This window comes from Ovis canadensis, chromosome 20 (genome assembly GCF_042477335.2).
Source record: "Ovis canadensis isolate MfBH-ARS-UI-01 breed Bighorn chromosome 20, ARS-UI_OviCan_v2, whole genome shotgun sequence".
NCBI lineage: Eukaryota > Metazoa > Chordata > Mammalia > Artiodactyla > Bovidae > Ovis > Ovis canadensis.
In genome coordinates this window covers 49,243,453-49,315,541 of record NC_091264.1, presented here as the reverse complement: position 1 = coordinate 49,315,541, position 72,089 = coordinate 49,243,453, and the positions used below count along the sequence as shown (strand labels likewise).

Genomic DNA, 72,089 nt, shown 5'->3' with positions numbered 1-72,089 from the left:
TAAAGTTAATCCTACCCAGGCAACCTAAATGTCTAGCAAAATTAACCACAACTAGAATCATAAGAGAAAGAAAACATAGCTACTATATAGAAAGAGTGGTTGTGTTTGATATTCTTTATATGCCCCTCGGGAACTCCTTTGATCATTTTCTGTTATGTTATGAACCTTTGGAGGCTGAGAAGACAAGACTTCATCCCTCTAGCACTCTTTGCATCTGACTTCTAATTGAATTTGGCCAGGGGTGGACAAAAGAGATTGGTGAGTCAGTGGAGAAAGAGATCAGTGGATTGATTCTTTCCTCTGACTCCTTTCTTGCTGGGAAGTGGCCAAGTTTCTCCACTGAAGCCCAAAGCTCTGGTCAGAGGCCCTCGTTTTTAGCTGCAGCTATGTACAAGACTCTTTAGAGACTGCAATATCCATTCTCTTCCTTTGCCTTGTTGGCTGATAAGTGTTCGTGCATCCATGTTCTTGCCTGTCTCAGAGTTTTGCTTTTCCTTGTAAACTACCCTTAGTTCTGATACGGCTTCCAAATCCTTAAATTTTCTTGTATGTTAGTCGCTCAGGCATGTCTGACATTTTGTGATCCCCAGGAACTATAGCTTACAAGGCTTCTCTGTCCAAAGGTTTCTTTAGACAAGAATGCTAGAGTGGGTAACCATTCCCTTCTGCATGGATCTTTCCTTCCCCAGGGGTATAACCCAGTTCTCCCACATTGCAGGCATATTCTCTACCATCTGAGCCACCAGGGAATCCAGTTTTCTTTATTTTCCTTACCTGTGTAAATAATATTGATTTCTGACAATGATAGGGGTGGCTATGGAGCTGCTACATAAAGATGGTCCCTCAAAGATCTAATGCTAAACTGCTTACAACAGGAGGGGACATCTTTTCTCCTGACTCCAAAATCATAAATACAAGAACATGTCACAGGTTGTGTAAAAATAAGTTCTGAGAAATCAGTGATTTAAGAATGACTTTGGTCAAAGTATACAAACTTTAAGCTATAAGATGATGAATAAGGTCTGAGGATCTAATGTGTAACCTGGTGACTACGGTTTGTAATGTGTTACTGACATTTGTAGGTTTTCCCAGATGGTGTTAGTGGTAAAGACCCCTCCTGCCAGTGCAGGATGCATGAGACATGGGTTGAATCCCTGGGTCAGGAAGATCCCCTGGAGGAGGGCATGGCCACCCACTCTAGTATTCTTTCCTGGAGAATCCCCATGGACAGAGGAGCCTGGCAGGCTATATAGTCCATGGGGTCACAAAGAGTTGGACATGACTGAAGTCAGTTAGCACACATGTAAGAGAGTTAAACTTGAAGGTTCTCACCAAAAAGATCTTGAAAGGTAAATATGTGTGGTGATATTAATAGATATGTTAATTTAATCAATGAGGAAATCCATTAATCATTTATACCTATTTAAATTATAGGGTATACTTTAAATATCTTGCCATTTTATCCGGAAATAATATTTTAAAAAAGTGAAAAAAGAAAAAAAACAAGAATTTCAATACTTTTTATATCATATTATAGATATTTCAGCCATTACTCTTAGTATGTAAAAGGGTTTTTTTATTCCAGATAATAATCAATGGGATTCACTGGATATTCAGAAAAGGAAGAAACCTTAGAAATTATCTAGCAAATCCTCTCATATTAGGGATATATAAGGAAATCCAAGAATGATTAAGTCACTTATCAAAACATAAAAATCGATGCAAAAGTAGCAATGGAAACCAGGATTCCTAGGTTTAAGTGAATCTGTACCGAATTACCCGGCTAATGGAAATATCTCCTATGCACCTCAAAACTTGATTCTTATCTCTTTCACAGATCTGATCATATTCCACCTTGTATTCTCTGTCCAGTTTGCATAAGTTTTACCAAATAAATTGAATTCCTTGAAGGTTCAATCCTGGCATGTCTGATCTTCTCACTCTATATTCTCACATATGGATAAAGTTCTTTATAAATGCCATTCCTTCTCCCTGGAAGACTGTCGCTCTTTTCCTCATGACTTTCCCGACATCTTTCAGATCTCAGTAAAAGCCACTCCCAAAGCAGCCTTTCGTGACTCTGACACAGCTCAGATGTGGACATACGGCATTCTGTGCTTTTCCCTCTCGACAGGTGCCCAAATTGTGGTGCAATAAACTTTGAAATTTACCTCTTTCTGTTTTTCTATTAAAATTTAAGTCCTAATTCACAAAGTCCATAAGTGTGCTCTTCACTGCTGTCCATAGTTGCATCCAGCAGGGCTTTCCTTATGTGTTCATTCAATGAAACACTCTCATTCATGCAGAGTAAAATTCCACTGAATTATTAATGCTGCTCTCACAGCACACAGTGAACTAAAACCATGGAGGACTTCTCTCCCCACCCAAACCCTTATATCCTGATTATTTGAACATAATTACAGAACTAGAACTGTGGGGGCTTCCCTTGTGGCTCAGCTGGTGAAATATCTGCCTGCAATGTGGGAGGTCTGGGTTTGATCCCTGGGTTGGGAAGAGTCCCTGGAGAAGGGAAAGGCTATCCACTCCAGTTTTCTGGCCTGGAGAATTCTGTGGACTGTATAGTCCATGGGGCCACAAAGATTTGGCATGACTGTGTGACTTTTACTTTCACAAAACTGTGGATGCATTTGTTTTTAATCATCACCTTATTAGATAGAAACCACTAGATTTGAAGTATATTATTCCATACACACTAGCCCTGGCAGTTCATGTCCTAAGATAATGTGATAATCCAGTCACGGACTAAAAGGCTGGATAGGACAGAACTAGAGATAGTGCTCTGAACCTGCCGCTTGTGTCTAATATTTGCCATAGGATTCTCAACTTCACTGCTAGGTCACTTCAGTCTAACTCTGTGTGACCCATAGACAGCAGCCCAACAGGCTCTCCCATCCCTGGGACTCTTCAGGCAAGAACACTGGAGTGGGTTGCCATTTCCTTCTCCAATGCATGAAAGTGAAAAGTGAAAAGTGAAAGTGAAGTCGGTCAGTCTTGTCCAACTCTTAGCAACCCAATGTACTGCAGCCTACCAGGCTTCTCCACCCATGGGATTTTCCAGGCAAGAGTACTGGAGTGGGCTGCCATTGGAGTTCAATTTCTTAGCTGTGCTCGCTGATGATGACAGATAACAATACTTTAAGGCAAGCCTACAAATCAAATATTCTTACATTGGACAAAAACACCTAGTCTCTCTTGGAAGGTACAAAAGAAATTTACCTCCTTGATGAATTGTTACCTACTTTTCCCAGATGAAATACCATCTTCCTTCTTATGGCTTCCTAATACCATCCTCACAATTTTTATCTCACTGACCACATTCTGACCTATATTATAGTTAATTGTATGAAAAACAACAATTTCCAATCTTTTAATTCAGTTCCATTGGGTCTACAGAGTTACACCAACTGCCCTGAAGTTGCTATTTATTGCATATCAAACATGGCAGAAACTGGCCAGCCATTTGTTCTTTTTGAGGTAAATACTATAATTTAAAGCAAATACCCAGCCACTGGTATTTTCGACAAAATGACAACTGGACAAAATTTTAACTGCTATTCCAGATATAAGTTCCTTTTGTGTTGATTTTTTTTTTTTTTTAGAGAACTTGCATTCTGGATAGCATTCAGGTAAATAGAAACAGGAATGATATGTTAGCTGGAAAGAAACGCACTGTTGCAGGAGACAAAGGCAGATGAATCATGCGTCTTCTGTATAGTCAAGACCCATTTATTAGGAGCCTACAACTCAGACAGTAAAGAGAGTGCCCTGCATACAAGAGACCTGGGTTCCATCCCAGTTCAGGAAGATCCCTGGAAGAGGCCATGTCAAATCAGTCCAGTTTTCTTGCTGAGAGAATCCCCATGGACAGAGGAGCCTGGCGGGCTGCAGTCCAAGGGGTCATCAGTCCAGGGGGTTGTAAAGTGTTTGACATGACTGAGCAACTACGCACAGTAAACTTCCTACATTGACAACCTGACATTTAGAAATAGTTTCTCACACTAGTGTACTTAACTACAACTCCTGCTTTTCAGAGGAAGATCAAAGATAAAAGTAATATTCCATAACAGTCAAGTAATTATTTCTATCAAGGTATTTTCTGAAATCTAAGCTAGAGAAATACACTGTGGGATAGAGCAGATAATGAGAAGTGTAAGAGATCCAAACAGGGAAGCTGCACAACCAAGCGATAATTTTCTTTTCAGGGAAAAGAATAAAACCTCAGTTTGGAATCATGTTTTATACAGAGATTTGCATACTCTTTGAAAATGTAAAGGATTTCCTACTTTAATTTTCCTTTTCCAGTTGAGAAAACCAAGCCCTAGAGAATTAAAGATAAGTTTTCCAAGTCAAAGAGCATTTAAGTTAGGATTCTGATGAGAGCCCAGTGACGGGCCTTAGCGTCCAGTTGATTCATCTTTAGGCTGATGGGCTGGTGATTGGGGTACCAGTAATGTGCTGTCTTCAGGCTGAATTACTTTTATTTTGGGAAACCTCTATCTTTGCTCTTAACATCCTCACCTGATCGCATAAATCCATAATCTATTGGTTTAAATGTCAATTACCTCTAAGAAAATATGTTCTCAGGTCAGCATGTCAAAGAAGTACAATTTGAAAGAAAATGTACAATTCTATGGAATATGTCACCATGTGCCTCAGAAATTGAATATCTATGCTACCTGTTCCACATTTATGACCTTGGAAGGGAAAACAAGATTGACACTTTTTTCCCCATTTAATCACAGTCCGTGTTTTAGTGCACGCAGGCTGCTGTTACAGAATGCCAGAGGCTGGGTGGTTTATAAACCACATTATTTGTCACAGTTCTGGAGGGTAGAAGTCCAAGATCAGGGTGCCAGCATGGTTGCGTGAGTGAGGGCCCCTTTCAGGACATATCCCTAAATAGAAGGGATGAGCAAGTATTTCAGGCCTCTTTCACAAGAGTCCTAATCCCATTCATGTGGGCTCTGCCTCATGACCTAATCATTCTCCAATGGTCCCACTTCCTAAAATCGTTACTGTGGGGATCAGGTTTTCAACATATGAATTTTGGGAGACCACAAGCATTTAGACCATGGCACCCAATGAGAAGACTGACTTGTCTAAGGTAACCCAATGCCTCATCCATACTGAATGCACTATGGTGCTGATAGGAAGCCAAGGACTAAGGAAGCTGAATCACGACCAGCCGTCCCAGGTGGAGGGTCTGAGATGGCAAACTCCTGGATGGATTTCACAACAATCCATCCAGAGTGTTTTCAGGTTCTTCCTTGGATATCAGTTATTAAGCAATCCCCCCACCCCTCTAATACATGTCCCATTTGAAATATGAGTTAAATACTGAGTTCTTAGACAAAGTACCTGTTGACCAACGTGGAAACATCACGACTATGCATATGAAGAAAAGGGCCTTTGACAGATACAAATTTCAGTGTGGAAAGTCCTCAAGACTTTATTCACTTCAGATAGCAATTACAAGTTTGGGGATCTCCCAAGACCATTTTGTTGTTCATAATAAGCTAGGACTCCAAGTTCACTGATATCTGTTATACATATGGATATGGTTTTTTCCAGATCTTTGATTTATTTCAATTCATTTTTTATTTTTAGTGCAGTATAATTGAATTGCAGTGCTATAGATGTCAGTTTTTGTTGAACAGTGAAAAAGGTATACATATACGTATAAACACTCTTATTTAGATTCTTTTCTCATGGAGCACATACGGGTTCCAAATAGGAAAAGGAGTACATCACGGTTGATATTGTCACCCTGCTTACTTAACTTATATGTAGAGTACATCATGAGAAATGCTGGGCTGGATGAAGCACAAGCTGGAATCAAGATTGCCAGAAGTAATATCGATAACCACATGTATGCAGATGACACCACCCTTATGGCAGAAAGTGAAGAACTAAAGAGCCTCTTGATGAAAGTGAAAGAGGAGAGTGAAAAAGTTGGTTTAAAGCTCAACATTCAGAAAACTAAGATCATGGCATCTGGTCCCATCATTTCATGGCAAATAGAAGGAGAAATAGTGGAAACAGTGACAGAATTTATTTTTTGGGGGGTGGGGGGGGGGCTCCAAAATCATTGCAGAGGGTGATTGCAGCCATGAAATTAAAAGATGCTTACTCCTTGGAAGGAAAGTTATGACCAAGCTACACAGCATATTAAAAATCACAGACATTACTTTGCCAACAAAGATTCGTCTAGTCAAGGCTGTGGTTCTTGCCGTGGTCATGTATGGATGTGAGTGTTGGCCTGTGAAGAAAGCTGAGTGCTGAAGAATGATGCTTTTGAACTGTGGTGTTGGAGAAGACTCTTGCGAGTACCTAGGACTGCAAGGAGATCCAACCAGTCCATTCGAAAGGAGATCAGTCCTGGGTGTTCTTTGGAAGAACTGATGCTAAAGCTGAAACTCCAATACTTTGGCCACCTCATGCGAAGAGTTGACTCATTGGAAGACTCTGATGCTGGGAGGGGTCAGGAGGAGAAGGGGACGACAGAGGATGAGATGGCTGGATGGCATCACTGACTCGATGGACGTGAGTTTGAGTGAACTCTGGGAGTTGGTGATGGACAGGGAGGCCTAGCATGTGGCAATTCATGGCGTCGGAAAGAGTTGGACATGACTGAGCTACTGAACTGAACTGAACTGATGGGACCAATTGCATGATTTTAGCTTTTTTGATATTGAATTTTAAGCTGACTTTTTCATTCTCCTCCGTCACCCTCATCGGAGGCTCTTCAGTTCCTCTTCACTTTCTGACATTAGAATTGTATCACTCACATATCTGATGTTGTTGATATTTCTTCCAGAAATCTTGATTCCTGCTTTTAGGTCTCATCCAGTGCAGCAATTCACATGACATGCTCTGCATATATGTTAAATCAGCAGGGTGACCATATTTAGCCTTGAAGGACTCCTTCACTAATTTTGAACCAGTTTATTGTTCCTTCTCTGCTTCTAACTGCTGCTTTTTGAACTGCATACAAGTTTCTCATAAGATGGGTAAGGTTGGTCAGGTATGCCCATTTCCTTAAGAATTTTCCTCTTTGTTATGATCCACACAGTCTGGTGAGGTCAATGAAGCAGATGTTTTACTGGAATTGCCTTGCTTTCTCTGTGTTCCAACAAATGTTGCCAATTTGATCTCTGGTTTCTCTGACTTTTCTAAACACAGCTTGAACATCTGGAAATTCTGGGTTCACATAATGCTGAAGCCCTACCTGGAGGATTTTGAGCATAACTTTATTAGCATGGGAGATGAGTGCACCTGTTCAGTGGCTTGAACATTCTTTAGTACTGCCCTTCTTGGGAATTGGGATGAGGATTGACCTCTTCCTGTCCTCTGGCCACAGCTGGCTTTTCCAAATTTTCTGACACATTGAGTAGGGGCACTTTAATAGCATCATCTTTGAGGATTTTAACTAGCTTTGCTGGAATTCTATCACCTCCAATAGCTTTATGGGCAGCAGTGCTTCTTAAGACCCACTTGACTTCACATTCTAGAATGTCTGGCTCAGAGTTAGAAACTACACCATTGTGATTATCTGGGTCATTAACATATATATATATATATATATATATATATATATATATATATATATATTTGTATAGTTCTTTTGTGTACTTTTCCCATCTCTTCTTGGTCTATTTGGCTTTATTAAATCTCAAAATATCAAAGAGTCAAAGTGGTCTTGAGAAAGAAGAACAAAATTTGAGACCATGGTTGCTGATTTCCAATATATTAGAAAGCTATAGTAATCAAAACAGAATGATTTGCTTCTGGCTCGAAAACAGACACATAGATCAATAGAGTACAACAACGAAGCCAAAAAGAAATGCACACCCATATATTGTTGGTTAGCTTATGAAAAAGGAGCCAAGAATATCCAGTGAGGAAAGGACACTTTTCAAAATGGCCCTGGGAAAACTGGAGAGTCCTATGAAAAAAATGAAACTGTACCCCTGTCTTTTACCATACAAAAAAATCAACTAAAAAGGGATTAAAAAGTTGAACATAAGACTTGAAGTGATTAAACCCCTAGAAGAAGACATTGAGGTAATCTTCTTGCCATCAGTCTTTGCAATGAGGTTTTGGGTTTCACAGCAAAAGCAAAGGCAACAACTGTCAAAACAAACAAATGAAATCAATCAAACACCAAAGAAAGGAACATCAAGAAAATCAAATGGCAATTTACAGATTGACAGAAGATATTTCCAAATCATATATTTGATAAGGGCTTAATATCCAAAAATACATGAGATATACAACTCAAGGGCAAAAAACACTAAATAATTCAAAATTTTAATGGAGTGTAAGAAAAGTAAGAGTCTCAATAAATCTGAATATTAGACTGTAGATGAGAGACACAGCAAGGTTTTCCTTCTAGAACAATAAAAGCCTGTGCCTTCCTGGCATTACTTTCTTCATCTCCACTCACTTGTTTGACAATACAGTTCAATGTGCACATTCTTCAGTCGGTAGCAATCACCCCACTGTGAGCTGTAATATGTACTAACAGCCCCACTGGGGGAAAAAAATCCTAATATTTGCATATTTACTAATGAGGCATATCAAAAGGAAGGTAATTTCCAGAGTTTACCACACCATTGTTTTCTATATTTCATTTCAAAATTGAGCTACCTAGTAATGAAAATGAGTTAAGAGACCTCAATAATTTATAGATAGAAAATCATTTTAAATGGGAGAATTAATGGATTATAATTTGGGGGTAATTTATTACTACTGTTGTAACTGTAGTCCTTTTGGTTCTCTACTGCATCCATTAATAGTTTATTATAAATATTAATATCAACAAGGACTGCTGCTGCTGCTGCTGCTGCTGCTGCTGCTGCATCGCTTCAGTCATGTCCGACTCTGTGCGACCCCATAGACAGCAGCCCACCAGGCTCCTCTTTCCCTGGGATTCTCTAGGCAAGAACACTGGAGTGGGTTGCCATTTCCTTCTCCAATGCATGAAAGTGAAAAGTGAAAGTGAAGTCACTCAGTTGTGTCTGACTGTCAGGGACCTCATGGACTGAAGCCGACCATGGGATTTTCAGGCAAGAGTACGAGAGTGGGTTGCCATTGCCTACTAAAGTTATAGTGAATAGAGAAAGACATAGAATGTATTAGGCAAGAAGTGAAAGTATGGGAAGTCAGCAATGGTAGTAAAGTAAAGGGCAGTATTGCCTTGAGAGGAAGGAAGGTTCTCAAAATTTCTTGAAACACGAAGATTGAGCCAGATGTGAGAAATTAGCCTAATTTGTAAAGCAGAAACTCTACCAGAAGAAATTTAAGTTCATAAAACATTATGATGCTAAAACCCAAAATGTAGACAGAGAATAGGGTAGGGTCGGGTATAAAGACATTCAAAATTCTCCATTGCTTAGTGCATCAGGCACTCAAGGACCACCCTCACTGAAGTCTTTCTCTATTGCTCAACTTACAGGTACCAGCATGGAGAAAAGCACTTCTCCACAGGCAGTAGTACCCTAGTTTTATGGCCTCAAGGCTTTCTTTAAGAAGCATCCCATGTAGCATATTTCCTCCATCCCATCCCATTAGGCTGACTCCCCATGGTCAACAGGAGTCCTCACCCTGGGATTATTCTGCAATCCCCATGGCTCGAGCTCCCAGCTTCCGTGGACACCAGTGGACTTACAACCCTGTCCGAGGTATGAAAGGCTGCAGCATGGCTTGTCTATGTGGTTCTCACTCCGTTCAGACTGTCCCAGATTAGTGAGTTCACTCCCCAACTGCTTCAAATGCCTCCCCCGTCCCAGTGGATGGCCATGGATGCGGGGATCTCTCCCAGAGCTTCAGCTCCCTCATCCCTGGGTGCAGGCTGGTCGCCTTGGTCTCCTCCTTCTTTCCCCTTCCTACTGTCCCTTCATTCCTTTCTCCTATGAAATTCTATACGGATCCGGATATTCCTTCTCAGTACTCAGGGAGTCCTGCCAGTATTCACTTGGTCTTTTGTGAGAACTGCTGCATCTTTGGACATTCTTGATGCATCCATGGAGAGAGGTGTACCCCACTTCCACCTACCCCTCCATCATCTTGTGCATGTATTATAAACGAGTTTCCCTTTCTATTTAGTAACACTGTCATCACCACACACGTTTAACTTTTGCTTTTTGAGGAGAACACAGGTAAGTTCCACTCTCTTCAGGTCAGTCGGCCATTCATCGTGTCCCTCTCTGTGTGACCCCAGGGACTGCAGCATGCCAGGCTTCTCTGTACATCCCTGACTCCCAGAGCTTGTTCAATCTCATGATTAGATCATGAAGCTCAAACTTAGATCCTCACCTTATTAATTTTTTATACAGGAAAATATGTAACCTTTAAAAATCTCTCCCTATTTGTCCTACCCTCCAGTCTTTGACAATCATTTTTCTACTCTGATTTCCTTTTTTTTTTTTTGAAACTCCTTATAGTTGAGATCATATGGTATTTGTCTTTCTCTGACTTAGTTTACTTAGTGTAATGCCCTCCAGTTTCATCTATGTAGCCACAAATGGAAGGATTTCTTTCTAATCTAATGGCTAAATAATATTTACCTATATATGTCATGTCACATTGTTTTAATCCAGTCACCTGTTGAAAGATACTCAGGTTTTGCCTATACCAAGTCTACTGTGAATAATGCTGCAATGAACATGGGAATACAGATCTCTCTTTGAGACAATTATTTCATTTCCTTTGATTACATATCCAAAAGTGGGATAATGGATCACATAAACGTTCTCTTTTAAATTTCTTGAATAACCTCCACAGTGTGTTTCCATGGGAGTTGCACCGGTATACATACCTCTCGATAGTACATAAGCACTCCTTTTTCTCCTCATCCTCAGTAACATTTGTCATTTCTTCCATTTTTGGTACTAGACATTCAAACAGGTAAATGGTGATATCTCTTGTGTTTTGATCTGCATTTCCTTTGATTATTAGTGATGCTGAGCATCTTGTCATATACCTTTTGATCGTCTATATGGCTTATTTGTGGGAAAATGTCTATTCTTTAAAGATGTAGCCTACCTTATGTTTACTATATTCCAATATGTGAAACTCAATTGCTTAGCTGTATATCAACAACAAACTATCAGAAATTGGAATAAATAGAAAACAATTCCATTCACTATTGCATCACAAAAAGATAAAACACTTAGAAATAAACTTAGGAAGGTGTTGAAAGATTTTATGCAAAACCTTTAAAACATTAATAAGAGAAATTTTAAAAGAGTTAAAGATATGTAAAGTTAGGTTGCCTATTCAATGTGTTTCTTGAGGTAGGATTTGCATTTCTATAAACTTCCCTCTTAGAACTGCTTTTGTTGTATCCTATAGGTTTTAGATCATCATGTTTTCATTGTTCTTTGTTTCTAAGAATGTTTTGATTTCCCTTATTTCTATACTAATCTGTTCATTATTTAGAAATGTATTGTTTAATCTACATGTGTTTGTGTTCTTTATAGTTTGTTGGTTTTTTCCTATAATCGATATCTAGTATGATAGTACTCTTGCCTGGAAAATCCCTTGGATGTAGGAGCCTGGTAGGCTGCAGTCCATGGGGTTGCCAAGAGTCGGACACGACTGAGCGACTTCACTTTCAGTTTTCACTTTCATGCATTGGAGAAGGAAATAGCAACCCACTCCAGTGTTCTTGCCTGGAGAATCCCAGGGACAGAGGAGCCTGGTGGGCTGCCGCCAGTGGGGCCGCACAGAGTCAAACACGACTGAAGCAACTTAGCAGCAGTAGCAGTATCATAGTGTTGTGGTCAGAGAAAATTCTTGATATAATTACAATTTCCTTAAATGTACTGAGGTTTGATTTGTGACCCAAGATGAGGAGAATGTTCCGTGTGCACTTGAGAAAAGAGTGTATTCTTTTGCATTTGGATGGAATGTGTAAAGATATCAATTAGGTCTGTTTGCTCTAATATTTCCTTTTGGGATTATGTTTCTTTATTAATTTTCTGTTTTATTGATCTGTCCATTGGTACAGGTGTGGTGTTAACATGCCCTACTATTATTGTGTTACTGTTAATTTCGCCTTTTTTGTCAGTTAGTGTTTACCTTATGTATTGAGGTGCTCTTATGTAGGGTACATAAATAGTTAACATTGTTATACCTTTTTCTTGGACTGATCCCATGATCATTTGGTAGTGTCCTTCTTAATCTCTTATAATAGTTTTGATTTTAAGGTCTATTTTTTCTGATATGAGAATTGCCAATCCAGCAATTTTTGATTTCCACTTGCATGGAATATCTTTTTCCATCCTCTCATTTTCAGTCTGTATGTGTCTCTAGGACTGAAGTGGGTCTATTGTAGACAGCATATATATGGTTCTTGTTTTTGTATCCATTCAGCCAGTCTGTGTCTTTGGTGAAAATTGAGGATAATAGCAAATAAGACAACTGATAAAGGATTACTTACCAAAATACAGTTATCAAAAGCAAAGGCAAGAACTGCAAAAATAAACTAGTGAGACCACATCAAACTCAAAACCTTCTGCATAGTAAAAGAAGTCATCAATAAAACGAAATGACAACCTATGGAATGAAAAAAAAATTATTTTCAAATCACATATTTGGTAAGGGCTTTGTATCCAAGTATATATAAGAGACTCATGCAACTCAGTTTTGAAAGAAATCAAACAACCCAAATTATTAAATGAGCAGAGGAAGAGTAAGCCTTTTGAAAAATCTGAAGAGTAGACTGTAGATGAGAGACACTGTAAGTTTTTCCTTCCAGAACAAAAGCCTGTGTCTTCCTGGCATTGCATTTTTTATCTCCAATCACCTGTTTGGTGATTGGAGTTCACAGCATACATTCTTCATTCAATAGCTATCACTCTACAGTGAGCTATATGTGCTCAGAATAGCCATATTAACTATAACAAACTAATTATTACATACTTAATCTTGTGGCATCTAAATTCCAAGGTGATTTTCAGAATTTTCTACCCCATTGTTTTCTGTATTCTATTTCAAAATTGAAACACCTAGTATGGAAAAAATTAGTAGGGGACCTCAATAATACATGGACAGAAAGTCAGTTAAAACTGGGAGCACTACTGGATTATATTTGGGGGGAATGTATTATTACTAATACTATTACAATTTTCTTCCCTTTAATTCTCTGCAATACTAGTAGATATTTATTTAAAATAGTAATACCAGTATAGAGGCACATAGTACTCACATTACAGTAGATTGAGAAAGACAAAGCTTATGAGGCAGGATGTGAAATCACAGAAAATTATCAACAGTATCATAACAAGGGGGAGGACTGACTAGAAAAAGCAGAGTTCTCTAATTTTTTGGAGACAACACAAGCAAGCAAGATGTGAGCCAACCAGCTTAAACTGTGCATCAGAAACTGCACCAGAAAGAAAATGAAGTTCATAAAAATATGCTGATGCTAAATGCCAAAATCCAGGCAGTAAGAGAATAGGGTAGGGTTTATGTAGACGCTGAAAAACTACTCAGAGAGGTAGACATGGAAGCAAATACACTAATGAGCATCAGAAAAATCAAAGCACAAAAGGGTCTGAAAATAAATCATAAAGAGACTTGTTAGTCTGATCAAAAGAATAAGAGAATCAAATTAGAAAACCAAAATATAAAGACTTGTGCACATGATAGACCCAGAGAATGCTCAGCAGAGAAAATTTCGGCCTTAGTGATCAGCGAACAGAAGCCTTTAGCATCTAAAACAGACAGATGAATGGATGAGAAAGCTGTGGTACATATACACAATGGAGTATTACTCAGCCATTAAAAAGAATTCATTTGAATCAGTTCTGATGAGATGGATGAAACTGGAGCCGATTATACAGAGTGAAGTAAGCCAGAAAGAAAAACACCAATACAGTATGCTAACACATATATATGGAATTTAGAAAGATGGCAACGACGACCCTGTATGCAAGACAGGAAAAAAGACACAGATGTGTATAACGAACTTTTGGACTCAGAGGGAGAGGGAGAGGGTGGGATGATTTGGGAGAATGACATTCTAACATGTATCCTATCATGTAAGAATTGAATCGCCAGTCTATGTCTGACGCAGGATACAGCATGCTTGGGGCTGGTGCATGGGGTTGACCCACAGAGATGTTTTGGGGAGGGAGGTGGGAGGGGGGTTCATGTTTGGGAATGCATGTAAGAATTAAAGATTTTAAAATTAAAAAAATAAAAAACCCAAAAAAATCACCTAAGCACAATAATAAAAAATATAAAATAAAATAAAATATTTAAGTCAACAAAAAATAGCCATCAATGTAATGAATAAAACAATTACGTGATTAAAAATTTAAAAAAATAAAAAATTAAAAAAAAAAAAAAACCCTAGGCAGGACTCAAGACTGCACTTCTGAGAACAGACTCAGTTACAAAGTTTGGGCACTATAGCACCTAAAAGCGAACACAGACAAGGATTATATCTTGCTATGACACTGAATCAAGACAGTAGTGTTTGTTAGTTTACTTTTCTCATTCAACTATAACGTTAATGAATCACTAACCAATGATAATTGACACCACCAGTTTCCAGTCAGAACTCTTTAGTCATACAATGGATATGTGAACCTGTTATATTATCCCTAATAACAGTTTTTATAATTAAAATTATTGATGTATAATTGAAGGGGACTTGCTTTACAATACTGTACTGCTTTCGGCCAAACATCAGCATGAATCGGCCATAGGTATGCCTACGTCCTCTGCTCTTGAATCTCCTTGCCACCTTCCTTCCCATCCCAACCCTCGAAGCTGTTACAGGAAAATATGGAAGACTTCACAAATTTGTGTGTCATCCTTGGGCAGGGGCCATGCTAGTCTACTCAGTATTATTCCAATTTTTAAATATATGCGCTATCAAGGCAAACACATGAATAAGAATTGGCGGAATGTCATGGAAACATGTGTAATATCACATAAGAAATGAATCGCCAGTCCAGGTTCGATACAGGATCCTTAGGCTGGTGTACTGGGATGACCCGGAGGGATGGTATGGAGAGGGAAGTGGGTGGAGGTTCAGGATGGGGAATACGTGTACATCGGTGGCAGATTCATGGTGATGTGTGGCAGAACCAATACAATATTGTAAAGTAATTAGCCTCCAATTAAAATAAATAAATTTAAATTTAAATAAATTTTTGAGATAAAATATTAAAAAAACAATTTAACAGAAAAAATAATATAGTTAGTCATCTACCAATAAATGATCAATTACATTAGGAATTAGGGTATTCTGCTATATTTACTGCCTCTTATAAAATCGCATTTATAAGGTCCAAAGTTTCATAAAGGAATTAAGCATATATTTATGCATAGCTTATGGATACATGCACCAAAATACATGCACACAAATATGTTTATGTTATATAAGCTATTATCCTCTTTGCCTGTCACAATAAGCTCTTTAGTTGATGAGAGAGATAGTTCCAAATTTCTCCAACTTATAAGTCTCCTTTTTGAGAACCATTTCTTTTATTTTCATCACCTAATTTTAAATAACCATTTTATTCTTATCATGCCCCTTTAAAATAACTAAAAGCAGAGAAAACCTAGCAAATGCTAATATCTTATCCTTAATTAAATTACCACTCTTCTAATAAATTGGTCTTCCCTGGTGGCTCAGAGGTTAAAGCGTCTACCTCCAATGTGGGAGACCCCAGGTTCGATCCCTGGGTCGGGAAGATCACCTGGAGAAGGAAATGGCAACCCTGTCCAGTATTCTTGCCTGGAGAATCCCATGGACTGAGGAGCCTGGTGGGCTGCAGTCCACGAGGTCACCAAGAATTGGACACAACTGAGTGACTTTACTTACTTAGTTACTCTGATAAATTGGAAAAAGAATGATGTTCAGATCTCATTCAGGAGGATAAAATCTCTATTTTATCAGTTCTCATGTCCAAACTCAATTCTTGCTCACTTCAGTCTTAAATTCTGCTTACTTACAAAGGACGCACAGGAAAAGTAATATTAAAATCATGCTAGCAAGAGTCTATGATTTTATGCTTCTGTTGGCCAAAGGTAGGGCCAGGAGTAATTTCTGAAATATTGCAATACCTCACGGAAGCATGAAGGTCTAGTTCTGCTGTCAAAGAGGAGATGTTTGGAAATGGTTCAGAAACTAAGCCCCATGGGTTGTCAGGATGTACTCCCGACCAGACAGGTAAATTTTGTCCCTACAACGTCAACGTCAGGAAGAGACAGGCCTTGTTTTCAGAGCCAATGACGTTGTCTTGGGTGTTGACCAGGTAATATTCTTGTATTACAATTTGGAGATTTATTTGTTATTTTCTCGAAGAAACAAACATAATGAGAGGATTAAAGATGCATAAAAGTAGAAGAGCTGTCAAGGTGTCTAGGAGAAAAGCTAGCCAGGAGAACCAGGCCCCCACACTGATAATTGTCAGAGACTGTAACAGTGAGTGTTTTATAGACAGAGCAGAACAAGTGGATAAACCAATGTTCTAGGGTCACTTTGTTTTGCAGTCAAAGACAAAATATTTTCCTCTTTAAGGACAGTCATCACAGCTCCTGCTGTGGTCCTGGTTACACACATGCAGACCGAGGGCCCACTGGCATGTGTGATGTGACATCAGGAAGTGGACAGACGAGAGTGTATTGGTGCCCAGTCACCAGCATCTGCTAATAATGGGACCTGGGGAAAATTACTTGCCCTCTCCAATTCATCACATCTTCATTAACATAACTTGATGATCATAGTGAAGATTAAGGCTATCTCAGAGGGTTCCTGTGAAACACAAATTTTAAGATGTTTTAAAGCTTTTGGGAAAGTATCAAAGACATGCATGGGGTTACAAAGGTGAGTGAGCAGATCCAAGGTACAGTATCCTTTTTCTCTTAGTATTCTCTCTGTACTCAATAATAGTTATCAGTCAGTCTCGTGTTTACTCTTACCCCAGTGTGATGGTATACCACAGATAAACTGGACTTTTCTTGTCATTTCAGTGTCTAAAATTCAAGCATTAGTCAATGTAGAGTAAAAAATTGCAAACTCCTAGAGGGCCTTGCTGTTCAGAGTCTGGAGAGTCCCAACATTAAACTGTCTTAAAAGAATGGCCTAAATACTCTGGCTCAGAATTAAGTTCCAAATGTTTGCAGAGCACAGAAGTACTTCTGGGAGCAATTCAAAAATACAGGAAGTAACCTATTTCTCCAACTATCTATCTGTGCAAATATCATCATCCATGTGAATTTACACAGAAGGCACTCCTTCTTCCACACCCCAGCTTCTACAGCAGCAACTCCTGCTCACAGCAAGAGGGAAAGAGAAGGCTTCCTTCCACAGGATGGATTTGCTAACCTCAGGTGACTAGATCATCTCAGAATGGCTCATGGTTCTATTTAAACAGGGTCCTGCCTGCTGCTACTGCTGGTCATGTCAAATCTGCTCCTGTGCCAAGGCAACCCGTGCCCCTCCTGCGGTCCTGACGTGTTTGCCACCTCCCTGAGATCCCGTACAGACTTGTTTATCAATGCCACCTGGCTGTCCCACGAGTTCCATTACGTTTCCTCAGTAATGTTCAAGGAGTTTGTAAGTACTATGATAGTGGTGCTTTAGTTGCTAAATCGTGTCCGACTCTTGTGACCCCATGGACTGTAGGCCACCAGGCTCCTAGAAGGAAACTTCCCCTAAGTGACGGGGCTAGACTATCCTTTAAACAAGAAGGCTGCAGAAGCACACTCTCTCGGTCAAAGAAGCCGTCAGTTCATAAGATGTGGAAATGGAAGAAAGGATCAGTTTTGTGAAATCTCAAAGTTTCCTAAGAAGTGCAATAAATTGTTCAATTTCCTTTCATTCATTTTCTTTTTTAAATAAGCAAAATAAATGATTTTGTATTTGTCAGGTAGGAATGCCAGAAAAGACTCTGAGGAATAAACAACAGAAATTTATTTCCTCACAGTCTGGGGGCTAGAAGTCCCAGATCAGGGTGCCAGCAAGGTGAGGTTCTGGTAAGGACTCTTTCTTCCCAGGCTGGCTTCTCTGTGAGTCCTCACAAAGGGTCGGGGTGGGGAAGAGAGATAGAGGAAAAGACACAGAGACACAGAGAGAATTCTCTGGTGTTTCGCTTCGTGAAGACACTAAACCTATTGGATGAGTGTTCCACCCTAAGAGCTCATTTACCACTAATGGGCTTCACTGGTGGCTCAGATGGTAAAGAATCTGCGTGCAATGTGAGAGACTTGGGTTCTATCCCTGGCTCTGGAAGATTCCCTGGAGAAGGGAACGGCAAGCCGCTCCAGTATTCTTGCCTGAGAAATCCCATGGACAGAGGAATCTGGTGAGCTATAGAGCATGGGATCCCAAAAAGTCAGAACCCTTTTCGAAACATAGTACTTTGGCAGTTAGGTCTCTAACACATGAATCTTAAGAATACCCATTCAGTCCACAATACTACCTGACACAAAGCACTTTTAGGTGGGACTGAGGAAAGGAAGCATATTGATTTTCTGGTCCTTCAAGGTCTCCATGGGCTTTCTTCCCCAGGCTCAGAGTAAATAGCCAATAAATGAGAACTGCTCTGCAGTGTGAAGGCAATGACAACCCACTCCAGTACTCTTGCCTGGAAAATCCCATGGAGTGAGGAGCCTGGTGTGCTTCAGTATATGGAGTCGCTAAGAGTCGGACACAACTGAGCGAAATTCATTTTCACTTTTCACTTTCATGCATTTGAGAAGGAAATAGCAACCCACTCTAGTGTTCTTTCCCGGAGAATGCCAGGGACGGGGGAGCCTGGTGGGCTGCCGTCTATGGGATGGTACAGAGTTGGACACGACTGAAGCAACTCAACAGCAGCAGCAGCAGCTTTGCAGTGAACTGGGTGATGGAACATGTTAAACAAAGCTGAATTCTGGTCACAAAAATGAAAACTTTTAGTTTTATAAAGCTACAAATTTTTGTTTTAAGATTTTCAGTGAATAGGTTTCCAGCTACAATAGAAGGGGTGTTCACAACTGGAAACAATTATTCGTTTTCAGAGGAAGGTATTTGAAAGTTGTATGTTACTTCTTTTAGGTCAATCAGGGAGCACACAGTAGAGCAGACAGCTAATAAAAGGCGGTGCTAAAGGTTGCTATTAAATTCACGCAGTTCTTTTTACTCACTAGATTTCCTTTTATCCTCCATTTTGACTGTCCTTTTTCTTTTTCCAACTCTCCCAGGTAAACAAGAGATTAAATGGTTAAATATAGGTGCATGGATGCATTCTAAGTCACTTCAGTTGTGTCCAGTCCTTGCAATCCTACTGACTATAGCACAACAGGCTCCTCTGTCCATAGGACTGGCCAGGCAAGAATACTGGAGTACGCTGCTGTACCCTCTTGCAAGGGATGCTCCTCACCTAGAGATCAAACCTGAGTCTTGTTATATCTCTTGCATTGGCAGGAATATTCTTTACCACTACTGTCCCCTGGGAAGCACCAAATATTGGTACATATGTACTATATTTGGTTCAAATAGTAAAAAAAAAAAAAAAGATAATAAAACAGTAAGGGAAAATGTTAAATTTAGAAAAGTTATACGTAAAATCATTTTTTAGGTACAACGTACAGAAAAGTTTTAAAAGAATTACTTTCAAATTTTGTGACGACCCCCTGTTAAAAAAAAATTCACGTCTATCAAACATGTTAATGTTCTGTTAATGGGTTCATATAGTGAATGCCCAACAACAATAACTAATTGCCTGATCACTTTCAGAATGAAAAATATGCCCAGGGCAAACTGTACCATATCAATGCGACTGACAGCTGCCACACGAATTCCTTCCATTCTCCCGAAGATAGATATAAAGCCTACCAGCTGAACGTGAGTCTTTCACCTGGGTTTTTCACCGTTTCAGATGAGACAGTATGTAGGTTACCAGACGTCAGATCATTAGAGGTTATGGTAACTGCACATGCAGAAAAATGTGGAGGAACCGTAAGCAATTAATGAGAAATTATTTTACGCAGTTCATGTAGCATGAGCAAAATCAAGGGATGACTAAAGATTTGTAGTAGCAAGATGAATAACAGATCTATAAATTGTCCATGCAGACAACTTTAGTTCAACCAATGCATTAGGCACAGGATTGCAGCTATTATTCCTTATGAAAACAGGACATGAATAGGAATTTCCATGTGTAAAATATAAGATTGCAAAATTCATGAATATGTAAGAAACACACCACAGTTTTGAGTACTGCCTGTTACTAGTGACTCCTACTTCGGAATCCTATACCGCACCACCCAAGCCCTCGCATCTGCCTTTCACGGCTCTCCTGATTCTGCTTGTAATTCTCTGATATGTCCTTCATTTGTCATTCTCAATGACTCCTCTGTCACCTTTTATTCTTCATTTGTAAGTCTCCCCCACAATGGCCTATAAAACATTGCTTTGCTTCTCATGGCCGCAAAAATTGCCTCTGTTCTGAGACCACACAGTTAACATATCAAACCTCAATCATTTATTGCAGCTCCAAATTTTCCCAGTTATAATCTCTCCTTTCTGATTTCCTGCATTATCATTCCTCCTAACATTATTTAAAATATTTTCACTTGTATCCCCCCTTAAAATTCAATCTTCTCTCTCTACAACCTTCTTAATAATACCAGCATTCTTTTCCTCTGTTAAGCTCACTAATAATGAGGGTGAACAAGTAAAGAAAAAAGGACAAAGAGGAAGAAGAGGAGGGATTGTTCAATAAGCTTAAATTTAAAGTTTATTGAGAGTTATTACATGGCCTCACATTTTACTAAGCACTTTCTGTGCATTACTATATTTAATCCTATTCAGTTTTCTATTCTTTGCCAGTAAAACAGTTCATGGCTGTAAAGAAATCAAGCATATTAACTAGAGATCTTCAGGCCCCAGGATTTTCAGGCTCGATTCTGCTAGTAGTACTGAACTAGGGGGGAAACCCTCCATTGTGAATCCCACTGATGCTATTACTAAAAACAAGGTTGTGCCATTTTCTGCCCGGATACATGTCAACAAAACAGACTCTTCTGAGTCAGCAGGGGGCTGGTGTCAGGATCAGCTGAGGAGAGAAGCCTGTTTAGGAATGTCATGTCTTCTTCCTTGTCTCTTTGTTGTAATATCATAAAACAATTACCAATCAAAAATCAATACAAAGACTCATCAGATTCATTAATACGAATGAATCACTGGGTGACAATGACGTGGGCACAGGTGGAATCCCTCTTTCCTGGGTTAGGCACTGCAGGCATGTACTGACTTGCCATAAATACTTAGATTCTCTCACGCAAATATACAAACATAAAAGAAATCACTGAGTGGTGGTAGATTTTCAGAGGAAAAAAGAAAACTCTCCATGTTATAAATTAGAACGCATCAGAAGAATCAGTTCCTAAAATAACCTAGATTTTTATATTTCAGCAAAGTGTGAACTAACAGCTTACCTTTTATACTTTTGCAACTTTTACTACCTTCAAAAGTCTCTGCATGCACATAGGAATAACCAAAAGCTTTTTAGGTCAGCTGCTCTGAGCAAAGATCACATGTTACCAAAACCACTGAATTATGATTATTTTAATGAGACTGTTTCTTATGGTGGCTTAGAATGAAGACCTTAGTAAGTGGACACTCGTGTTACTATACTCCTGGAATAAGCCTCTGTATCATCTGGTCATGGAGCTGCCAAGTATGAGAGAATTGTCAGAGACTTTCTTATCAAGCGCCAGGAAGATGGAGACCATGTCAGACAAACTTCAAGCATTCATAGAAAGTCATTTCAGGAAGGTGAGCATCCTGCAGAGGGCTTTCTTGCTTTCTTCATGAATGAAAGAGGTGACCTCTGTAATGCATCAGGATTTGGAAATATCTCATTTGATAAGAAAAAATTCATGACTTCTATATGCTAGACTGCTACTACATAAAGCAGGAGCCTAGTCATTCATAGTGATATACTCTACTGTAAAGGAATCAGAATTTCACTGCAATTTTTAACATGGGCAGCCTTCCCTGCATTGCACACAATTTCACCAAAAGCTTTCCTCTTCCTGGGCACAGGTGGTTGAAATATTTTCAAGAGTAATAGCACTAGAGAACTGAATTTCCAAGATCAGCATTTTTCGTTAAAGTAACCCAGGACATATGCTATTGAAGTCCCACTTGTCTTCTTCCTCTGTTCTCCTCAAATCAACGGACGTGAGTGGGAAGGAAGAAAAGAGAAATTTAAAACTAAACTGGAGTATCGTATCTATGTTTTAGATTTCTCATAGTTTTCTCATAAGCTGGCTCCAAAATCCATGTATAGAGAGTTTTATATTGATATGTCTTCCCCAAATCTTTATTTGATAATTAGAAGAAAAAAGATAAGCAAATAGTAATAAAATGCATAAGAAGTCATTATCATTTGGGTATTTAGATTATTGCTGCAGTCCTGCAGACTATGCACGATGCTGACAGTAGCTGGTCAAGACTCCCATCCCTGACGTCCAGCGATGAAGATATGCGTCATTCTGAATTGTATAACCTGTTCCACTGCCTGTACAGGGATGCAGGTAAAGTTGACACGTACATCAAGATCCTGGCGTGCCGAACCCGAGGAACGTGCTAAATCCACAGACATCCCATCCAGCTCTGAGGTGGTCGTAATGATCTATCCCATAGCAAGCTTCTTTGAAATTTACAGCTTTTTAATGCATGCTCTGTAATGGGTCTCCTCCTAAAAAATAAACACAGACTCTTTAGAGTGTCAAAACCTAAGGGGGCAATTTCTTAACATTTCTTATCTTCCCTTAAGAGTAAATCAAAAGAAAATCCATCCCTACAATTGAGAGAATGAAGCGCCTATTAAAATTAGTCACAAATAGCAGAACCCGTCATTACAAAGAAGACCATTAAGAGATTACTTAAGAATCACAGGCATTATTCTGGGTCAAGTTATTAGCATCAAAGAATTAGACAATTCCTCATGGTTCTGGTCACTCTACCAAGAAGACTGAATTCTCAGGATTCTTTATGAAAGCCAGACACAAACTGTCACCATCTATCTCAGTGTTACAACAGACAAGATTAAGTGCTTTGCACTTTTGTGTAAATAGCATGAGGTTTACTGAACTGTCTAAACATTGTTAGGATGCTGTCTTAGACCTTCTGGGTTGCTATAAAACAGGCTTAAAAACAGTGGAAATGGATTTCCACAGTGTGGTCATGCAGGGTCCTTTCTGGTCACAAACTTCTTTCTGTATCGTCACATGGGGGAGGGATTGGGAGCTCTGAGTGTCTCTTATATATAAAAGCACTCAACTCATTGAGGAGGCACCACCCTTATAACTCCATCACCTCACAAAGACCCCACCTATGGATGCCATAACCATGGGAATCAGGGTTTCATCATATGAAATTTCTGGGGGACACAAAGGCTGAGACCATAGCAGATGCAAACGTGATCTGGCTCATCCTCCTCCAGGGGCTGTCGTCACCCACACTCCACTGCATCCTCATCTCCTGCATCACCTTGCAGCCATTCCACACATTCCATCACTCTGGGTTTCCCAAGTCCAGGTCAGTCAAGTGTCAGCTCCATCTCATATTCAGCCTATTCAGTGTTTCCCTCTCCCCTGCTGAGGCCCAGGGGACCTACCAGGAAGTGCAGTTGTGTCCATTTCTGCAAGGTTCCTTCTCTCTCCCTCTCTGGATCTTCATTCCTGGGGCCATGTTTGAACAGGGTAGATGGTAACGAGATGGGAAAGTTCTGACATCACTGACTTACATGGTGCTGTTGTAGCTTTCTCTTGGTCCAGATGGACTGATCTGAAATTCCTCCTGACTGACAAGTGTTTCTCTTGAGGGCTTATCCTGGTGATTTTCCAGGACATTCACAAGTTGGGGATCCCCAAATTCATAGTTTCCTTTTTAATCAGGGGGAATGTTCTGGAACCCACAGCTCCCCACCTGCAGAGCCTCTCTGTTTCCCTCACTCTGCGAGCACCATCTGGAGATATTAAGCAGCCCACCAGTGAGCTGCCTACTAGCTCACCCATAGGAAACCCATGTATCATAAACACTCTGAACGATTGAATGGCAGAAATACTGGTGTGCATCTGTCCCCCACCTGGGGATTCTGGACAACTGTCCAAGTGGTCACATAGGAACTGAGTAGATCAGAAAGCTGGATTGAAAACCACATTACATGAGAAGTGAGATGCCATTCTCTCTTCCTTTTAGATTAACTATCCTTTTCATTAATTATTTGGCCTTACAAACATGCCCTAGTAGGTCACTGAATTATAAAATCCTCCAAATAGACTGAGCCTCTACTGAGATTGGAGCAATGTGACTCGATTAGGGATACTCAGCTTGTTTAACAGCCTCCAAACAACCTGGGATGAGGGCCAATCTCTTAAAAGGCTCTCCTAAGAAATCAGTGATGTGGCTGAGATGGTTTTACAGCATCTTAGAGCTTTAATAGCAATTCCTGGCAAAGAAAATGGGAAATCATAGAGGATGCTGCTGTGATTTATGTCTGAGAGTGTTTTGCCTATGTTCTCCTCTAGGAGTTTTATAGTTTCTGGTCTTACATTTAGATCTTTAATCCATTTTGAGTTTATTTTTGTGTGCGGTGTTAGAAAGTGATCTAGTTTCATTCTTTTACAAGTGGTTGACCAGTTTTCCCAGCACCACTTGTTAAAGAGATTGTCTTTACTCCATTGTATATTCTTGCCTCCTTTGTCAAAGATAAGGTGTCCATATGTGTGTGGATTTATCTCTGGGCTTTCTATTTTGTTCCATTGATCTATATGTCTGTCTTTGTGCCAGTACCATACTGTCTTGATGACTGTGGCTTTGTAGTAGAGCCTGAAGTCAGGCAAGTTGATTCCTCCAGTTCCATTCTTCTTTCTCAAGATTGCTTTGGCTATTCGAGGTTTTTTGTATTTCCATACAAATCTTGAAATTATTTGTTCTAGTTCTGTGAAAAATGTGGCTGGTAGCTTGATAGGGATTGCATTGAATTTGTAAATTGCTTTGGGTAGTATACTCATTTTCACTATATTGATTCTTCCGATCCATGAACATGGTATATTTCTCCATCTATTAGTGTCCTCTTTGATTTCTTTCATCAGTGTTTTATAGTTTTCTATATATAGGTCTTTAGTTTCTTTAGGTAGATATATTCCTAAGTATTTTATTCTTTTCGTTGCAATGGTGAATGGAATTGTTTCCTTAATTTCTTTTTCTACTTTCTCATTATTCGTGTATAGGAATGCAAGGGATTTCTGTGTGTTGATTTTATATCCTGCAACTTTACTATATTCATTGATGAGCTCTAGTAATTTTCTGGTGGAGTCTTTAGGGTTTTCCATGTAGAGGATCATGTCATCTGCAAACAGTGAGAGTTTTACTTCTTCTTTTCCAATTTGGATTCCTTTTATTTCTTTTTCTGCTCTGATAAAAGCAAAAATAAACAAATGGGATCTAATTAAAATTAAAAGCTTCTGCACAACAAAGGATACTATAAGCAAGGTGAAAAGACAGCCTTCTGAATGGGAGAAAATAATAGCAAATGAAGCAACTGACAAACAACTAATCTCAAAAATATACAAGCAACTTATGCAGCTCAATTCCAGAAAAATAAACAACCCAATCAAAAAATGGGCCAAAGAACTAAATAGACATTTCTCCAAAGAAGACATATGGATGGCTAACAAACACATGAAAAGATGCTCAACATCACTCATTATTAGAGAAATGCAAATCAAGACCACAATGAGGTACCACTTCACACCAGTCAGAATGGCTGTGATCCAAAAATCTGCAAGCAATAAATGCTGGAGAGGGTGTGGAGAAAAGGGAACCCTCCTACACTGTTGGTGGGAATGCAAACTAGTACAGCCACTATGGAGAACGGTGTGGAGATTCCTTAAAAAATTGCAGATAGAACTACCTTATGACCCAGCAATCCCACTTCTGGGCATACACACCGAGGAAACCAGAATTGAAAGAGACACATGTACCCCAATGTTCATCGCAGCACTGTTTATAATAGCCAGGACATGGAAACAACCTGGATGTCCATCAGCAGATGAATGGATAAGAAAGCTGTGGTACATATACACAATGGAGTATTACTCAGCCGTTAAAAAGAATTCATTTGAATCAGTTCTGATGAGATGGATGAAATCGGAGCCGATTATACAGAGTGAAGTAAGCCAGAAAGAAAAACACCAATACAGTATACTAACACATATATATGGAATTTAGGAAGATGGCAATGACGACCCTGTATGCAAGACAGGGAAAGAGACACAGATGTGTATAACGGACTTTTGGACTCAGAGGGAGAGGGAGAGGGTGGGATGATTTGGGAGAATGACATTCTATCATGTATACTATCATGTGAATTGAATCGCCAGTCTATGTCTGACGCAGGATGCAGCATGCTTGGGGCTGGTGCTTGGGGATGACCCAGAAAGTTGTTATGGGGAGGGAGGTGGGAGGGGGGTTCATGTTTGGGAATGCATGTAAGAATTAAAAATTTTAAAATTTAAAAAATAAAAAACTAAAATTAAAAAAATAAATAAATAAATAAATTAAATAAAATAAAATAAAAAGAAAATGGGAAATCAAAAGGTAGAAATGAAAGTGGAATGAATAAAAAAGAAGGAAAAGCAAGACAGAAGGAAGGAAAAACAGCAAAGGGAAAGTGAGTCTAGGATGTGGGTAGTGAAGGATGAAATGCTGTTAGAACACTTTATTTTTAAGGACCCAAATATATATGCTTTTTTTAATCCTAAGAGCAAACATCTCAGCATTTAACAATGACTTCCTTGCCATCCAGAAAGTGTTGATTTTCCCCTCTTTTACAGATTTCCATGTAAGATTACATTTAAAGAAATGCCCTATTATATCATGACTAGTAACAGTGGTTCCCAAAAGGAAACAAACAAATGAAGAACCTTTGAAGTTCACTGACATTATAGATTAATAAATCACATGTCATGGGTAAAATGAGGATTTAAACTGAGGATTAAAAAATCTCTGTTTTCCAGAAGCAAGCCCACAAGTTGCAGAGAAGGAGAGGGTGATATATACACACCAACTGCTATATTGCATGGTAGCATAAAGAAGAAGAAGATGTGATGCCACCACGAGGCTACAGTGGATTGAAGTAAAGCTAGGAGCCATCTGAGTGTGTCATAGGAGTGATGCAAATGGGATGGCTTTATGATGGAGTTTTGAAACGTTGATGGGACCTTGATGTGCAAAAATAGGAAAACAGTATATCCGTCAATTCATTTAGGATCATCCTATGAAGTAAGGATCTGTGACATCCAAAAACAAGGAAACTGAGATATTAACACATATAGCATTATAAGGTATCAGTGGAAAATCAAGTCTGACAAAAACATGAGATATGTTCATTTTTTACCATTCATGTTATATCTCTCATGATTATGCTCCCATGATATACTGCATATATTATTGTAGAGTTAGAATGGAGAAATACTTGTATCGATTTTTATGCATTAGGGAGAATCATATATTGCAAAATGGAGAGTTGGTCTTTGTTCTTCAATGCAACAGAAAACCAAGAATATTCAGTCCAAAAGAGCAGAATGTCCAGAATTAGAAAAGAGAAACTTTAATGTGGATTGAGGCATTGTGGTTGTTGGGGCTGATAGAGAAAAAGAAAGGGATGAGAAAGAGCTGGGAATATTATGACACTGAAAATCAAAGAGGGCTCTGCCAAGTGAAAAGATGATGCGAGAGATACAGGAAATGAAATAGACCTTGACCACATGCAACGAATGAGGCAGAAATGAGTCAAAAAAGGCATGGAATAATAAGAGACTAGCTGAGTCAATAAATGACTGAAAAGTCAGAGAATGGGGGGAGATAAATTAACGTTTTATCCAAAAGCACCTGAGCTCTAGGTTCCTGTATTTCATCATCTTAGTAGCAGAAATCACCAAAAAATGGTAAGGGTCTGCAGCAAATGATACAAATAAGTACTGTAAGGTATCTCTGCTAGATGCTATGGGATACCAGAAGGAAAGCAGGACTACCCAGTGATAACAAGCAGTAGGTATCTAGTCACTTTCAACACTTAAATAAGACATAGATTGTAAAGCTTAGAGGATGAATGGAAATCAAATGGAAACAACCCATACCTTTACAGAGCCAGCCTAGACAAAACCTAAAACCTAAACCAAATAGAGGTCATGGTCTCCTTAATCATGTGTCCACTTTCTCCAAGAGGTTCTCATCCTTTTTCCTGAATTCTCCTGTTTACTCACCCTTCTTTGCCTTACTCTCAGCAGATGAGAGTCATCTTATCACTAATCAAATAATTAAACAGTGTTCACTCCTGAGACATATTTGCATTGATTGACTCTTCAAACTGCATAGCTTTCTAATCCCCTGAAAGTAAAATGCTAATACTGGAAGGACTCCTTCCCAGCCTCTTTCCAAAGTGCCCAGTGGGCAGCAACTGCGAGTCTAGCTACTTAGACGTCTTCTGCCATAATTATACCCCCTTTGGATACTGAAGACAGGAGATGGATGAAGCACTGAATGATGTTGAGAAAGACATGCATGGACACCTGGAAAAGATACCATAGCCTTAAGCACCGATCTATGCCTGCACACCATACCATGTGTGATGGCAACCAGGTGGGCCTAATGAGGGATGGATTTTTCAAGAAAGCTCTCTCTGAGTTGGCACTGAGAAGTTTGATTCAACTCAGCTGTTTCAACATGATTCTTTGACTCTAAGACTCCAAGCCACTTGTCTCATTTAACTGCACTAAGTCAAAAAGGGAATATACTTATGGCCTATTTGCACACTGCCAAGAGATCGTTAAATTTTCATCACAAGGAGAAAATTGTAACTCTTTCTAATGAGGGATGTTCACCAGACTTATTGTGGTGATCATTTTGCAATATATATCAAATAATTATGTTGTACACCTGAAACCAAAATAACAGTATATCACAATATTATCTACATATAATGATATATGAAACTGAAATAGCATATTTGTCAATGTGACTTTGTATAATGATCATATAATCATTATGTTATGTACATAACACATCATACCTTCAATTGACTTCAGTTACTCGGTCATATCCAATTGTTTGAGACCCCACGGACTGTAGCACATCAGGCTCCCCTGTCCTCCACCATCTCCTGGAGCTTGCTCAAACTCATGTCCATCGACTCAGTGATGCCATCCAACCATCTCGTCCTCTGCCTTCTCCTTCTCCTCCTGTCATCAATCTTTCCCAGCATCAGGGTCTTTTCCAATGAGTCAATTCTAGCATCATGTAGCCGAAGTATTGGAGCTTCAGCTTCAGTATCAGTCCTTTCAGTGAATATTCATGGCTAATTTTCTTTAGTATGGACCAGTTTGATCTCATTACAGTCCAAGGGACTCTCAAGAATCTTCTCCAACACTGCAGTTCAAAAGCATCAGTTCCTGGGGTCTCAGTTTCCTTTTGGTCCAGCGCTCACATCCATACTGACTACTGGGAAACCATAGCTTTGACTAGATGGAATTTTATTTATATATATAAACATATATGAATACACACATATGTAAGGAAAAGTTTTTGAAAAGGAATATAATTATATTTTGGTCAAAGAAAACATATAAAATAGTATAATTGTTTTCAAACGTGCATTTGGCTATCATGTTGGGTCTAAAATATTTTCTTCAAATGTAGTTTATGTTTATGCTGATCATAGATACAGGAATGTGTCTTAACCTTGTAACATTAACTGTAGAACAGCTTATTTACAATAGCTAATGAATATCCCAAAACTTTGAAACCTATAGGCCTGCCCAGTATTCTACTATTGGTCACTTAACCAACTGATCATTGACTTAATTCCTCCTTGACTCAGAAACTCTTATAGGTGCTTTGTTGACATCAATAAACAAAGCAGGCAGACACTTATCCTCAGGGAACTGATATTCTAGCTGGAGGAAGACAGATAATCTGCAATGAGCATGAATCCAAGTACATTATATGGTATGTTAACAGGTGATCTGTACTATTGGAAAACAACTGGTAAAGCAGAGGATGGGGTTTAGGGAATAAAGGTGAAGAAAGGGAGGTGATTCAAAGAAAAACAACTTAGACCATACTGAGGGAAGCAAACATGCTCTCTTGCATTCAAGATTCAAGTTTTCCCCTGTCCAGTCAGGTCTCTTGGTCTTTTATCCAACTTCAAAAATGTTTCAGTCTCTGAGGCTCTATGCAAACTCACGCAAATATGCATGTTCTGAATATTCTGCCTCTCTTCAGTTGAACTGGTTTCATAAAAACGTTTTGGTAAACTCCCCCAGCTTTAGCTTCCTCACCCGCAGGTGCAGGCTGGTCTTTCTTGCTCTCCTCCTTCTTCTCCCTTCCTCCTTGTCCGTTGTTTCCTTTGTTCTACCAAGTTCTATATGGATCTGGATATTCCTTCTCAGTATTCAGGGAGTCCTGCCAGTATTCACCTCGTCTTCTGTGAAAACTGCTGCATCTTTAGATGTTTTTGATGCATCCGTGGAGAGAGGTGTACCGCACTTCCACCTACCCCTCCGACATCTTGTCCACCCACATTTGTGCATGTATTAGGAACGAGTTTCCCTTTCTATTAAGTAACATTGCCATCACTACACATGTTTAACTTTTGCTTTTTGAGGAGAACACAGGTAAGTTCCACTCTCTTAAGTTGAGTTAGTCATTCAGTCATGGCCGACTATTTGAGACCCAATGGACTGCAGCATGCCAGGCTTCCCTGTATATCCCAGACTCCCAGAGCTTACTGAAACTCATGTCCATCGGGTCAGTGATGTCCCTTGATGATGTCCACTCTCGCAGACAATTTTAAAATTACAACACAATCTTATTAGTTAAGGTAACCATTCTCTACATCACATCCTCAGTTCAGTTCAGTTGCTCATTCATTTCCCACTCTTTGTGACCCCTTGAACTGCAGCAACACAGGCTTCCCTATTCATAACCAACTCCAGAGCTTGCTCAAACTCATGATTAGATCTCATGATTAGATCATGAAGCTCAAATTTAGATCTTCAGATCTTATTAATTTTTCATATATGAAAGTGTGTAACCTTTAGAATTCTCTCCCTATTTCCCCTACCCTCCAGTCTTTGGCAATCATTTTCTACTATAAGTTCCATCTTTTTTTCTTTTTTTGAGATTCCTTATAATTGAGATCATATGGTATTTGTCTTTGACTTAGTCCACTTAGCATAACGTCCTCCAGTTTCATCCATGTTGCCACAAATGTGAAGATTCCTTCTTTTTCTAATGGCTAAATAATATTTACCTATATATGTCACATGACATTGTTTTAATCCATTCACCTGTTGAAAGATACTCAGGTTGTGCCTATACCAAGTCTACTGTGAATAATGCTGCAATGAACATGGGAATACAGATCTCTCTTTGACACAATGATTTCATTTCCTTTGACTATATATCTAGAGTGGGATAAGGGATCACATAACAGTTCTCTTCTAATGGCTGGATGGCATCACCGACTCGATGGATGTTGAGTTTGAGTTAACTCTGGGAGTTGGTGATGGACAGGGAGGCCTGGTGTGCTGCAATTCATGGGGTCACAAAGAGTCGCACACAACTGAGCGACTGAACTGAACTGAACTGAACTCTGCACATGACCGTCCCAAACTCCCTAACTAACCCTTCCCCCCAGCAACCATAAGTTCGTTTTTTCAGTCTGTGAGCCTCCTTCTGCTTTGTAAGTAATTTCATTGTATCATTTCTTTTCAGATACCACCTGTAAGGAATATTGTAAGATATTTCTCCTTCTCTGTCTGACTTAATCTACTCAGCATGACTCTCTAGGTCCATCTATGGACCTACATATGGAACAATCTATGTTGCTGCAAATGGCATTATTTCATTCTTTTCAATGACTGAGTAATATTTTGCTGTATATATGTACCACATCTTCTTTTTTTGTTGTTTATATGTATCTATTTATTAATATTTACCACTTAATAGAGTCACAATTTCCTTCCTGCATCCTTTTTTTTTTGGCCGTATCAATTTATTTTTCATTTTTTTAATATACATTTATTTAAATTGGAGGCTAATTCCTTTACAATATTGTATTGGTTTTGCCATACATCAACATGAATCCACCACAAGTGTACACATGCTCCCCATCCTGAACCCCCCTCCCACCTTCCTCCCCATCCCGTCCCTCTAGGTCATCCCAGTGCACCAGCCCCAAGCGTCCTGTATCATAAATCGAACCTGGACTGTCAATCCATTTCTCATATGATATTATATATGTTTCAATGCCATTCTCCCAAATCATCACACCCTCACCCTCTCCCACAGAGTCCAAAAGTCTGTTCTATACATCTGTGTCTCTTTTGCAGTCTCACATACAGGGTTATAGTTACCATGTTTCTAAATTCCATATTTATATTTTAGTATATTGTATTGGTGTTTTTCTTTCTGGCATACTTCACTTTGTATAATAGGCTCCAGTTTCATTCACCTCATGAGAACTGATTCAAAGGTATTCTTTTTAATGGTTGAGTAATACTTCTTAGTGTATATGTACCACAGCTTTCTTATCCATTCATCTGCTGATGGATATCTAGGTTGCTTCCATGTCCTGGCTATTATAAAGACTGCTGTGACACTTTTACATTGGGGTAATAGTGTCTCTTTCAAGTCTGGTTTCCTTGGTGTGTATGCCCAGCAGCTGGATTGCTGGATCGTATGGCAGTTCTATTTCCAGTTTTTTAAGGAATCTCCACACTGTGCTCCATAGTGGCTGTACTAGTTTGCATTCCCACCAGCAGTGTAAGAGGGTTTACTTTTCTCCACAGGCTCTCCAACATTTACTGCTTGTAGACTTTTGGATAGCAGCAGTTCTGACTAGCATGAAATGGTACCTCGTAGTGGTTTTGATTTGCATTTCTCTGACAATGAGTAATGTTGAGCTTCTTTTCATGTATTTGTTAGCCATTTGTATGTCTTCTCTGGAGAAATGTCAGTTTAGTTCTTTGGCCCATTTTTTGATTGGGTCATTTATTTTTCTGGAATTGAGCTGCAGGAGATGCTTGTATATATTTGAGATTAATTCTTTGTCAGTTGCTTCATTTGTTATTATTTTCTCCCATTCTGAAGGCTGTCTTTTCACCTGGCATATAGTTTCCTTTGTTGTGCAGAAGCTTTAAATTTGGTTAGCTCCCATTTGTTTATTTTTGCTTTTATTTCCAATATTCTGGCAGGTGGGTCATAGAGGATCCTGCTGTGATTTATGTCGGAGAGTGTTTTGCCTATGTTCTCCTCTAGGAGTTTTAATCATTTTTGGTCTTATGTTTAGATCTTTAATCCATTTTGAGTTTATTTTTGTGTATGGTGTTAGAAAGAGTATTTCCATCATCTAATTTTAAATAACCATTTTATTCTTAGATACCTTGCCCCTTTAAACTAACTAAGAGCAGAGAAAATGTAAATGCTGCAATAAATCAGTAGTAAATGCTGATATGTTATCCTTAATTAAATTACCACTCTTCTGGTATATTGGAAAAAGACTCATGTTCAGGTCTCATTCAGGAGGATGAAATCTCTATTTTGTAAGTTCTCTTGTCCAAACTCAATTTTTGCTCACTTCAGACTTAAATTCTGCTTACTTACAAAGAATGGACAGGAAAAGTAATATTAAAAACACGCTTGCAAGAGTCAATGATTTTATGCTTCTGTTGGCCAAAGTAGGGCCAGGAATAATTTATGAAATATTACATCATGGCAGCATGAAGGTCTAGTTCTAGTATCAAAGAGGAAATGTTTGGCGATGGTTCAAAAACTAAGCTCCATGGGTTGTCACGATGTACTCTGTACCAGACAGGTAAATTTGGTCCCTAAAAAGTCAAAGTTAGGAAAAGAGAGGCCTTGTTCACAGATCCAATGATGTGTTGGTGCTGACCAGGTAATATTCTGATACTATCATTTGGAGATTTATTTGCTATTTTCTCAAAGAAACAAATGTAATGAGAAGATTAAAGATGCATAAAAGTAGAAGAGCTGTCAAGGTGCCTAGAAGAAAGGATAGTCAGCAGAACCAGGTCCCTGCATTGATAATTGTCAAAGACTTTAACAGCGAATGTTATAGACAGAGCAGAACAAGTGGATAAAACCAACGTTCTAGGGTCACTTTTTTTTGCAGTCAAAGACAAAATATTTTTCTTTTTAAGCAGAGTCATCACAGCTTCCGCTGTGGTGCTGGTTACACACATGCGGACCGAGGGCCCACTGGCATGTGTGATGTGACATCAGGAAGTGAACAGATGAGTGTATTGGTGCCCAGTCACCTGCATCTGCTAATAATGGGACCTGGGGAAAATTACTTGCCCTCTCCAAGTCATTGCATTTTCATTAACACAACTTGATGATCATAGTGAAGATTAAGGCTATCTCACAGGGTTCTTGTGAAACACAAATTTTAAGATGTTCTAAAGGTTTTGGGAAAGTATCAAAGACATGCATGGGGATATTAAGGTGAGTGAGCAGATCCAAAGTACAGTATCCTTTTTCTGTTTGTCAGTACTTTGGTGATGGTGGTTTAGTTGCTAAGTCATGTCTGACTCTTGCAACCCCATGGACTGTGTATCCCGCCAGGCTCCCAGATGGAACCTTTGCCTAAGTGACTGAGCTATCCTCTGCTTTCAACAAGAAGGCTTCATCAGCCAAACTTCAAATAACACAGTCTCTAGATCAAAGAAGCCATCAGCTCATAAGATGCGGAAATCAAAGAAAGGATCCATTTTGTGAAATCTCAAAGATTCCTAAGAAGTGCAATAACTTTTTCAATTTCCTGATTTTTTTTTTTTTTGGTAAATTTCCAAAATAAATGATTTTGTATTTGTCAGCCAAGAATGCCAGCAAAGAATACAATAGACTCAGTGGAATAATCAATAGAAATTTATTTCCTCACAATTCTTGGGGCTAGAAGTCTCAGATCAGGGTGCCAGCAATGTGAGGTTCTGGTAAGAATTCTTTCTTCCCATGCTGGCTTCTCCATGTTTCCTCACACAGGATGGGGGGTGGGAAGAGAGATAGAGGAAAAGACTCAGAGACAGAAGAGAGAAGTCTCTGGTGTTTCCCTTCATGAAGACACTAAACCTATTGGATGAGTGTTCCACCCTAAAGGCTCATTTATCCTTAATGGGCTTTTCTGGTGGGTCAGATGGTAAGGAATCTGCCCACAATGTGAGAGACCAGGGTTCAATCCCTGGGTTTGGAAGTTTCCCTGGAGAAGGGAACAAACAGCAAGCCACTACAGTATTCTTGCCTGAGAAATCCCATGGACAGAGGAGTCTGGTGGGGTAAAGAATATGAGGTCCCAAAAAGTTGAACCCTTTTAAAAACACAGTATTTTGGCAGTTAAGGCTTAACATTCGAATTTGAAGAAAACACATTCAGTGCATAATACTACCTGACATAAATCACTAAAGTAACAGAGGAGAGGGAAAAAGCTGCTTAAAGCTCAACATTCCAAAACTAAGATCATGGCATCTGGTCTCATCACTTCATTGAAATAGATGGGGAAACAGTGCAAACAGTGTCAGACTTTATTTTTGGGGGCTCCAATATCACTGCAGATGGTGACTGCAGCCATGAAATTAACAGGCGCTTACTCCTTGGAAGGATAGCTGTGACTAACCTAGATAGCATATGGAAAATAAAGACATTAATTTGCCAACAAGTTCCGTCCAGTCAAGGCTATGGTTTCTGCAGTATTCATGTATGGATGTGAGAGTTGGACTGTGAAGAAAGCTGAGCACCGAAGAACTGATGGTTTTGAACTGTGGTGTTGGAGAAGACTCTTGAGTGTCCCTTGGACTGCAAGGAGATCCAACCCATCCATCTAAAGGAGATCAGTCCCAGGGGTTCATTGGAAGGAATGATGCTAAAGCTGAAACTCCAAAACTTAGGCCACCTCATGTGAAGACTTGACTCATTGGAAAAGACTCTGATGCTGGGAGGGATTGGGGGCAGGAGGACATGGGGATGACGGAGGATGAGATGGCTGGATGACATCACCGACTCGATGGATTTGAGTGTGAGTAAACTCCGGGTGTTGGTGATAGACAGGGAGGCCTGGCGTGCTGTGATTCATGGGGTCGCAGAGTGTCAGCCAGACTGAGCAACTGAACTGAACTGAACTGGGGAAAGGGAAGCATGTTGATTTTCTGGTCCTTCAGTGTTGCTCTGGGCTTTCTTCTCCAGGCTCAGTATTAATAGGCAATAAATGAGAACTGCTCTGCAGCGAACTGGGTTGAGGAAATATGTTAAACAAAGCTGAATCCTGGTCACAGAAACAAATATTGGTAGTTTTTTTTTTTCATGCTACAAGTTATTGTTTTAAGATTTGCAGTGAATAGCTTTAGAATGGGAGTTTAGAATAGGAGTAGAATGGGAGTAGAATGGGAGTTTACAATCGGAAACAATTATTCTCTTTCTGATGAAGGTATTTGGAAGTTGTATGTTAATTCTTTTAGGTCAATCAAGGAGCACACAGTAGAGCCGACAGCTAATAAAAAGCGGTGCTAAAGGTTTCTATTAAATTCACTTTGTTCTTTTTACTCACTAGTATCTGTTTCATCCTCCATTTTTGACTACCCTTTTTTCCCCATATCTTCCAAGTAATCTCTTGAAATGTTCATAACTTTGGCTAAAGACTAGTTTTTCTCTATCAGTGTGTTAGCTAGATTTTTCTATTCTTATTATTCTCAGTCCATTGCTTAGTATTTCCTATAACTCTATGTCAAGTTTTCCTGCCATACCATCGTCCCACCATAAACAACATTGCCTTCTGCACCTGGAACAAACACTGATTTTTGGTGTGCGGATTCAGTGATAAGTGAAAGTCATAACTGTATAACACCTTATAAGGTGTTATACATTGGCTCTATATTGGCTCTAACCCACAGTAAACAAGAAATTAAACGGTTAAATATAGCTGCATGCATGCATTCTAAGTCACTGCATTTGTGTCCAACTCTTTGCAACCCTACTGACTGTAGCCCAAAAGGCTCCTGTGTCCAGTGGATTGGCCAGGCAAGAATTCTGGGGTATGATGCTGTACCCTCTTGCCAGTGATGCTCCTCACCTAGGGATCAAACCTGAGTCTTCGTATATGTCCTGCATTGGCAGGAATGTTCTTTACCACCACCATCACCTGGGAAGCACCAAATATTGATACATATGTCCTATATTTGGTTCAAACACTAAAGAATAATAAAAAATCCATAATAATATACAGAGAAGGGAAAAGGTTAAATTAGAAAAAGTTAGATGTTAAATCCATTTTATAGGACCATGTATAGAAAAGATAGGAAAGGAATGAGTTTCAAATATTGTGATGCCCCCCCAGTGAAAAAAAAAAAGTGTACATCTATCAACATGTTAATGTTCTGGTAATAGGTTTATCTACTGATGGCCAAACAACTATAACTAATTGTCTGATCACTTTCAGGATGAACAGTATGCCCAGGGCAAACTATACCATATCAATGCCTCTAACAACTGCCACATCAATTCCCTCCATACCCCTGAAGATAAAGAATACATCCAACGCATGCACATGAGTCTTTTATCTGGATTTTTTCCGGATCAAATGAGATAGTATGTAGGTTACCAGGCTTCAGATTATTAGAGGTAATGGTAACTGTACATGCAGGAAAAGGTGGAGGCCTGTAAGCAATAGCAGAGAAATTATACTATGCAGTTGATGAAGCATGAGTGAAATCAAGGGATGACTAAAGATCTTTGAAGCAACATAAATAACAGATCTATAGTTGTCCATGGAGACAAATTCAATTCAATCAATGCATTAGACACAGGATTGCAGCTATTATACTGTACAAAAACAGGAAATGAATGGGAATATCCATGTGTAAAATAAAAGATGCAAAATTCATGAATATGTAAGAAACACACCCAGTTTTGGGTACTCCTTATTACTAGTGTCTCCTGCGTGGAAGTCCTCTACTGCACCACTCAAGCCATTTCGTCTGCCTTTCAAGCCTCTTCTGATTCTGCTTCTAAAGGAACTAAGAGCCTCTTGATGAATGTGAAAGAGGAGGGTAAAAAAGTTGGCTTAAAGCTCAACATTCAGAAAACTAAGATCATGGCATCCTATTATCTATGTATAATGACACCTGAAACTGAAATAGCATATTTGTCAATGTGACCTATGTATAATGATCATATACTCATTATATTATATACATGGCACATATGCATACCTCCAGTTAAGTTCAGTCACTCAGTCATATCCACTCTTTGAGACCTCATGGACTACAACACATCAGGCTCCTGCGTCCTCCACCATCTCCTGAGCTTGCTCAAACTCATGCCCATCCAGTCGATGATGCCATCCAACCATCTCATCCTTTGCCATCTCCTTCTCCTCCTGCCTTCAATCTTTCCCAGCGTCAGGGTCTTTTCCAGTGAGTCAGTTCTTTGCATCAGGTGGCCAAAGTATTGGAGCTTCAGCTGCAGTATCAGTCTTTTCAATGAATATTCCCGGCTGATTTCCTTTGTTATTGACCTGTTTGTTCTCCTTGCAGTCCAAGGGACTCTCCAGAGTCTTCTCCAACAGCGCAGTTCAAAAGCAACAGTTCCTTGGGCTTCAGTTTCCTTATGGCCCAGCTCTCACATCAATGCATAACTACTGGAAAAACTATAGCTTTGACTAGATGGAATTTTATTTATATTTATAAATATATATGTACACACACCTATGTAAGGAAAAGTTTTTGAAAAGGAATATAATTATATTTTAGATAAAACAAACTAGTATACTTTGTTTTGTCAAATGTGCATTTTGGCTATCATGTTGTGTCTAACCCTTTTCTTCAAATATAGTTTATCTTTATGCTGGTAAAAGAAACAGAAGTATGTCTTAACCTTGTAACATTAATTGCAGAACAGCTTATTTACAATAGCTAATGAAAATCCCTAAACTTTGAAATCTATAGGCCTGCCCAGTACTCTGCTATTGGTCACTTAACCAACTGACCATTGGCTTAATTCCTCCTTGACTCAGAAACACTTATAGGTACTTACTTTACATCACTAAACAAAGCAGGCAGACACTTGTCCTCATGGAACTGATCTTCTAGCTGGGGGAAGACAGATACTTTGCAATAAACATAAATGTTTATTGCATTGTATGTTACCAGGTGACCTCTACTTCAGGAAAAGAACTAGTAAAGGAGAGGACAGGGATTGGGGAATAAAGGTGAAGAAAGGGGTGTGATTTAAAGAAAAACAACTTAGACCACACTGAGGGGAGCAAACATGCTCTCTTGCATTCAAGATTCAAGTTTTCCCCTGTCCAGGCAGGTCTCTTGGTCTTCTACACAACTTCAAAAATGTTTCTGTCTCTGAGGCTGTATGCAAACTCATGCAAACATGGATGTTCTGAACATTCTGCCTCTCTTCAGTTGAATTGGTTTCAAAAAAATTGTTGGTAAACTCCCCCAAATTAAGTAACTTTTTATGTAGCAAACTTTGTAATTCTGTTTCCTGAAGAACTAATCTCCACATTATTTTCCATTATTCAACACATTGTCAGTGATGTAATTTTATTATGTATGAATATTATATATGCATTGCTATTAAAATATATTATGACATTTAAAATATATAAACAAAATATAAATTAAATGACAGTGAGATAAAAATAAATGGATTTGGTAACATTTTCTTCTGCAGGGGATGAGGACACTCATCTTTATGGCCACTGGACTAATGGATTCTGAATGTACACACATAATTATATCAATGGTTTACGTATCATAATAAAGTAATTTCTTTTATATATAGCTTCAATCAAAATTCTCAGAATACCACAGGGGCCAATAATACAGTTACATGTGAATAACTCTCTTTGTAAGCATAGATAAGATTTTGTGAGTTCAATTCAGTAATTATTTTTAGTTCTTTTGATATTCCATCAGTTCATCTACTGGGAATAATCCAAACTGTACAATAGATTTCTTTTTTACAAGGTTTAAATCTCAAATCATAATAAAAGCAGAGCAACACTCTTGAAAAAAAATGGCCTTGTGAAAAAGTTGGCTTAAAGCTCAACATTCAGAAAACTAAGATCATGGCATCTGGTCCCATCATTCATGGCAAAAGACGGAGAAACAGTGGAAACAGTGGATGACTTTACTTGGGGGGTTCCAAAATCACTGCAGATGGTGATTGCAGCCACAGAATTAAAAGACACTTACTCTTGGAAGGAAAATTATGACCAGTGTACACAGTATATTAAAAAGCAGAGACATTACTTGGCCAACGAAGGTGTGTCTAGCCAAGGCTATGGATTTTTCACTAGTCATGTGTGGATGTGAGAGTTGAACTGTAAAGAAAGCTAAGCGCCAAAGAATTGATGCTTTTGAACTATGCTGTTGGACAAGACCCTTGAGAGACCCTTGGACTGCAAGGAGATCCAGCCAGTCCATCCTAAAGGAGATCAGTCCTAGGTGTTCATTGGAAAGACTGATGTTGAAGCTGAAACTTCAATACTTTGGCCACCTGATGTGAAGAGCTGACTCATTTGAAAAGACCCTGATGCTGGGAATGATTGAGGGCAGGAAAAGGGGATGACAGAGGATGAGATGGTTAAAGACATCACCGAATCCATGGACATGGGTTTGGGTGGACTCCGAGTGTTGGTGATGGACAGGGAGGCCTGGTTTAGTGCAGTTCACGGGATTACAAAGAGTAGGATATAACTGAGAGACTGAACTGAACTGAAATGAAATGGCCTAGAAGAATAAATAAAATGTCATATGGAAATCATTATATATATATATATGTATGTGTATATATATATATATATGCATTTGTAAAGGAAATTAATGAAAACATACAGAAGGCTTATAGTTAGCTGAAACAGAAAGTGTACTCCCTCAGAGATGAATATATATATATAACCTGGAAAATATACTTTCTCAGCTTCCGATGACTTCTAAGAGGGGGACTCCACAACTTTCATCTCCAGCCTGCTGTGAACTCCCTTCCACTTTCCTCCTCAACTTCCCTCCATGAAATCTCCTCCCTACGTTCTAAAACACACCTTGGGCTTCTGCTTCAGACAAGAAGACATTTATCTCTGTGCCCACTCCCTTGTTTGTTCTGGAAATAAGAAGAGACCTCTAAAGGGACCTTGTATATTTGGCAAGAGGAAGGTGAACTAGTTTAGGGCCTGAAGAATGGAAGAGCAACACAGTAGCACCTAAGAGAAGACAAGCCAGGCCCAGCATTCCTGACCTCCAACCTAGATCAGAAGGCAGCCTGAGTAGGGCTGTTCCTCCCAAGGAACAAATGTGAAGGAACCCCAGGTGGTGGTTTAGTTGCTAGGCTTTGCTTGACTCTTAAGGACCCTGTGGACTGTAACCCACCAAGTTCCTCTGTCCATGGAATTCTCCAGGGAAGAATACAGATTCCCATGTCCTCCTCCAGAGGATCTTCCCAACTCAGGGATTGATCCGGGTCTTCACAAAGCAAGTGGATTCCTTGCTGTCTGAGGCATCAGGAAAGCCCAAGAAACTCAATAATCACGTGGATATTTGGAAATAAAAGGATACCAACTGATGTTAATATTTGATAAAGTAGACTTTAGAGCAAAGAAAATATCTAAGATCAAAGGAATACAAGAACTTTACATAAGTGAAAAAGAGTCAATTCAGCAGGAATCCATAATAATCCTAAATATGTATACACCAAACAACATAACCTCAATATACATGAAGCAAAAAAGGATACATCATCTGAATACTCATATAAACTTTATTATTTTTATTATTTATTTTTTTTATTTTTTTGTATAAACTTTAATGAGATTGAAACTGTGACATAAAACTTTTGAAAAAGAAATCATCAATCCAAGATAGTTTGACCAGAGAATTCTAATAAATATTTAAAAAGTTAAGATCAATTTGATATAATCTCTTCAAGAAAATGAAAGAGTAGGAAACCATTCCCAACTAATGAGATGGGGCCAATATTGATCTATATCAAAATCAGACAAAGGCAGTACAAAAAAAAATTTCAGACTAACGTCTCTCACAAATTTGCAGTTCAGTGTTTTCACTCTCACACATACAAATCAACCAAATGAATTCAACAATGCATAAAAACATCTCTTGATAGTTTCTGGTCCCTTCCTAAGTCTGGTCACATTACTTATATCTTCAAAGGGTTTAAGTGAATCAAGGTTACAGTCAGTTCATTTCAGTCCAGTTCAGTTGCTCAGTCGTAACCTACTCTTTGCAACTGTATGAATCGCAGCACGCCAGGTATCCCTGTCCATCACCATCTCACGTCCATCGAGTCGTGATGTCATCTAGTCATCTCACCCTCGGCCGTCCCCTTCTCCTCCTGCCCCCAATCCCTCTCAGCATCACAGTCTTTTCCACTGAGTCAACTCTTCTCATGAGGTGGCCAAAGTACTGGAGTTTCAGCTTTAGCATTATTCCTTCCAAAGAAATCCCAGGGTTGATCTCCTTCAGAATGGACTGGTTGGATCTCCTTGCAGTCCAAGGGACTCTGAGGAGTCTTTTAAAACAACACAGTTCAAAAGCATCAATTCTTCGGCGCTCAGCCTTCTTCACAGTCCAAATCTCACATCCATTAATGACCACAGGGAAAACAATAGCCTTGACTAGACGGACTTTGGTCGGCAAAGTAATGTCTCTGCTTTTGAATATACTATCTAGGTTGGTCATAACTTTTCTTCCAAGAAGTAAGCGTCTTTTATTTTTTTTTATTGATTTACTTTTTTTTGAGTTTTATTTATTAATTTTTTTTTAATTTTAAAATCTTTAATTCTTACATGCGTTCCCAAACATGAACCCCCCTCCCGCCTCCCTCCCCACAACATCTCTCAGGGTCATCCCCATGCACCAGCCCCAAGCATGCTGCACCCTACGTCAGACATGGACTGGTGATTCGGTTCTTACATGATAGTATACATGTTAGAATTCCCATTCTCCCAAATCATCCCACCCTCTCCCTCTCCCTCTGAGTCCAAAAGTTCGTTATACACATCTGTGTCTTTATTCCTGTCTTGCATACAGGGTCGTCATTGCCATCTTCCTAAATTCCATATATATGTGTTAGTATACTGTATTGGTGTTTTTCTTTCTGGCTTACTTCACTCTGTATAATTGGCTCCAGCGTCTTTTAATTTCATGGCTGCGGTAACCATCTGCAGTGATTTTGGAGCCCAGAAAAATAAACTCTGACACTGTTTCTACTGTTTCCCCATCTATTTCCCATGAAGTGATGGGACCAGATGCCATGATCTTCATCTTCTGAATTTTGAGCTTTAAGCCAACTTTTTCACTCTCCTCTTTCACTTTCATCAAGAGGCTTTTTAGCTCCCTTCACTTTCTGCCATAAGGGTGGTATCATCTGCATATCTGAGGTTATTGATGTTTCTCCCTGCAATCTTGATTCCAGCTTGTGTTTCTGCCAGTCCAGCATTTCCCATGATGTACTCTGCATATAAGTTAAATAAGCAAGGTGACAATATACAGCCTTGACGTTCTCCTTTTCCTATTTGGAACCAGTCTGTTGTTCCATGTGCAGTTCTAACTGTTGCTCCCTTACCTAGTTAGGGGCCCAGTAATAATATTTTGATACCAAAAATACAGTGACAAATGCTCAAGTCTAGGTCAAATCAGAAACTAACCTCTCCCATTAAAGTTAATCCTACCCAGGCATGCTAAGTGTCTAGCAAAATTAAGCATAACTAGAATCATAAGATAAAGAAAACATAGCTACTATATAGAAATGGTGGGTGTGTTTGATATTCTTTATGTGCCCCTCAGGAACCCTGTTGATTATTTTCTTTTATGTTATGAAACTTTGGAGGCTGAGAAGATCAGACTTTATCCCTTTGGTGCTCCTTGCATCTGACTTCTAATTGAGTTTGGCCAGGAGTGGACAAAAGAGATTGGAGAGTCAGTGGAGAAAGAGATCAGTGGATTGATTCTTTCCTCTGGCTCCTTTCTTGCTGGGAAGTGGCCAAGGTTCTCCACTGAAGCCCAAAGCTCTGGTCAGAGGCCCTCGATTTTAGCTGCAGCTATGTACAAGGCCTTAGAGACTGCAATATCCATTCTCTTCCTTTGCCTTGTTGGCCGATAAGTGTTCGTGCATCCATGTTCTTGCCTGTCTCAAAGAGTTTTGCTTTTCCTTTTAAGCTATCCTTAGTTCTGATACAGCTTCCAAATCCTTAAATTTCCTTGTATGTTAGTTGCTCAGGCATGTCTGACATTTTGTGATCCCCAGGGACTGTAGCCTACAAGGCTTCTCTGTCCAAAGGTTTCTTTAGACAAGAATGCTAGAGTGGGTAACCATCCCCTTCTGCATGGATCTTCCCTGCCCCAGGGGTGTAACCCAGGTCTCCCACATTGCAGACAGACTATCTACCATCAGAGCCACCAGGAAATCCAGTTTTCTTTATTTTCCTTACCTGTGTAAATCATCTTAATTTCTGACAATGATAGGGGTGGCTATGGAGCTGCTAGATAAAGATGGTCCCTCAAAGATCTAATGCTAAACTGCTTATGACAGGAGGGGGACATCTTTTCTCCTGACTCCAAAATCATAAATACAAGAACAGGTCACAGGTCATGTAAAAATAAGTGCTGAGAAATCAATGATTTAAGAATGACTTTGGTCAAAGTGTACAAACTTTAAGCTATAAGATGATGAATAAGGTCTCAGGATCTAATGTGTAACCAGATGACTATGGTTTGTAATGTGTTATTGACATTTGTGGGGCTTCCCAGGTGGTGTTAGTGGTAAAGACCCCTCCTGCCAGTGCAGGATGCATGAGACATGGGTTGAATCCCTGGATCAGGAAGATCCCCTGGAGGAAGGCATGGCAATCCACTCTAGTATTCTTCCCTGGAGAATCCCCATGGACAGAGGAGCCTGGCAGGCTATATAGTCCATGGGGTCACAAAGAGTTGGACATGACTGAAGTCAGTTAGCATACATGTAAGAGAGTTAAACTTGAAGGTTCTCACCAAAAACATATTGAAAGGTAAATATGTGTGGTGATATTAATAGATATGTTAATTTAATCAATGAGGAAATCCATTAATCATTTATACCTATTTAAATTATAATGTATACTTTAAATATCTTGCCATTTTATCTAGAAATCACAATTTATGAAACTGAAAAAAGAAGAAAAAAACAAGAATTTCAATACTTTTTATATCATATTATAGATATTTCAGCCATTACTCTTAGTATGTAAAAAGGTTATTTATTCCAGATAATAACCAATGGGATTCACCTGATATTTAGAAAAGGAAGAAACCTTGGAAATTATCTAGAAAATCCTCTCATATTAAGGATATATAAGAAAATCCAAGAATGATTAAGTCACTTATCAAAACTTATAAAACTCGATGCAAATGTAGCAATAGAAAGCAGGTTTCCTAGGTTTAAGTGAATCTTTACCGAAATACCTGGCCAATGGAAATATCTCCTATGCGCTGCTAAACATGATTCTTCTCTCTTTCACAGATCGGATCATATTCCACCTTGTATTCACTGTCCAGTTTGCATAAGTTTTCAAAGTAAATCGAATTCCCTGAAGATTCAATCCTGGATGGCTCTTCTTCTCACTCTATATTCTCACATATGGCTAACTCTTTATAAATGCCATTCCTTTTCCCTGGAAGACCCTCTCTCTTTTACCTCATGACTTCCCCAGCATCTTTCAGGTCTCAGTAGAAACCACTTCCCCAAAGCGGCCGTTCCTGACTCTGACACATTTCCCGTCTCCTTGTTATGTGGACATATGGCATTCTGTGCTTACGTGTCCCAACTGTGGTGGAACATTTAACTTTGAAATTTACCTCTTTCTGTTTTTCTATTAAAATTTAAGTCCTAATTCCCAAAGTCCACATGTGTGCTCTTCACTGCTGTCCATTCTTTGCATCCAGCAGGCCTTCCTTATGTGTTCATTCAATGAAACACTTTCATTCATGCAGAGTAAAATTCCAATGAATTATTGATGCTGCTCTCACAGCATACAGTGAACTAAAACCATGGAGGACTTCTCTCCCCACCCAAACCCTTATATCCTGGTTATTTGGGCATAATTACAGAACTAGAACTGTGGGGCCTTCCCTTGTGGCTCAGCTGGTGAAATATCTGCCTGCAATGTGAGAGGTCTGGGTTTGATCCCTGGGTTGGGACACGGCCCTGGAGACGGGAAAGGCTGCTCACTCTAGTTTTCTGGCCTGGAGAATTCCGTGGACTCTAGAGTCCATGGGGCCACAAAGATTTAGACATGACTGAGCGACTTTTACTTTCACAAAACTGTGGATGCAATTGTTTTTAATCACCACCTTATTAGATAGAAACCACTAGATTTGCAGTCTGTTATTCCATATACACTAGCCCTGGCAGTTCATGTCCTAAGATAATGTTTTAATCCAGTTACGGACTAAAAGGCTGAAGAGGACACAATTAGAGATAGTGCTCTGAATCTGTTGCTTGAATTTACGATTTGCCATAGGATTCTCAACTTCACTAGAGGAGTTCAATTTCTTAGCTGAGCTCTCTGATGATAACAGATAAAAATACTTTAAAGCAAGCCTACAAATCAAATATTCTTACATTGGACAAAAACACCTAGTCTCTCTTGGAAGGTACAAAAGAAATTTCCCTCCTTGATGATTGTTACCCACTTTTCCCAGATGAAAGTACCATCTTCCTCCTTATTGCTTCCTAAATTCATTCTCATAGTTTTTATCTCACTGACCACATTCTGATCTATATTATAGTTAATTATATGAAAAACACCAATCCCACTCCTTTAATTCAGTTCCATGGGTCTACAGAGTTACGACAACTGCCCTGAAGTTACTATTTATTGCATATCAAACATGGCAGAAACTGGCCAGCCATTTGTTCTTTCTGAGGTAAATATTATAATTAAAAGCAAATACCCAGCCACTGGTATTTTGGACAAAATGACAACTGGACAAAACCTTAACTGCTATTCCAGATATAAGTGCCTTTTGTGTTGATTTTTTTCTTTTAGAGAACTTGCATTCTAGATAGCATTCAGGTAAATAGAAACGGGACTGATATGTTAGCTGGAAAAAAAAAAAAAAACACTGTTGCAGGAGACAAAGGCAGGTGAATCATGCATCTTCTCTATAGTCAAGAGCCATTTATTAGGAGCCAGCAGGTCAGACAGTAAAGAGTCCCCCTGCATACAGGAGACCTGAGTTCCATCCTTGGTCAGGAAGATCCGTGGAAGAGGGCATGTCAAACCACTCCAGTATTCTTGCTGAGAGAATCCCCATGGACAGAGGAGCCTGGTGGGCTGCAGTCCAAGGGATCGTCAGTCCAAGGGGTTGTAAAGTGTTGGACATGACTGAGCAACTACACACAGCAAACTTCCTACCTTGACATCCTGACATTTAGAAATAGTATCGCTCACTAGTGTCCTTAACTACAACTCTTGCTTTTCAGTGGAAAATCAAAGGTAAAAGTAATATTCCATAACAGTCAAGTAATTAGTTCTATCAAGGTATTTTCTGAAATCTAAGCTAGAGAAATACACTGTGGGATAGAGCAGATAATGAGAAGTGTAAGAGATCCAAACAGGGAAGCTGCACAACCAAGCGGTAATTTTCTTTTTGGGAAAAAGAATAAAACCTCAGTTTGGAATCATGTTTTATACAGAGATTTGCCTAATCTTTGAAAATGTAAAGGATTTCCTACTTCAATTTTCCTTTTCCAGTTGAGAAAACCAAGCACTAGAGAATTAAAGATAAGTTTTCCAGTCATTAGCATTTAAGTTAGGATTCTGATGAGAGCCCCGTGATGGGCCTTAGCGTCCAGCTGATTCATCTTTAAGCTTACAGGCTGGTGATTAGGGTACCAGTCTCCAGGCTGAATTGGATTTTTTTTTGGGAAACCTCTATCTTTGCTCTTAACACCCTCAACTGATTACATAAAATCCACAATCTATTGATTTAAATGTTAATTACCTCTAAGAAAATGTGTTCTCAGGTCAGCATGTCAAAGAAGTACAATTTGAAAGAAAATGTACCATTCTATGGAATATGTCACCATGTGCCTCAGAAATTGAATATCTACGCTACCTGTTCCACATTTATGACCTTGGAAGGGAAAACAAGATTGACACTTTTTTCCCCATTTAATCACAGTCAGTGTTTTAGTGCATGCAGGCTGCTGTTACAGAATGCCAGAGGCTGGGTTGTTTATAAGCCATGTTATTTGTCACAGTTCTGGAGGCTAGAAGTCCAGGATCAGGGTGCCAGCATGGTTGCGTGAGTGAGGGCCCCTTTCAGGACATATACTTAATAGAAGGAATGAGCACGTATTTCAGGCCTCTTTCACAAGAGCCCTAATCCCATTCATGTGGGCTCTGCCTCATGACCCAATCATTTTCCAATGGTCCCACTTCCTAAAATCATTACTATGAGGATTAGGTTTTCAACATATGAGTTTTGGGAGACCACAAGCATTAGACCATGGCACCCAATGAGGAGACTGACATGTCTAAGGTAACCCAATGCCTCATCCGTACTGAATGCTCTGTGGTGCTGATAGGAAGCCGAGGACTAAGGAAGCTGAATCACAACCAGCCGTCCCAGGTGGAGGGTCTGAGATGGCAAACTCCTGGATGGATTTCACAACAATATAAGAGTGTTTTCAGGTTCTTCCTTGGATATCAGTTATTGAGCAATCCCCCCGCCCCTCTAATACATGTTCCTATTTGAAATATGAGTTAATTACTAAGTTCTTAGACAAAGTACCTGTTGACCAACATGGAAACATCACACCTATGCATATGAAGAAAAGGGCCTTTGACAGATACAAATTTCAGTGTGGAAAGTCCTCAAGACTTTACTCACTTCAGATAGCAATTACAAGTTTGGGGATCTCCCAAGACCATTTTGGGGTTCCATATTCAGCTGGGAGTCCAAGAGTTCACTGAAAGCTCTTATACATATGGATATGGTTTTTTCCAGATCTTTGATTTATGTTAATTCATTTTTTATTTTTACTGCAGTATAATTGAATTGCAATGCTATAAATGTCAGTTTTTGTTGAACAGTGAAAAAGGTATACATATACGTATTAACACTCTTATTTAGATTCTTTTCTCATGGAGCACAAAAGAGTTCCAAATAGGAAAAGGAGTACGTCACGGTTGTATATTGTCACCCTGCTTATTTAACTTAGATGTAGAGCACATTATGAGAAATGCTGGGTGGGATGAAGATCAGCTGGAATCAAGATTGCCAGGAGAAATATCAATAACCACATATATGCAGATGACACCACCATTATGGCAGAAAGTGAAGGCGAACTAAAGAGCCTCTTGATGAAAGTGAAAGAGGAGAGTGAAAAAATTGTTTTAAAGCTCAACCTTCAGAAAACTAAGATCGTGGCATCTGGTCCCATCACTTCATGGCAAATAGAAGGAGAAATAGTGGAAACAGTGACAGACTTTATTTTGGAGGGGCTCCAAAATCACTGCAGATGGTGACTGCAGTCATGAAATTAAAAGATGCTTACTCCTTGGAAGGAAAGTTATGACCAAGATAGACAGCATATTAAAGAAACACAAACATTACTTTGCCAACAAAGGTCGGTCTAGTCAAGGCTATGGTTTTTGCAGTGATCATGTATGGATGTGAGAGTTGGCCTGTGAAGAAAGCTAAGTGCCAAAGAATTGATGCTTTTGAACTGTGGTGTTGGAGAAGACTTGAGATCTTGAGAAAGAAGAACAAAGTTTGAGACCATGGTTGCTGATTTCAAATATATTAGAAAGCTATAGTAATCAAAACAGAACGATTTGCTTCTGGCTCAAAACAGACACATAGATCAATAGAGTGCAACAATGAAGCCAGAAAGAGATGCACACCCGTATATTGTTGGTTAGCTAATGAAAAAGGAGCCAAGACTATCCAGTGGGGAAAGGACAAACTTTTCAAAATGGCCCTGGGAAAACAGGAGAGTCCTACGAAAAAATGAAACTGTACCCCTATCTTTTACCATACAAAAAAATCAACTAAAAAGGGATTAAAAAGTTGAACATAAGACTTGAAGTGATTAAACCCCTAGAAGAAGACATCGAGGTAATCTTCTTGCTATCAGTCTTTGCAATGAGGTTTTGGGTTTCACACCAAAAGCAAAGGCAACAACTGCCAAAACAAACAAGTAAAATCCAATCAAACTCCAAAGAAAGGAACATCAAGAAAATCAAATGGCAATTTACAGATTGACAGAAGATATTTCCAAATCATATATTTGATAAAGGCTTAATATCCAAAAATACATGAGACATACAACTCAAGGGCAAAAAACCCCAAATAATTCAAAATTTTAATGGAGTGTAAGAAAAGTAAGAGTCTCAATAAATCTGAATATTAGACTGTAGATGAGAGACACAGCAAGGTTTTCCTTGTAGAACAGTAAAAGCCTGTGCCTTCCTGGCATTACTTTCTTCATCTCCACTCACTTGTTTGACAATTACAGTTCAATGTGTACGTTCTTCAGTCAATAGCAAACACCCCACAGTGAGCGATAATACATACTAAGAACAGCCCCATTGGGGAAAAAATATCCTAATATTTGCATATTTATTAATGAGGCATATCCAAAGGAAGGTAATTTCCAGAGTTTACCATGCCATTGTTTTCTATATTTCATTTCAAAATTGAGCTACCTAGTAAGGAAAATGAGTTAAGAGACCTCAATAACATATAGACAGAAAATCATTTTAAATGGGAGAATTAATGGTTATAATTTGGGAGTAATTTATTACTACTGTTGTAACTGTAGTCCTTTTGGTTCTCTACTGCATCCATTAATAATTTATTATAAATATTACTATCAACACAGGGACTGATGCTGCTGCTGCTGCTAAGTCGATTCAGTCATGTCCGCCTCTGTGTGACCCCATAGAAGGCAGCCCACCAGGCTCCTCTGTCCCTGGGATTCTCCAGGCAAGAACGCTGGAGTGGGTTGCCATTTCCTTCTCCAATGCATGAAAGTGAAAAGTGAAAGTGAAGTCGCTCAGTTGTGTCTGACCCTCAGGGACCTCATGGACTGTAGCCTACCAGGCTCCTGCACCCATGGGATTTTCCAGGTAAGACTGGATTTCCATTGCCTACTAAAGTAATAATGAATAGATAAAGACATAGAATATATTAGGCAAGAAGTGAAAGTATGGGAAGCCAGAAATGCTAGTGAAAGGCAGTATTGCCTTGAGAGGAAGGAAGGTTCTCAAAGTTTCTTGAAAGACAAAGATTGAGCCAGATATGAGAAATTAGCCTAATTTGTAAAGCAGAAACTCTACCAGAAGAAATTTAAGTTCATAAAAACATTATGATGCTAAAACCCAAAATGTAAACAGAGCATAGGGTAGGGTTGTGTATATAGACATTCAAAATTCTCCAATGTTTAGTGCATCAGGCTCTGAAGGACCACCCTCACTGAAGTATTTATTGCTCAACCTACAGGTACCAGCATGGAGAAAGAGCACTAATCCACAGGCAGTAGAACCCTACTTTTATGGCCTCATGGCTTTCCTTAAGAAGCATCCCATGCAGCAGATTTCCTCCATCCCATCCCATCAGGCTGACTCTCCTCAGTCAACAGGAGTCCTCACCCCCTGGAATCATTTTGCAATCCCCATGGCTCCAGCTCCCAGCTTCCTTGGACACCTGTGGACTTACAACCCTGTCCGAGGTATGAAAGGCTGCAGCACGGCTTGTCTATGTGGTTCTCACTCCATTCAGACTGTCCCAGATTAGTGAGTTCACTCCCCAACTGCTTCAAATATCTCCCGCGTCCCAGTGGACGGCCATGGATGCGGGGATCTCTCCCCTGCACTTCAGCTCCGTCATCCCCGGGTGCAGGCTGGTTCCACTTGCTCTCCTCCTTCTTTCCCCCTCCTTGTTGTCCATTCTTTCCATTGCGTTGAGAAGTTCTATATGGATCCGGATATTCCTTCTCAGTAATCAGGGAGTCCTGCCAGTATTCACTTGGTCTTCTGTAACAACTGCTGCATCTTTAGACGTTCTTGATGCATCCGTGGAGAGAGGTGTACCCCACTTCTACCTACCCCTCCATCATCTTGTCCACCCCATTTGTGCACGTAGTAGAAATGAGTTTCCCTTTCTATTAAGTAACAATGCCAGCACCACAGATGTTTAACTTTTGCTTTATGAGGAGAACACAGGTAAGTTCCACTCTCTTCAGGTCAGTAGGACATTCAGTCGTGTCCCTCTCTGTGTGACCCCAGGGACTGCAGCATGCCAGGCTTCCCTGTACATCCCCGACTCCCAGAGCTTGTTCAATCTCATGATTAGATCATGAAGCTCAAACTTAGATCCTCACCTTATTAATTTTTTATACAGGAAAATATGTAACCTTTAAAAATCTCTCCCTATTTGTCCTGCCTTCCAGGCTTTGGCAACCATTTTTTTACTCTGACTTCCTTTTTTTTTTTTTTTTGTTTTTGAAACTCCTTATAGTTGAGATCATATTGCATTTGTCTTTCTCTGACTTAGTTTACTTAGTGTAATGCCCTCCAGTTTCATCCATGTAGCCACAAATGGAAGGATTTCTTTCTAATCTAATGGCTAAATAATATTTACCTATATATGTCACGTCACATTGTTTTAATCCAGTCACCTGTTGAAAGATACTCAGGTTGTGCCTATACCAAGGCTACTGTAAATAATGCTGCAATGAACATGGGAATACAGATCTCTCTTTGAGACAATGATTTCATTTCCTTTGACTACATATCCAGAAGTAGGATAATGGATCACATAAACGTTCTCTTTTAAATTTCTTGAATAACCTCCACAGTGTGTTTCCATGGGAGTTTCACCAGTATACATACCTCTCAACAGTGCATAAGCACTCCTTTTTCTCTTCATCCTCAATAACATTTGTCATTTCTTCCATTTTTGGTACTAGACATTCAGACAGGTAAATGGTGATATCTCTTGTGTTTTGATTTGCATTTCCTTTGATTATTAGTGATGCTGAGCATCTTGTCATACACCTTTTGATTGTCTATATGGCTTATTTGTGGGAAAACATCTATCCTTTAAAGATGTAGCATACATTATGTTTACTATATTCCAATATATGAAACTGAGTTGCCTAGCTGTATATCAACAACAAACTATCTGAAAGTGGAATAAAGGAAACAATTCCATTTACTATTTCATCACAGAAAGATAAAACACTTAGAAATAAACTTAGGAAGGTGTTGAAAGATTTTATGCAAAACCTTTAAGACATTGATAAGAGAAATTTTAAAAGAGTTAAAAATATGTAAAGCTAGGTTTTCAATTCAATGTGTTTCCTGAGGTAGGATTTGTATTACTATAAACTTCCCTCTTAGAACTGCTTTTGTGCATCCTCTAGGTTTTAGATCATCATGTTTTCATTGTTCTTTGTTTCTAGGAATGTTTTGATTTCCCCTATTTCTATAGTAATCTGTTCATGATTTGGAAATGTGTTGTTTAATCAACATGTGTTTGTGTTCTTTATCGTTTTTTTTCCTATAATCGATATCTAGTATGATAGTACTCTTGCCTGGAAAATCCCTTGGATGGAGGAGCCTGGTAGGCTGCAGTCCATGGGGTTCCCAAGAGGTGGACACAATTGAGCGACTTCACTTTCAGTTTTCACTTTCATGCATTGGAGAAGGAAATGGCAACCAACTCCAGTGTTCTTGCCTGGAGAATCCCAGGGACAGAGGAGCCTGGTGGACTGCCGCTTATGGGGCTGCACAAAGTTGGACAAGACTGAAGCGAGTTAGCAGCAGCAGCAGTATCATAGTGTTGTGGTCAGAGAAAAATTTGATATAATTTCAATTTCCTTAAATGTACTGAGGTTTGATTTGTGACCCAAGATGAGGAGAATGTTCCGTGTGCACTTGAGAAAAGAGTGTATTCTTCTGCATTTGAATGGAATGTGCTAAAGATATCAATCAGGTCTGTTTGCTCTAATATTTCCTTTTGGGCTTATTTTTCTTTCTTAACTTTCTGTTTTCTTGATCTGTCCATTGGCATAGGTGTGGTGTTAACATGCCCTACTATTATTGTGTTACTGTTAATTTCTCCTTTTTGTCAGTTAGTATTTACCATATGTATTGAGGTGCTCTTATGTAGTGTACAAAAATAGTTAAAATTGTTGTGCCTTTTTATCAGGATGATCCCGTGATCATTTGGCAGTGTCCTTCTTAATCTCTTATAATAGTTTTGTTTTTAAGGTGTATTTTTTCTGATACAAGAATTGCCAATCCGGCAATCTTTTGATTTCCATTTGCATGAAACATCTTTTTCCATCCTCTCACTTTCGGTCTGTATCTGTCTCTAGGACTGAAGTGGATGTCTTGTGGACAGCATATATATGGTTCTTGTTTTTGTATCCATTCAGCCAGTCTGTGTCTTTTGGTGAGAATTGAGGAAGATAATAGCAAAAAAGACAACTGATAAAGGATTACTTACCAAAATACAAGCATCTCAAACAACTCAGTCATCAAAAGCAAAAGCAAAAACTGCAAAAATAAACTAGTGAGACCACATCAAACTCAGAACTTTCTGCATAGTAAAGGAAGCCATCCATAAAATGAAATGACAACCTATGGAATGAAAAAAAATATATATTTGCAAATCACATATTTGGTAAGGGCTTCATATCCAAGTATATATAAGAGACTCATGCAACTCAATTTTGAAAGAAATCAAACAACCCAAATTATTAAATAAGCAGAGGAAGAGTAAGTGTTTTGAAAAATCTGAAGAGTAGACTGTAGATGAGAGACACTGTAAGTTTTTCCTTCCAGAACAGAAGCCTGTGTCTTCCTGGCATTGCTTTCTTTATCTCCAATCACCTGTTTGGTGATTGGAGTTCACAGTATACATCCTTCATTCAATAGCTATCACTCTACAATGAGCTATATGTGCTCAGAATAACCTTATTAACTATAACAAACTAATAATTACATACTTAATCTTGAGGCATCTAAAATCCAAGGTGATTTTCAGGATTTTCTACCCCATTGTTTTCTATATTCTATTTCAAAATTGAAACACCTAGTACAGAAAAATGAGTATGGGACCTCAATAATACATGGATAGGAAGTCCATTAAAACTGGGAGCATTACTGGATTATATTTGGGGGGGAATGTATTATTACTAATACTATTATAATTTTATTCCCTTTAATTCTCTGCTATACTAGTGGATATTTACTTAAAATAGTAGTACCAAAAGAGAGGCACATAGTCTCAAGTTACAGTAGATTGAGAAAGACAAAGCTTATGAGGCAGGATGTGAAATCACAGAAAATTATCAACAATATCAAAACAAGGGGAAGTACTGACTAGAAAAAGCAGAGTTCTCTAATTTTTTGGAGACAACACAAGCAAGCAAGATGTGAGCCAACCAGCTTAAACTGTGTATCAGAAACCGCACCAGAAGGAAAATGATGTTCATAAAAATATGCTGATGCTAAACGCCAAAATCCAGACAGTAAGAGAATAGGGTAGGGTTTATGTAGATGCTGAAAATTACTCAGAGAGGTAGACATGGAAGCAAGTACACGAATGAGTGTCAGAAAGATCAAAGCACAAAAGTGTCAGAAAAATAAATCGTAAAGGGACTTGGTAGTCTGATCAAAAGAATAAGAGAATCAAATGAGAAAACCAAAATATGAAGACTTGTATACGTGAGAATGCTCAAGAGAAAAAATTTCGGCCTTAGTGAGCAGTAAACAGAAGCCTCCAGCATCTGGAACAAAAACCCTGGGCAGGACTCATGACTGCGCTTCTGGGAACAGGCTCAGTTTCAAAGTTTGGGCACTATACCACCTAAAAGCGAACACAGACAAGGATTATAGCTTGCTATGGCACGGAATTATGACAGTAGTGTTTGTTAGTTTACTTTTCTCATTCAACTATAATGTTAATGAATCACTAACCAATGATAATTGACACCATCAGTTTCTAGTCAGATCCTCTTTAGTCACACAATGGATATGTGAACCTGTTATATGATCCCTAATAACAGTTTTTATAATTGAATTTATTGATGTTTAATTGAAAGGGACTTGCTTTACAATACTGTACTGCTTTCAGCCAAACATCAGCATGAATCAGCTATAGGTATGCCTATGTGCCCTGCTCTTGAACCTCCTTGCCACCTTCCTTCCCATCCCAACCCTCGAAGCTGTTACAGAAAAACATGGAAGGCTTCACAAATTTGTGTGTCATCCTTGGGCAGGGGCCATGCTAATCTTCTCAGTATTATTCCAATTTTTAAATATATGTGCTATCAAGGCAACACATGAATAAGAATGGGCAGAATGTCATGAAAACATGTGTAATATCACATAAGAAATGAATCGCCAGTCCAGGTTCAATATAGGATCCTTAGGCTGGTGCACTGGGATGACCCGGAGGGATGGTATGGGGAGGGAGGTGGGAGGGAGGTTCAGGATGGGGAATATGTGTACACCCGCAGCAGATTCATTGTGATATGTGGCAGAACCAATACAACATTGTAAAGTAATTAGCCTCCAAATAAAAAAATTTAAATTAAAACTAAATATTTGAGATAAAATATTAAAAAAAAACAATTTAACAGGAAAAATAATATAGTTAGTCATCTACCAATACATGATCAATTACATTAGGAATTAGGGTATTCTGCTATATTTACTGCCTCTTATAAAATCTCATTTATAAGGTCCAAAGTTTCATGAAGGAATTAAGCATATATTTATGCATAGCACATGGATACCTGCACACAAATACGTTTATGTTATATAAGCTATTATTCTCTTTGCCTGTCACAATAAGCTTTTAATTGATGAGAGAGATAGTCCCAAATTTCTCCAACTTGTAAGTCTCCTTTTTGAGAACCACTTCTTTTATTTCATCATCTAATTTTAAATACGCATTTTATTCTTAGTTACCATGCCCCTTTAAAATAACTAAAAGCAGAGAAAACCTAGTAAATGCTGATATCTTATCCTTCACTAATTTATCACTCTTCTGGTAAATCGGGAAAAGAATGATGTTCAGATCTCATTCAGGAGGATAAAATCTCTATTTTATCAGTTCTCTTGTCCAAACTCAGTTCTTGCTCACTTCAGTCTTAAATTCTGCTTACTTACAAAGGACAGACAGGAAAAGGAATATTAAAATCACGCTAGCAAGAGTCTATGATTTTATGCTTCTGCTGGCCAAAGGTAGGGCCAGGAATAATTTCTGAAATATTACAATACATCACGGAAGCATGAAGGTCTAGCTCTGCTGTCAAAGAAGAGATGCTTGGAGGTGGTTCAAAACCTAAGCTCCGTGGGTTGTCAGGATGTACTCCCGACCAGACAGGTAGATTTTGTCCCTAAATAGTCAACGTCAGGAAGAGACAGGCCTTGTTTTCAGAGCCAATGATGTTGTCTTGGGTGTTGACCAGGTAATATTCTTTTTTTTTTTTTTTTTTTTTTGCCTTTTTTATTTATTTATTTTTTTTAGTATTTTTTTTTTTAAATTTTAAAATCTTTAATTCTTGCATGCATTCCCAAACATGAACCCCCCTCCCACCTCCCTCCCCATAACATCACTCTGGGTTATCCCCATGCAGCAGCCCCAAGCATGCTGCATCCTGTGTCAGACATAGACTGGCGATTCAATTCTTACATGATAGTGCACACGTTAGAATGCCATTCTCCCAAATCATCCCACCCTCTCCCTCTCCCTCTGAGTCCAAAATTCCGTTATACACATCTGTGTCTTTTTTGCTGTCTTGCATACAGGGTCATCATTGCCATCTTTCTAAATTCCATATATATGTGTTAGTATACTGTATTGGTGTTTTTCTTTCTGGCTTACTTCACTCTGTATAATCGGCTCCAGTTTCATCCATCTCATCAGAACTGATTCAAATGAATTCTTTTTTACGGCTGAGTAATACTCCATTGTGTATATGTACCACAGCTTTCTTATCCATTCATCTGCTGATGGACATCTAGGTTGTTTCCATGTCCTGGCTATTATAAACAGTGCTGCGATGAACATTGGGGTACATGTGTCTCTTTCAATTCTGGTTTCCTCGGTGTGTATGCCCAGAAGTGGGATTGCTGGGTCATAAGGTAGTTCTATTTGCAATTTTTTTAAGGAATCTCCACACTGTTCTCCATAGTGGCTGTACTAGTTTGCATTCCCACCAACAGTGTAGGAGGGTTCCCTTTTCTCCACACCCTCTCCAGCATTTATTGCTTGCAGATTTTTGGATCGCAGCCATTCTGACTGGTGTGAAGTGGTACCTTATTGTGGTTTTGATTTGCATTTCTCTAATAATGAGTGATGTTGAGCATCTTTTCATGTGTTTGTTAGCCATCCGTATGTCTTCTCTGGAGAAATGTCTATTTAGTTCTTTGGCCCATTTTTTGATTGGGTCGTTTATTTTCCTGGAATTGAGCTGCATAAGTTGCTTGTATATTTTTGAGATTAGTTGTTTGTCAGTTGCTTCATTTGCTATTATTTTCTCCCATTCAGAAGGCTGTCTTTTCACCTTGCTTATATTTTCCTTTGTTGTGCAGAAGCTTTTAATTTTAATTAGATCCCATTTGTTTATTTTTGCTTTTATTTCCAGCATTCTGGGAGGTGGATCATAGAGGATCCTGCTGTGATTTATGTCAGAGAGTGTTTTGCCTATGTTCTCCTCTAGGAGTTTTATAGTTTCTGGTCTTACATTTAGATCTTTAATCCATTTTGAGTTTATTTTTGTGTGCGGTGTTAGAAAGTGATCTAGTTTCATTCTTTTACAAGTGGTTGACCAGTTTTCCCAGCACCACTTGTTAAAGAGATTGTCTTTACTCCATTGTATATTCTTGCCTCCTTTGTCAAAGATAAGGTGTCCATATGTATGTGGATTTATCTCTGGGCTTTCTATTTTGTTCCATTGATCTATATGTCTGTCTTTGTGCCAGTACCATACTGTCTTGATGACTGTGGCTTTGTAGTAGAGCCTGAAGTCAGGCAAGTTGATTCCTCCAGTTCCATTCTTCTTTCTCAAGATTGCTTTGGCTATTCGAGGTTTTTTGTATTTCCATACAAATCTTGAAATTATTTGTTCTAGTTCTGTGAAAAATGTGGCTGGTAGCTTGATAGGGATTGCATTGAATTTGTAAATTGCTTTGGGTAGTATACTCATTTTCACTATATTGATTCTTCCGATCCATGAACATGGTATATTTCTCCATCTATTAGTGTCCTCTTTGATTTCTTTCATCAGTGTTTTATAGTTTTATATATATATAGGTCTTTAGTTTCTTTAGGTAGATATATTCCTAAGTATTTTATTCTTTTCGTTGCAATGGTGAATGGAATTGTTTCCTTAATTTCTTTTTCTACTTTCTCATTATTCGTGTATAGGAATGCAAGGGATTTCTGTGTGTTGATTTTATATCCTGCAACTTTACTATATTCATTGATGAGCTCTAGTAATTTTCTGGTGGAGTCTTTAGGGTTTTCCATGTAGAGGATCATGTCATCTGCAAACAGTGAGAGTTTTACTTCTTCTTTTCCAATTTGGATTCCTTTTATTTCTTTTTCTGCTCTGATTGCTGTGGCCAAAACTTCCCGAGCTCTGTTGAATAGTAGCGGTGAAAGTGGACACCCTTGTCTTGTTCCAGACTTTAGGGAAAATGCTTTCAATTTTTCACTATTGAGGATAATGTTTGCTGTGGGTTTGTCATATATATCTTTTATTATGTTGAGGTATGTTCCTTCTATTCCTGCTTTCTGGAGAGTTTTTATCATAAATGGTTGTTGAATTTTGTCAAAGGCCTTCTCTGCATCTATTGAGATAATCATATGGTTTTTATTTTTCAATTTGTTAATGTGGTGAATTACATTGATTGATTTACGGATATTGAAGAATCCTTGCATCCCTGGGATAAAGCCCACTTGGTCATGGTGTATGATCTTTTTAATGTGTTGTTGGATTCTGATTGCTAGAATTTTGTTGAGGATTTTTGCATCTATGTTCATCAGTGATATTGGCCTGTAGTTTTTTTTTTTGTAGTATCTTTGTCAGGTTTTGGTATTAGGGTGATGGTGGCCTCATAGAATGAGTTTGGAAGTTTACGTCCCAGTGCAATTTTCTGGAAGAGTTTGAGGAGGATAGGTGTTAGCTCTTCTTGAAATTTTTGGTAGAATTCAGCTGTGAAGCAGTTTGGACCTGGTCTTTTGTTTGCTGGAAGATTTCTGATTACAGTTTCAATTTCTGTGCTTGTGATGGGTCTGTTAAGATTTTCTATTTCTTCCTGGTTCAGTTTTGGAAAATTGTACTTTTCTAAGAATTTGTCCATTTCTTCCACGTTGTCCGTTTTATTGGCATACAACTGCTGATAGCAGTCTCTTATGACCCTTTGTATGTCTGTGTTGTCTGTTGTGATCTCTCCATTTTCATTTCTAATTTTATTGATTTGATTTTTCTCTCTTTGCTTCTTAATGAGTCTGGCTAATGGTTTGTCAATTTTATTTATCCTTTCAAAGAACCAGCTTTTGGCTTTGTTGATTTTTGCTATGGTCTCTTTTGTTTCTTTTGCACTTATTTCTGCCCTAATTTTTAAGATTTCTTTCCATCTACTAACTCTGGGGTTCTCCAATTCTTCCTTTCTAGTTGCTTTAGGTGGAGAGTTAGGTTATTTATTTGACTTTTTTCTTATTTCTTGAGGTATGCCTGTATTGCTATGAACTTTCCTCTTAGCACTGCTTTTATAGTGTCCCACAGGTTTTGGGTTGTTGTGTTTTCATTTTCATTCGTTTCTATGCATATTTTGATTTCTTTTTTGATTTCTTCTGTGATTTGTTGGTTATTCAGAAGTGTGTTGTTCAACCTCCATATGTTGGAATTTTTAATAGTTTTTTCTCCTGTAATTGAGATTTAATCTTAATGCATTATGGTCAGAAAAGATGCTTGGAATGATTTCCATTTTTTTGAATTTATTAAGTTTAGATTTATGGCCCAGGATGTGATCTATCCTGGAGAAGGTTCCATGAGCACTTGAGAAAAAGGTGAAATTCATTGTTTTGGGTTGAAATGTCCTATATATATCAATTAGGTCTAACTGATCTAATGTATCATTTAAAGTTTGTGTTTCTTTGTTAATTTTCTGTTTAGTTGATCTGTCCATAGGTGTGAGTGGGGTATTAAAGTCTCCCACTATTATTGTGTTATTGTTGATTTCCCCTTTCATACTTGTTAGCATTTGTCTTACATATTGTGGTGCTCCTATATTGGGTGCATATATATTTATAATTGTTATATCTTCTTCTTGGATTGTTCCTTTGATTATTATGTAGTGGCTTTCTTTGTCTCTTTTCACAGCCTTTGTTTTAAAGTCTATTTTATTGGATATGAGTATTGCCACTGCTGCTTTCTTTTGGTCTCTATTTGCGTGGTATATCTTTTTCCAGCCCTTCACTTTCAGTCTGTATGTGTCCCTTGTTTTGAGGTGGATCTCTTGTAAGCAGCATATAGAGGGGTCTTGTTTTTGTATCCATTCTGCCAGTCTTTGTCTTTTGGTTGGGGTGTTCAACCCATTTACGTTTAAGGTAATTATTGATAAATATGATCCCGTTACCATTTACTTTATTGTTTTGGGTTCGGGTTTATACAACATTTTCGTGTTTCCTGTCTAGAGAATATCCTTTAGAATTTGTTGGAGAGCTGGTTTGGTGGTGCTGAATTCTCTCAGCTTTTGCTTGTCTGTAAAGCTTTTGATTTCTCCTTCGTATCTGAATGAGATCCTTGCTGGGTACAGTAATCTGGGCTGTAGGTTATTTTCTTTCATCACTTTAAGTATGTCTTGCCATTCCCTCCTGACCTGAAGAGTTTCTATTGAAAGATCAGCTGTTATCCTTATGGGAATCCCCTTGTGTGTTATTTGTTGTTTTTCCCTTGCTGCTTTTAATATTTGTTCTTTGTGTTTGATCTTTGTTAATTTGATTAATATGTGTCTTGGGGTGTTTTGCCTTGGGTTTATCCTATTTGGAACTCTCTGTGTTTCTTGGACTTGGGTGATTATTTCCTTTCCCATTTTAGGAAAGTTTTCAGCTATTATCTCCTCAAGGATTTTCTCATGATCTTTCCTTCTGTCTTCTTTTGGGACTCCTATAATTCGAATGTTGGAGCGTTTCATATTGTCCGGGAGGTCTCTGAGATTGTCCTCATTTCTTTTAATTCGTTTTTCTAGTTTCCTCTCTCATTCATTCATTTCTACCATTCTATCTTCTATTTCACTAATCCTATCTTCTGCCTCTGTTATTCTACTATTTGTTGCCTCCAGAGTGTTTCTGATCTCATGTATTGTGTTATTCATTATATTTTGACTCTTTTTTATTTCTTCTAGGTCCTTGTTAAACCTTTCTTGCATCTTCTCAATCCTTGTCTCTAGGCTATTTATCTGTGATTCCATTTTGATGTCAAGATTTTGGATCATTTTCACTATCAATATTCGGAATTCCTTCTCAGGTAGATTCCCTACTTCTTCCTCTTTTGTTTGGTTTGGTGGGCAACTCTCCTGTTCCTTTACCTGCTGAGTATTCCTCTGTCTCTTCATCTTGGTTAAATTGCTGCGTTTGGGGTGGCCTTTTTATATTCTGGAAATTTGTGGAGTTCTCTTTATTATGGAGCTTCCTCACTTTGGGTGGGGTTCTATCAGTGGCTTGTCAAGGTTTCCTGGTTAGGGAGGCTTGTGTTGGAGTTCTGGTGGGTGGAGCTGGGTTTCTTCTCTCTGGAGTGCAGTGGAGTGACCCATAATGGGTTATGAGACATCAAAGGTTTTGGGATAATTTTGAGCTGCCTGTATATTGAAGCTCAGGGGAGTGTTCCTGTGTTGCTGGAGAATTTGTGTGGTATGTCTTGTTTTGGAACTTGTTGGCCCTTGGGTGGAGCTTGGTTTCGGTGTAGGTATGAAGGCATTTGATGAGCTCCTATTGCTTAATGTTCCCTGAATTCAAGAGTTCTCTAATGTTTTCAGGCTTTGGATTTAAGCCTCCTGCTTCCGGTTTTCAGTTTTATTTTTACAGTAGCCTCTAGACTTCTCCATCTATACTGCACTGATGATAAAACATCTAGGTTAAAGATGAAAAGTTTCTCCACATTGAGGGACACTCAGAGAGGTCCACTGAGTTACAAGGAGAAGAGAAGATGGAGGGGGTAGTTAGAGGTAACTGGAATGAGATGTAGTGAGATCAAAAGAGGAGAGAGCAAGCTAGCCAGTAGTCACTTCCTTATGTGCGCTCTATAGTCTGGACTGCTCAGAGGTATTTACAGAGTTATACGGGGAAGAGGAGAGGGAGGAAGTAGACAGAGGTGACCAGGAGGATAAGAGAGAGGAATGAGAAGGAGAGAGACAAATCCTGCCAGTAACCAGTTCCTTAGGTGTTCTCCACCGTCTGGAACACACAGAGATTCACAGAGTTGGATAGAGAAGGGATGGGGAGAAAGAGACAGAGGCCACCTGGTGGATAAAAAGGAGAGTCCAAAGGAGGAGAGAGTGGTCAAGCCAGTAATCTCGCTCTCAGGTAAACTTGGGTAGTGAAGTTTGGGTTTTTAAATGTACAAAATTGACAACAAAAACCTAAGAGCAAAGATTAAAAATCTAGAGTAGAGGTTGGATTTTCAAAGATACAATATTAAAGTAAAGCAGAAGGAAAAAGGAAGAAAGAAAAAAAAAAAGAATTATTTAAAAAAAGAAACAACTCCCCCCCAAAAAAAAACCCCACCAACAACCATCCAAAAACTATATATGGTGTTTGTCTTAAAAAAAAAAAAAACAGTCTTTTTTTAAAAATAGTAATAGTAGGTTATAGAAATAAAAATTAGAGGAGAAATAGAAGACTTAACAATTAAAAAAAGTTAGAAAAAAAAACCAAAAACAAACAAACAAACAAAAAAGGAATGATTTTAAAAATAGACAAAATATATCTGGCCCTTCTCTGATGTTATGGGCCATGTGGGATCACTTCCAAGGTGGTTCCCTCTGTTTAACTTCTTCTGTTTGCTGGTTTTTTAGGCTCACTAGTTCAGTCGCGCTGTGGGGAGGGGGGATGCTGCAAACAAATAGCACTGTCGTGTGCTCACAGTGTCTCAGCCCCGCTTGACCTGTCCCTTCTCGCGGCGCACAAACTGCTCCGGCTCTACGATGCTCAGCTGGGAACCATCTGGGGCCGGCCCTAGGCTGCGTGCACTTCCCCAGTCCAAGCCGCTCAGGTTCGGCGCTCAGGCAGCCCTCAGGGGCACAGATTCAGCTGGGACTGTGCTTTGTGCCCTTCCCAGGTCCGAGCAGCTCAGGAGTTTGGCGAGCGCGATCGCCGTGACTTGTCTCCTTTTCTGCCGCCGCTGCTCAGCTTTCTGGGTGGACTGCTGGCGCCCCCTGTGAGGCAGAGTGTGACTGTCCAGCACCCCCAGAAGTCTTAGCAAAGGAGCCTGCTTGCAATTAGGTAAGTCAAGTCTCTCCAGGTCTGCAATTGCCCCTTTCCAGTCCTTACAGCTCTGGCTGCCTGTCCCCGGCGGGGGATGATCTGCAGCCGGCTTTTTCCGTTCTGTCCTTCGTTCTGTGCTTGGTCCTGGCAGTGTCTTATGTTCGAGCTTTTCGCATGGTAGCTATCCCACAGTCTGGTTTGCTAGCCCAAGTTAGATCGTTCTGGTTGCACGTGGGGCATTCCTGCCCGATTCTTACAAAGCACTGCAGCCTGCGCCTCCCGCGCGTCCCTGCCCTGTCCCCACTTCCCAATGGTGGATGCAGGCGTCTGTGCTGCTTTTCCGCTGGGGGAGTTACTGTTGGGCTTGTAATCTATTGGTTTTAATTATTTATCTATTTTTCCTTCCTGTTATGTTGCCCTCTGTGTTTCCAAGGCTCATCACAGACTCGGCAGGGAGAGTGTTTCCTGGTGTTTGGAGACCTCTCTTTTTAAAATTCCCTTCCCGGGACGGGCTTCCCTTCCAGGGATGGAGCTCCCTCCCCACCTTCTTTGTCTCCTTTCTCGTCTTTTATATTTTTTCCTACCTGTTTTTGAAGACAATTGTCTGCTTTTCTGGTTGCCTGATGTCCTCTGCAAGCCTACAGAAGTTGTTTTGTGGAGTTTGCTCGGCGTTGAAATGTTCTTTTGAGGAATTTGTGAGGGAGAAAGTGGTCTTCCCGTCCTATTCCTCCGCCATCTTTTCCTCTCCCCGACCAGGTAATATTCTTGTATTACCATTTGGAGTTTTATTTGCTATTTTCTCAAAGAAACAAATGTAACGAGAGGATTAAAGATGCATAAAGGTAGAAGAGCTGTCAAGGTGCCTAGAAGAAAGGCTAGCCAGGAGAACCAGGCCCCACACTGATGACTGTCAGAGACTGTAACAGTGAGTGTTTTATAGACAGAGCAGAACAAGTGGATAAAACCAGTGTTCTCAGACCACTGCTGTTTTGCAGTCAAAGACAAAATATTTTTCTCTTTAAGGAGAGTCATCACAGCTCCTGCTGTATTCTGGTTACACACATGCAGATTTAGGGCCACTGGCATGTGTGATGTGACATCAGGAAGTGAACAGATGAGTAGTATTGGTGCCCAGTCACCTGCATCTGCTAATAATGGAAACTGGGGAAAACTACTTGCCCTCTCCAAGTCATCACATCTTCATTAACATAACTTGATGATCATAGTGAAGATTAAGGTTATCTCACAGGGTTCCTGTGAAACACAAATTTTAAGGGGTTTTAAAGCTTTCAGGAAAGTATCAAAGACATGCATGGGGTTACAAAGGTGAGTGAGCAGATCCAAGGTACAGTATCCTTTTACTGTTAGTATTCTCTCTGTACTCAATAATAGTTATCAGACAGTCTCGTGTTTACTCTTACCCCAGTGTGATGGTATACCACAGATAAACTGGACTTTTCTTGTCATTTCAGTGTCTAAAATTCAAGCATTAGTCAATGTAGAGTAAAAAAAAATTTCAAACTCCTAGAGGGCCTTGCTGTTCAGAGTCTGCAGAGTCCCAACATTAAACTGTCTTAAAAGAATGACCCAAACACTCTGGCTCAGATTTAGTTCCAAATGTTTGCAGAGCACAGAAGTACTTATGGGAGCAATTCAAAAATACAGGGAGTAACCTACTTATCCAACTGTCTATCTGTGCAAATACGATCATCCATCTAAATTTACACAGAAGGCGCTCCTATCCCACCCCAGCTTCTACAGCAACAAGTCCTGCTCACAGCAACAGGAAAGAGAAGGCTTTCTTCCACAGGATGGATTGGATAACCTTAGGTGACTAGATCATTTCAGAATGGCTCATGGTTTTATTTAAACAGGGTCCTGCCTTCTGCTGCTGCTGGTCATGTCAAATCTGCTCCTGTGCCCAGGCAACCCATGCCCCTCCTGCGGGCCTGACGTGTTTGCCACCTCCCTGAGATCCCCTACAGACTTGTTTATCAAAGTTGCCTGGCTATCCCATGACTTCCATAACCGTTCCACAATAATGTTCCAGGAGTTTGTAAGTACTATGGTAGTGGTGGTTTAGTTGCTCAATCATGTTCGACTCTTGCGACCTCGTGGACTGTAGCCTGCCAGGCTCTCAGAAGGAAACTTCCCTAAGTGATGGGGCTAGACTATCCTTTAAACAAGAAGGCTGCAGAAGCATACTCTCTCGGTCAAAGAAGCCGTCAGTTCGTAAGATGTGGAAATGGAAGAAAGGATCAGTTTTGTGAAATCTCAAAGTTTCCTAAGAAGTGCAATAAATTGTTCAATTTCCTTTCATTCATTTTCTTTTTTAAATAAGCAAAATAAATGATTTTGTATTTGTCAGGTAGGAATGCCATAAAAGAATACAATAGACTCTGAGAAATAAACAACAGAAATTTATTTCCTCACAGTCCAGGGGCTAGAAGTCCAAGATCAGGGTGCCAGCAAGGTGAGGTTCTGGTAAGGACTCTTTCTTCCCAGGCTGGCTTCTCCGTGAGTCCTCACAAAGGGTGGGGGGTAGGGAAGAGAGATAGATGAAAAGACACAGAGACACAGAGAGAATTCTCTGGTGTTTCGCTTCATGAAGACACTAAGCCTATTGGATGAGTGTTCCACCCAAGAGCTCATTTACCATTAACGGGCTTCACTGGTGGCTCAGATGGTAAAGAATCTGCCTGCAACATGAGAAACTTGGGTTCTATCCCTGGGTCTGGAAGATTCCCTGGAGAAGGGAATGGCAAGCCACTCCAGTATTCTTGCCTGACAAATCCCATGGACAGAGGAATCTGGTGGGTTATAGACCATGGGATCCCAAAAAGTCAGAATCCTTTTCGAAACACAGTATTTCGGCAGTTAGGGCTCTAACAGATGAATTTGAAGAATACACATTCAGTCCACAATACTACCTGACACAAAGCACTTTTAGGTGGGACTGGGGAAAGGAAGCATATTGATTTTCTGGTCCTTCAAAGTCTCCGTGGGCTTTCTTCTCCAGGCTCAGAGTAATAGCCAATAAATGAGAACTGCTCTGCAGTGAGAAGGCAATGGCAACCCACTCCAGTACTCTTGCCTGGAAAATCGGATGGATTGAGGAGCCTGGTAGGCTACAGTATATGTGGTCCCCAAGAGTCGGACACGACTGAGCGACTTCATTTTCACTTTTCACTTTCATGCATTTGAGAAGGAAATAGCAACCCACTCTAGTGTTCTTGCCTGGAGAATGTCAGGGACGGGGGAGCCTGCTGGGCTGCGGTCTATGGGGTCGCACAGAGTTGGACACGACTGAAGCGACTTAGCAGCAGCAGCAGCTCTGCAGTGAACTGGGTGGATGGAACATTTTAAACAAAGCTGAATCCTGCTCATAAAAACGAATACTTGCAGTTCTTTTAAAGCTACATATTATTGTTTTAAGATTTTCAGTGAATAGGTTTCCAGCTACAATAGAAGGGGTGTTTACAATTGGAAACAGCTATTCTCTTTCTGAGGAAGGTATTTGGAAGTTTTATGTTAATTCTTTTAGGTCAATCAGGGAGCACACATAGGACAGACAGCTAATAAACGGCGGTGCTAAAGGTTTCTATTAAATTCACATAGTTCTTTTTACTCACTAGATATCCTTTCGTCCTCCATTTTGACTGTCCTTTCTTTTTTCCAACTCTTCCAGGTAAACAAGAGATTAAGTGGTTAAATATAGGTGCATGGATGCATTCTAAGTCATTTCAGTTGTGTCCAATCTTTGCAATCCTACTGACTGTAGCCCAACAGGCTCCTCTGTCCATAGGACTGGCCAAGTAAGAATACTGGAGTATGCTGCTGTACCCTCTTGCAAGGGATGCTCCTCATCTAGGGATCAAACCTGAGTCTTCTTATATCTCCTGCATTGGCAGGAATGTTCTTTACCACTACCGTCCCCTGGGAAGCACCAAATATTGGTACATACATACTAGATTTGGTTCAAATAGTAAAAAAAAAAAAAAAAAAGATAAAACAGAGAAGGGAAAAGGTTAAATTTAGAAAAGTTGTATCTAAAATCATTTTTATAGAGACAATGTATAGAAAAGGAGAAAAAGAATGACTTTTTGTGATGACCCACCACTAAAAAAAATTCACGTCTATCAAAGATGCTAATGTTCTGTTAATGGGTTCATCTAATGAATGCCCAACAACACTAACTAATTGCCTGATCACTTTCAGAATGAAACATATGCCCAGGGCAAACTGTACCATATCAATGCTGCCAACAGCTGCCAAACCAATGCCTTCGATTTTCCAAAGATAGATATAAAGCCCACCAGCTGAACGTGAGTCTTTCACCTGGGTTTTTCACCGTTTCAGATGAGACACTATGTAGATTACCAGACGTCAGATCATTAGACGTTATGGTAACTGTACATGCAGAAAAAGGTGGAGGAACCATAAGCAATTGAAGAGAAATTATATTATGCAGTTCATGAAGCATGAGCAAAATCAAGGGATGACTAGAGATTTGTAGTAGCAAGATAGATAACAGATCTATAAATTGTCCATGCAGACAACTTTAGTTCAACCAATGCATTAGACACAAGATTGCAGCTATTATTCTGGATGGAAACAGGAAATGAATGGGAACTTCCATGTGTAAAATATAAGATTGCAAAATTCATGAATATAAAGAAACACACCCCAGTTTGAGTCCTCCCTGTTACTAGTGACTCCTACTTTGCAATCCTATACTGCACCACCCGAGCCCTCGCATCTGCCTTTCAAGGCTCTCCTCATTCTGCTTGCACTTCTCTGATATGTCCTTCATTTGTCATTCTCAATGACTCCTCTGTCACCTTTTATTCTTAATTTGTACGTCTCCCCCACAATGACCTGTCTAACATTGCTTTGCTTCTCATGGCCGCAAAAATTGCCTCTGATCTGAGGACCACACAGTTTACATATCAAGCCTCAATCATTTGTTGCAGCTCCAAATTTTCACAGTTATAATCTCTCCTTTCTGATTTCCTGCATTATCGTTCCTCCTAACGTAATTTAAAATATTTTCACATGCATCCCCCCTTAAAATACTATCTTCTCTCTCTACAACCTTCTTAATGATACCAGCATTGTTTTCCTCTGTCAAGCTCACTAATAATGAGGGTGAACAAGTAAAGGAAAAAAGACAAAGAGGAAGAAGAGGGGGGATTGTTCAATAAGCTTAAATTTAAAGTTTATTGAGAGTTACTACATGGCTCACATTTTACTAAGCACTTTATGTGCATTACTATATTTAATCCTATTCAGTTTTCTGTTCTTTACCAGTAAGACAGTTCATGGCTGTAAAGAAATCAAGCATATTAACTAGAGATCTTCAGGCCCCGGGATTTTCAGGCTCAATTCTGCAAGTAGTACTGAACTAGGGGGGAAAACCCTCCATCCCACTGATGCTGTTACTAAGACAATGCTGTGCCATTTTCTGCCCGGAAACATGTCAACAAAACAGACTCCTCTGAATCAGCAGGGAGCTGGTGTTGGGATCAGTTGAGGAGAGAAGCCTGTTTAGGAATGCCATGTCTTCTTCCTTGTCTCTTTGTTGTAATATCATAAAACAATTACCGATCAAAAATCAATACGAAGGACTCATTTGATTCATTAATACAAATGAATCACTGGGTGACAGTGATGTGGGCACAGGTGGAATCCCTCTTTCCTGGGTCAGGCACTGCAGGCACGTACTGACTTGCCATAAATACTTAGATTCTCTCACGCAAATATACAAACACAGAAGAACTCACTGAGTGGTGGTAGAATTTCAGAGGAAATTGAAAAATCTTCATGTTATATAGAACTCATCAGAAGAATTAGTTTCTAAAATAACCTAGATTGTTATATTTCAGCAAACTGTGAACGAACAGCTAATTTTTTATACTTTTGCAAGTTTTACTGCCTTCAAAAATCTTTGCATGCACATAGGAATAACCAAAAGTTGTTTAGGTTAGCTGCTCTGAGCAAAGACCACATGTTACCAAAACCACTCAATTATGATTATTTTAATGAGACTGTTTCTTATGGTTGCTTAGAATGAAATCATTACTAAGTGGGCATTCGTGCTACTGTACTCCTGGAATAATCCTCTGTATCATCTAGTCATGGAGCTGCAGAGAATGAAAGAATTGCCAGAGACTTTCGTATCAAACACCGAGGAGATTGAGGACATGTCAGAGAGACTTCAAACATTCTTAGAGAGTCATTTCAGGAAGGTGAGCATCCTGCAGAGGGCTTTCTTGCTTTGTTCATGAATGAAAGAGGTGACCTCTGTAATGCATAAGGAGTTTGGAAATATCTCATTTTATAAGAAAAAGATTCATGACTTCTATATGCTAGACTGCTACTACATAAAGCAGGAGCCTAGTCATTCACAGTGATAGATTCTACTGTGAAGGAATCAGAATTTTACTGCAATTTTTGACGTGTGCAGCCTTTCCTGCATTGCACACAATTCCACCAAAAGCTTTCCTCTTCCTGGGCACAGGTGGTTGAAATATTTTCAAGAGTAATAGCACTAGAGAACTGAATTTCCAAGATCAGCATTTTTCTTTAAAGTAACCCAGGACATATGCTATTGAAGTCCCAGTTTTCTTCTTCCTCTGTTCTCCTCAAATCAAAGGATGAGAGGGGGAAGGAAGAAAAGAGAAATTTAAAACTAAACTGGAGTTAGTATCTACTTTTCAGATTTCTAATAGTTTTCTCATAAGCTGGCTCCAAAATCCATATATAGAGAGTTTTATATACATATGTCTTCCCCAAATCTTTATTTGATAATTAGAACAAAAGATAAGCAAATACTAGTAAAATGCATAAGAAGTCATTATCATTTGGGTATTTAGATTATTGCTCCAGCCCTGATGATGATTCGCGATGATCCCATTGTCTGGTCAGATATCCCATACGTGAAGTCCAGCAATGAAAATGCTGTCATTCTGAATTTTATAACCTGTTCCACTGCCTGTGCAGGGATTCACGTAAAGTTGACATGTACTTCAAGATCCTGGCATGCCGAGCCCTCAAAACGTGCTAAATCCACAGCCATCCCATCCAGCTCTGAGGTGGTCATAATGATCTATCCCATAGCAAGCTTCTTTGAAATTTACAGCTTTTTAATGCATGCTCTGTGAAATGGGTCTCTTGTTAAAAAAATAAACACAGACTCTGCAGAGATGTCAAAATCTAAGAGGGCAATTTCTTAACATTTCTTATCTTCCTTTAAGAGTAAATCAAAAGAAAATCCACCCCTACAACTGAGAGAATGAAGCGCCTATTACAAGTAGTCCCAAATAGCAGATCCTGGCATTACAAAGAAGACCATTAAGAGATTATGTAAAAGTCACAGTCAATTATTCTGGGTCAAGTTATTAGAATCAAAGAATTAGACAATTCTTCATGGTTCTGGTCATGCTACC

The 72,089-nt window shown here is 39.2% G+C and overlaps 1 protein-coding gene, 2 non-coding genes and 1 pseudogene across 3 annotated transcripts; 2 read left to right on the top strand and 2 right to left on the bottom strand.

Annotated features, from left to right (window-relative positions):
* The first annotated feature begins 9,649 nt into the window (after positions 1–9,649).
* On the top strand, positions 9,650–22,628 carry LOC138426044 (chorionic somatomammotropin hormone 2-like). Its single transcript, XM_069564679.2, has 5 exons — positions 9,650–9,704; positions 17,421–17,602; positions 19,766–19,873; positions 21,629–21,808; positions 22,437–22,628. Exons 1-5 carry the CDS (start codon positions 9,650–9,652, stop codon positions 22,626–22,628), a joined length of 717 nt encoding a protein of 238 aa, XP_069420780.2.
* On the bottom strand, positions 14,815–14,925 carry LOC138426125 (U6 spliceosomal RNA). Its single transcript, XR_011251549.1, has one exon. It is a non-coding gene; the product is annotated as a U6 spliceosomal RNA (small nuclear RNA).
* A 29,179-nt stretch (positions 22,629–51,807) lies between the features above and the next one.
* Positions 51,808–71,707, top strand: LOC138425130 (chorionic somatomammotropin hormone 2-like; annotated as a pseudogene).
* LOC138426108 (U6 spliceosomal RNA) lies at positions 56,378–56,487 on the bottom strand. Its single transcript, XR_011251532.1, has one exon. It is a non-coding gene; the product is annotated as a U6 spliceosomal RNA (small nuclear RNA).
* Positions 71,708–72,089: the final 382 nt, after the last annotated feature.

What these genes read in the sequence shown, in the direction of transcription:
- LOC138426044 (XM_069564679.2), top strand. Translation starts at nt 9,650, where the DNA reads ATGGCTCGAGCTCCCAGCTTCCGTGGACACCAGTGGACTTACAACCCT. An exon ending in GACTTACAACCCTGTCCGAG is followed by an intron (nt 9,705 to 17,420) that starts GTATGAAAGGCT and finishes CTATTTAAACAG; the next exon opens with GGTCCTGCCTGCTGCTACTG. An exon ending in ATAAAGCCTACCAGCTGAAC is followed by an intron (nt 19,874 to 21,628) that starts GTGAGTCTTTCA and finishes ATGGTGGCTTAG; the next exon opens with AATGAAGACCTTAGTAAGTG.